At 37.4% G+C, this 56,990-nt stretch overlaps 3 protein-coding genes across 5 annotated transcripts; 1 reads left to right on the top strand and 2 right to left on the bottom strand.

The window, feature by feature from the left end:
* Positions 1 to 13,546: 13,546 nt before the first annotated feature.
* On the bottom strand, positions 13,547 to 20,582 carry LOC126594085 (uncharacterized). 2 transcript variants are annotated; one of them, XM_050260327.1, is made up of 2 exons: positions 19,911 to 20,465; positions 13,547 to 13,672 (listed from the first exon to the last, which is right to left on the bottom strand). In XM_050260327.1, the coding sequence occupies exons 1-2, from the start codon at positions 20,190 to 20,192 to the stop codon at positions 13,562 to 13,564; spliced, it is 393 nt and encodes a 130-aa protein (XP_050116284.1). In that variant the 5' UTR covers positions 20,193 to 20,465; the 3' UTR covers positions 13,547 to 13,561. The 2 variants fall into 2 exon arrangements, 1 of the variants encoding a protein (XP_050116284.1); XR_007613159.1 differs by lacking the exon at positions 13,547 to 13,672 and adding an exon at positions 19,469 to 19,584 and having other exon boundaries at positions 19,911 to 20,582.
* An 8,233-nt stretch (positions 20,583 to 28,815) lies between these two features.
* LOC126628585 (protein IQ-DOMAIN 17-like) lies at positions 28,816 to 31,801 on the top strand. Of its 2 annotated transcripts, none has more exons than XM_050298327.1 (5): positions 28,816 to 29,143; positions 29,270 to 29,536; positions 29,653 to 29,901; positions 30,281 to 30,421; positions 30,524 to 31,801. In XM_050298327.1, the coding sequence occupies exons 1-5, from the start codon at positions 29,060 to 29,062 to the stop codon at positions 31,391 to 31,393; spliced, it is 1,611 nt and encodes a 536-aa protein (XP_050154284.1). In that variant the 5' UTR covers positions 28,816 to 29,059; the 3' UTR covers positions 31,394 to 31,801. The 2 variants fall into 2 exon arrangements, with proteins under 2 accessions (XP_050154284.1, XP_050154289.1); XM_050298332.1 differs by having other exon boundaries at positions 28,817 to 29,143; positions 30,284 to 30,421.
* A 15,020-nt stretch (positions 31,802 to 46,821) lies between these two features.
* LOC126627168 (uncharacterized) lies at positions 46,822 to 56,675 on the bottom strand. Its single transcript, XM_050296601.1, has 2 exons — positions 56,513 to 56,675; positions 46,822 to 47,279 (listed from the first exon to the last, which is right to left on the bottom strand). The coding sequence occupies exons 1-2, from the start codon at positions 56,640 to 56,642 to the stop codon at positions 46,837 to 46,839; spliced, it is 573 nt and encodes a 190-aa protein (XP_050152558.1). The 5' UTR covers positions 56,643 to 56,675; the 3' UTR covers positions 46,822 to 46,836.
* Between the last annotated feature and the right edge of the window lie 315 nt (positions 56,676 to 56,990).

Genomic DNA, 56,990 nt, shown 5'->3' with positions numbered 1-56,990 from the left:
CTTGAAGTTTAGGGCCTTAGGGGCAAAGGGTCGGCACTGCTGGGTCACATTCCCTCCCTTGGGTGGGCATTAACTATATGGACCTTGGGCCCGTGGTAGGGCTTGCCGCCCATTGCCATGGTCACGACGATTCTTGCATTGTTTGTGGCTGCTAGAATGTGTCACATGCGCTTCAGGAGCGGCGTTTAAGCCAATCGGTCGAGCTTGATGACTCTTCATCAAAAGCTAGTTCTGCTTTCAGCGAGAAGTAGGACAGAGATCAAATCCAAAAATTTGGTGAAGTTATATGCCCTATGTTGTTGCTGCAGAACAATATTGATGGTATGGAAGGTCAAATAGGTATTCTCCAGAAGATCTGATTTGGTTATTTCCATTTTACAGAACTTCAGAAGTGATCGAATTCGACAAACTTCAGAGTTGTATTCATTCAGGGAATTAAAGTCCTGGAAGTGAAGATACTGCCAATCATGTCTTGCTTTAGGCAAGTAGATGTCTTTCTGGTGATCGAAACGATCGGTTAGAGCAAGCCAGAATGTGCGTGGGTCCTCCTTAGTGAGATACACGGTCTGCAGTGCATCATGGATGTGTCTTCAAATAAAGATCATTGCATTAGCTTTCTAATCTTCGTCAACGGGTTTGTCGTCGGTAGGTGCCTCGATGGTGAATTTAATGCCTTTTGCAGTAAGATGGAGCTTCACGTCTTAAACCCACTTCAGGTAGTTTCTTCCAGATACTTCCAGAGCGGTGAAATCAAGCTTAAGTTCAACACGTCCTTAAAACAGTGGGTACAACAAAAACGTGATTAGTCATTTAGTAATCCATAGACATATATCATAAAATATTCGGGTTCTATAGACATGTATTAGTTTAATTTATGCATGAAACCTACAGGTTTCATGTGGTAAGTTTTGAATGAAAACTTCAGGTTTCAAAGGCACTAAATATGAAACTACAGGTTCAATTTAGTTTTATGAACGATTAGTTCATAAAGAAGAGGTTCCTGCAAGAAACACATAATGCAATATGCTAATTTAAGTATAGTGGATTTGATTTTCTTCAACAACTCATGCGTGAGAGTACCGGGACTACGAAAGTATATCAACGGTTCAAAGTATAAAAATAAATTATTGAATCATTAATGTCCAAAAGTGATCTTCAGGTTAATAATTTTGGATTCAATATCAAATTAATGGACTGCAGGTCACTTTTAATTAATTCAATAGATCGAGACCAAATGGGGTTGATTGTGAAAGCAAAATAATTTGGGATAAGGGCCCTGCAAATTCGGCTGCAAACTTATTGGGTCTCGAGAAGGGCTGCAGGCCTTGGGCCAAGAGGGTTTGAGGAGCCCATCCACCAAGGTTGCTGGCATTGGGCCAGGGCAGGTGCACGGGGCAAGCTCAAAGGCTTGCAGGTGTGCAAGGAAACCCCAGCTGAAGCTGGGTTTCAATTTTGGGCCGCAAAAACAATCCCAACCATTTAGGTTGGCTTCTGGTGTCGCGAGTCGTGGCAAGATCAAGCCCAGCAAGTTGTGGGCTGTGCTGAAGTAGGCTTAAGTAGATCGAGGCTTCAAGCATGTGTCAGGGATAAGCCCAGCATGCTTCTGGCATGTGGGTTTATGCTCGGGTTGGACTAAGGTTGTGGGCCAGTGTAGCAGACAGTCTAGGCTAAAACCTGGTTGGGTCCGAGAGAAGCAGCAAGCCCAGAGGGCTGTGCACATGGTCCATGGTGTCAAACAACACAGTTCCCTATGAGGGTGGTCTTCAAGCCATCGCGGTGGTCCGTTGATGATACCACGGTGGTGCTGCAGTGGCAATGCCGCATAGTTCCAATTTGTTCGACTTCTTTAAGGTTTGAAAAAGAACTAACATGCTTCTAATTTATTTATATGCTTTGACTCACAATTCCACATAGCAATTTAATTGTGTAATGCATGAAACATATATATATATATATATATATATATATATATATATATATATATATATATATGAAGGAAAATATAAACATATAGGGGTTCATGCATCATGGGGAATGTTTTCATGATTCAATGTCGTTTCAAATACCTTCCTTTATTTTAAATGTATCTGATTGGCAGAAAACATATAAGAGCCTTTGAATTTTGTGGAAGATAGCATCCTCCTACGATTCGTCAGTTCCTCAGCTTCTGGTAAGAGCGTGTTGATAACGTGTTGTAGGCCTATTTAACTGAGCTATTCTAAGGGAATATAGAGAGGGGATCGGCGGCAGTGGGAGAGAGAAGAAAGAGATTTAATTGTGAGGTGTATGTTGTATCACCCCATTGTGCATTTATTTATATTAGTAGGATAGGTAAAATTCTTACCCTTTTAGGATTACAACTCTTAATAGGTAATCAACTCCTAATAGGAATATAAGAGATATTCCTAGATTCACTAGAATTTACACAATCACATTCTTATTCTAAATGACTGCAACAACATCTACTTTTTTTTTTTTTCTTGTTTGTTAGTAAACGAAGAGTATATCAAGAATAGAATGATATCTATACCTTGTATTATCATCTATGATAAGGAAGCATTCCATCAAAACGACATGTGATCAACAATGTGGAGTAATTAATTCAATTCTCATTTTTTACTTACCTATTCTCAAGGTCTCTGATTCCCTACTTTCTTATTGTTTAGTATCCGATATTTACATTAGATATAATTTAATTATAGTGTATTGTTCTCAACCAAACTTAAAATTTAAATGTAGGAAATTGAAAGAAGTTATGGTTTCATCATAAAACTAATTAATTAGAAAATATCGGTTCAAGACTTTATAAGGACATGCAAGGTTCTTGATTTACCGATGTGAAATACAGAGTCTCTACATGGCCCCTCCTCACGTGTGGGTCATTTAAGCCTAGCTAACATGTACGCAACACATATTGAGTAACGCGAAGCACGTTTGGCAGCCGTTAGGCTTCCACGCTTAAGTCAATCTGCTATGATACCATAAAGAAAATTAACGTTTCACTATAATATCAATTGACAATACAAAAAATAACCTAGCACCACAAAACCAATTTAAAATAGAGAATTCACACTCCCAACAAAAATCCTAACACAATCAATACCCCTAATTATGTTGCTAATGACTGGCTAATGATCCTAGCTGCTAGTCTGCTAGGACAGTTTTGCACCAAGTTCACCATGTTCGAACTCATGCGTCCTAATCCTGAATAATGAATATTTCCTTTTTGTCCGATGGTCCTGCAAGGACTATTAATTAGTCCCAGCTGGGAGGGTGGGACGATGGGACAAATAAATCCTCCAAATAATATGATAAGGGCACAATTAATTACTAGATCTTACAAGTCCAAATTCTACGCTGGTTAAAACTATATTCGTATCTCAAGTTCTCAACTGCTACTTAAATTAATCCTTAGTCTCGCTTGTCTCTTCCATTGTCCATTTAGCTTTTTATGCTTGCACTAATTTTAAAACCTAAAAGGTAACCAATCAACCATGACAAGGACTCAAAAAACATGAAGCAGAAGTGAATGGAGACTCACCAGTAGCCTGGCACAGAGGGACAAGGATTGTCTGCCTTCCCATTTTCGATGTCCTTCCATGTCCTCTTGTTTTGTATGATCACGGTTAAATCACGTCAATATTTTATATTGTTTTTTATAGAGATAATAAGATAAAAATGAATAGTAATATAAAATGTTGACGTGCTTTAACCGTAACCATACAAACAGGAAAGCACGGAAAGACACCTGAAGTAGGAGGGCAGACAATCCTTATCCGGCACATAGAAGGTACACAAAAAAGAAAGATTAATTGGGGGACAAAGAACATGGCATTAAAGTTTCCGAAAACAAAGAAGAACAGGGCATTAATCGTCAAGTGGTCACACTCAGCCTCCAGCGTAAATATACATTATTAGCCGATTGACATCATTTTATATATAATACAACATTCATTATCGTACTCATAATAATGCCTGGAGAACGGGTTATTCCAACAGAAATAAAGGTGTACACTGAAATTAAGGAATTTCATTAGATGGAACTTGATAGAAGGAGTGATTGATTTGAATATTAGAAACAGTGACATGAATCAAATGGGACTGTAGAAGCTTTAATTTTTTGCCAATTAGCATGAATAATCACTTTTTAATATTTAGTTTCAAGATGACATTGGTCGTTATGTCACCGTTATCTCGTCGTTATTAAAAATGATCATTTATACAACTAAATATTAAAAAATGATCATTTCAGCTAATTGCCCCTTAATTTATTGATCATGCATGCATACATGATTTTGTCAAATAATTTAGAGGCAATTGAGAGGCGGAGACACTATAAGGCCAACATAGACCTTGCCTACCCTCACTCTTCTACCTTTTCTAAGTAATTTAGTATTATCCTTCTTTTTTGTATGGTAACTTAAAATTATACTTCTTTTAGTTTACACAAATTCTTAAATTTATTCACCAATTAATAGTTAAAAACAAGAGTTCATATTTTTCTTTTCGATTCCAATCGGACTCATTTTAAAACTAAAATTTAACATATCTAATTTATAAACAAATCAATAAATCCTAAAATTAAAATCTAAAGTCTGGTTTAGTTTTATTAAAAAAATATTCTATCACATTATCCAACCAAACAATAATTTAACTTTGAGCTCCCCCCCCCCCCCCCCACCCCCCAAAATTTCATATATTTTGTCCTCCAAATTCTCAACCCACGGCTTATTAAGGTTTGTAAATCTCTCTGTCTCTTTAACTTTTTTCTAAATTTTTAAAATTTCATATATCCTGTTCTCCAAATTTCGAATCCATTCTTCTCACTTTTATGTTCTATAAATCAATTCTATATTGAAATGGGGTGGTACTAGAGAGACTGTCTACTTGAACCATATTTTGAGACCACATATGATGTGGTAGTTAATGGGTGGACTATTTCTATAAATCACTAAAGAAGAAATCCAATCATCAATCCCCACGTCATAGGTCTCCAATATATAGTCTAAAAATATGGTCTCCTTGACATTTTCATTGACTTAATATTAGAAGGTTAATTTCTCTTAATCCTCTTTACTTTTTATTAATTATTTTCAATATTGACTTGATATTCGAAAGTTAATTTCAACATGAAAAAAAGTATTTAGCACCTCAACAAATTTAATTAACTTACAACTCCAAGCATGTATTCTACTCATTTGTATATACTATCTATTTATTTAATTTTTTTAGGGTAAATTACATTTTACCCCCTCAAGTTTGGGGTCGATTTCAATTCCTTACAACATCTTTATAACATTTCAATTTCATACATTTACTTATCATTTTATTTCAGTTTCATACATTCGTTAGAAAATATATTAAATAAATTGTTAAGTGATGACATGGCAAATATGCGATCCACATTTGTGCTGACTTGACTGCCACATTTGTGCCACGTGGCTAAACACTTAATAAAAAATTTAAAATAATTAAATAATTAATTTATAAAAACAAAAATCCCATCGTCTTCCCCACCCCCTTCTACCCACCCCCAAATCAGATACACTCCCTCTCTCTCTCTAATCCCTAGCTCCAAAAACCCAATCTCCCCCTCAACCTCCCCACCCCACCCCGCCCAAAACCCCAAAAAACCTAAATCAGTGTTGATCCTCTCCAGAGTCATGTAAGTGATGGTCCCGACGAAAGAATTGCAGGGGCCCATGGTCTGAGCCAGAATCCGAGGTACTAGATTGCAATGCACTTGTCGTCTTGGGTGCCGCGGGCGAAGATGAGGCCCTTCGGGGTGCATGGGCAGAGAAATGAGGGTGGGTCAACTTGTCGGGCTCGGTGGGGATAGAGTCAAGGTGGGAGTTGAAGAGAAGGGATGGGAGGGAGGGGTGGGACCTAGGCCAAGTGAGGAGGAGGAGGGGTTTCAGGGTTGTTTGGGTGTTTTTTTTTTTTGTTTTTGTTTAATATTTAAATAGGATAAATATTATTATATTTAAATGCTTAAAAAAAAAATTTGCCACATTGCACAAATGTGGCAACCACATCAGCACAAATGTGGATCTCATATTTGCCAAGTCATCACTTGACAGCTTACTTAACGAATTTTCTAACGGATGCATGAAATTGAAATAAAATGATAAGTAAATGTATGAAATTGAAATGTTTTAAAAATGTTGTAAGGAACTGAAATCGACCCCAAACCTGAGGGAGTAAAATATAATTTACTCATTTTTTTAACATTTATGTGAGTCCCCTCCTAACCTAAAATCATAACTCTGCCACTGACAATTCATATGCATCTCTAATACTCTGCCACTGACAATTCATATGCATCTCTAATACTTTCATTTCTGAATCATTCACATCCGTTTTAACGATTAAGAATTAAACCTTTTATTTTATTTTTTATTTTTATGTTTTTAAAGCAAATACGTACAGTAAAATCTCCATATAGCCATAATACCCAATTTATAACTATAGAGGTTTTACAAGATCAATTTTAAAAAATTTAGCACTTTTACAAGATCAGTTAATCATCAAAATCTCAAAAATCAAATGCTTTAAAAAAGTACTAAAAACAAAAATCCCAATCGTTCTCATAAAAGAAAGAAAATACTATAAATCTAAGGAACAATACAAAGAAGAAGGACAACGAGAGGAGGAAAGAGAGAAGTACGAAATAAGAAATAGGAGATAAAAGGACAAAAAAAGAAAGAGTAGATGGGAGAGACAGAGATAGTGGTAGGAAGAAGAATGAGAGAGAAAGAAGTACCGAAGAAAAAAGAAGAGAGAGAAAGAGAAAAATAAGAAGATAGAGACTCATATGTCAAACATAGATAGGTAAAATTATAAATTCAAGCAACTTTGTACTACGGTCTAGCGATATTTATGTTCATTTATAAGTGAGAAGTCTTATGTTCGATTCTCACCAAATGTAAATTTGAACCACATTATTGCTAGCTTATTTTGAGGCTCAGCTCACCCCTCCCATTTAGTGTAGATAATATCTTTTGTTAAAAAAAATTATAAATTCAAAAACAATTAAAAATAACCATAACATCATCTGCCAGATGGATAAATTTTGTCTCTCGACGAAATAAATTAAAAATATTCTCTCTTTGTAAAATATAGTCTTCTAATTTGGTTAAAGTAAATTGTAACAATAGTTCCTCAGTTTTAATCAAATTGGAGCAATGGTCCCTCAAACTAAAAATCCATTACCATTGGTCCCTCAACTTATCAAAATGTGTAATTATAATCATTTTCATCAATTTCGTCAAAATTTTGTCAAAATAAGTTATGTTGGAATAACCATTTATATAATTAGGGTCCATCAACTCATCAAAGTGTGTAATTATGGTCATTTTCGTCAACTACGTCAAAAATTTTGTCAAAACGAGTTATGTTGGAAAGACCATTGCTACAATTGGGTTAAAGTTAAGGGACCATTTATCTAGTTGAATTAAAGTTGAGGGACCAATGGTAATGGATTTTTAGTTGAGGGACCATAGCTGCACATTTTGATGAGTTGAGGGACCAATGGTAATGAATTTTTTGTTGAGGGACCATTGCTTCAATTGAGTTAAAGTTAAGGGACCATAGCTACAATTTACTCATTTTGTTATATGTGAAATTTTTCTCAAGTCGTGATTGGATTTTTTTTAATGATTACAGGAAATTATTGCTTTATAGAGAATGTTTTACTGTAGTAATAACAAAAATATTTTGACAAAATGAAAATTCTCAACACCTGTATTTTTTATCTCCTTTTTCCTTTCTTTCTTAAATTGTCAATAATTTTGGAAAAATAAATGCTCAAATGCATATCCTTATAACAGAAAAAGATTATGTATATATACAACTCATTTTCTTACCTGGATAAAGCAACATTTATGTAAATTTAGCTTGTGCATGCATCTAGGCATATTGAGTTAAGTTAGTTTGTGCAGGTTTAATCAGAAATCTTGTTACCATTGACAGTGCCTTTTCCACAGCTCTTGTTTACTTGTAGTTGTCAAGCAAAATTATATTAGAAAATAAGTTGGAAAGTCCAATTCAGAAACTCCTTTTAGGAGATTCTTCTTGTATCTGAAATATTCACTTCGCTGCATCTAAATCAGTAAATAAATTCCTTCAAACAAAAACGACATTAAAAATTCTGGAAATGAATTCTTTCTCTCCATGTTTATCATGATCTAATGATAGTTGAGATTGCAGGTGGTAGTTTTCCATCAACTTTTTCAAGAAGACAGACATGCCAACAAAAGGCCTATATACCTTTTTATCTACATCTCATCCATAGGCCAATCCATAGACGTCCTATTAATAATTTCATTGACTAATTTTCTCTCCGAGTCATGTACATAGAGAAATTTTTAGTTGTAACAAGAACACAATTGATATACCACGTGTTTTTATGTAAGTGGTGGAAAATTTTATTTTTTAAGTTATTAACTTTTTAACACATATATCTCATTATTTATATAACGACATGTGATGTATCACATCGTGTGACGGTCACACTGAAAAATATCTCATATGCATGCATGGTGTGAATATCGCCTCTCTTTTTCTTTTCAATAAAGGCTAACCAAACACGCTGCATTGGAGACTTATCGCCAAAAATGGCTACATTCCCCCTTAACTCATTATAATTCTAACTGGAAATGTGATCATGCAAGATCAAATATGAGTCTCAATATGTGTATATCACCAAAACTATAGTATTACAAATTTTTCGAGACAAATATAAGTATCCAACTCACAACTTTGAACTACTACATATGAAACCTACTCCAGTCCTGTGGAGATTAAAAACTATTTTATGGTAAATTGAGATGGTACTAACATTTTATATTTTTATTAAATAATTCACAAACTACATCTGTTCATGGCATAAAAATTAGTTCACCAGTCAATTACCACATTGCCCCGCGATAACTAATTAATAAGGTGCAGAGTCTAACTGCGTTGAGGGATTCCCCGACTACCCCACATAACCAACGAGTTGATATATATGCCATCATGCTCTTCAGGTATAATATGGTTGTTGGCCATGACTGCATCAGTGAGCCTCCATTGCTGTCGATCTCAGCCATGATTTTTCCAAATTCATCATCACGATGAAATGGGACAACTAATTTGTAATGTCAAACACCAACAAAATTCACTAGTTGGTGAAGTGGGGCAGTCCATTGGAGGCAAGATGTTACGTCTGGATCGAAATAGCAGCACATAAAATAAATATAATTTGTTGATGAAATCATGGATTTAGAAATTGAGAGTTCATGCTCTAGAAAGCCAATCACCTTTTTGAAAAACAAGGGCACATGAGAATCAAATCGCAGACGTATCAATTTGATGTGATTTTAAGGTGGGAAATTGAAGCCAAAGCCTTTTTGCCAATCAATTTCTTTAATTTCTTGAATTAATCATATTATAAATCCAAATTTTCTATGAAACAAGTGTATTAATTTCTTAATTCTTAGTAACTTAATTTAGAAACAGATATTCTCCTCTAACTAACTACAAGACCACAAGAAAACATGAGTTTTAGTTGAAAAGATTGTTGAAGTTCAGATATATCCTACACTCGACACGTGATTTGCAAGAGATTCCCTTCGAACTTTATGATGAACTGATCAATAAGTTGTTGAAGTTCAGACATATAATTATCGGCCAGTAATCAAAAGTGAGACGAAGACGTCATTTCTTCGCAATATATAATTATTAGTTCGTGTTGAGGATGAGTCTCAATTGATGGGAGAAACGATTTTGCATGAGCCAATAAGTAAGTTGGATCACTCCTCATATGCCAAATTGATTTTATAGTGGAACCTCAACATTTTGCATGGTATAAGAGCAGATTATCCCACGTGTGAAGCACAACGGCCACACACGCTCCGCATCACCCCATTGTGTTGTAAATGTGTTAAGCTTTAAAATTCGTCACAAGTGAGGAGGTGTGTTGAGAATGAGTCTTGCATTGATGAGAGAAGGGATCTTATAGGAGCTTATAAGTAAGTTGTGCTACTTCTTATATACCAATTGATTTTATGGTGGAATCTCAACTTTTTTCAGTTCATAGTATTTAGAAGTCCCTGCTTAAAGAGCTTTTGTATATTTTATTTTTCTTTTGCACCTTTTATTTTTTATTTATTTTTTAATTTTAAATAGTAATATATTCTAGGCTATACTAAGATAAAGGAAAATAATTTGAACTTATGACGCTGTAAGTTGAGATGAAAACTCTATTCCATGAGATGATCAACCACTTGCGCTTCTCTATAACTATTTAATATGCAATTTTATTAAAGTGCATCATTTTATTCATACTTTCTACTCATGAATACTTTTAAGGTTCTATCTGCATGCATGCATGGATGGGTTTTTTTAACAAATTTCTAATAATTGGTGTTATTTGCTAAGCAAAAGGATACGGATGTCACAATACAACGAAAACTACAAACAGATAAACACAAAAGAATGTTTGGTGTGTGTTTTATTATGTGATCACAGCTAGCTTCCAGATTCTAATTGTTGTTTTATTAGGTGTTATATCAAATCGATATAGCATGGAACAATGCACATGGGAATTTGGCTTGGATTTTAGTAGGGTCACAGGGGCACACAAATTCTTAAATTCAAAGAGGGATCCAAGCACAGGAGACTATTTGATGGCTGTGACCCTGTGGGGAAAATATATTTATTTGGGCTTCATATTTCTTGGGTTTCAAATAGTTTGGGCTAAGTCTACTTTGTTTGGTTCGTTCACTTAGAATTTGTGTATGCTTCAATATTATTCTTTTCAATTAGAAAAAATATATATAGTTGTACAACTCTCTCTTTTTTTTTTTGTGGTTAAATAGTTGTACAGCTCTAATCACAGTAAATGTAGCATACCTATTAAGGAAAGGAATCCTCAATACAATCAATTACAATATTTACATTTCTATTTTTAACTTCCCCTCAAGTTATAAAAAGGGATAATTTTTGAAATGTTATATGAATTGTTAGCATTTTTCAATTTGTCATATAAACTAAAATTTTAAGCAATTGTCATACCAAATTTTTGAAATCATTAATTTGTCATCTCTCCCTAACTCCGTTAAGTTTTTCATCCAATATAAATCATGTGCATTACACATGACTTGTGTTTAGGGTTATTTCGATCATTCTAATTGTAACATCCTATATCGACTAACGGAGATGGGCTGATGTGCTTTATATGTACATGCTCCCCTCCCTATAGCTCGATGCATTTTGGGAACTCACTGGCTTCGAATTCTATTAGAACTCCGAAGTTAAGCGAGTTCGGGCTAGAGCAATCCTATGATGGGTGATCTATTGGGAAGTTCTCGCGTGAGTTCCCAGAAACAAAACCATGAGGGGGTGGCTAGGGCCCAAAGCAGACAATATTGTACTACGGCGGAGCCGAGACTGGGATGTGACAGAACGGTATCAAAGCCACTATGTCGTGTGGTGCGAGTGTGCCGACGAGGACGTCGAGCCCCTAAGGGGGTGGATTGTAACATCCCACATCAACCAACGGAGATGGGCTGATGTGCCTTATATGTACATGCTCCCCTCCTTATAGCACGAGGCCTTTTGGGAACTCACTAGCTTCGAATTCCATCAAAACTCCGAAGTTAAGCGAGTTCGAGCGAGAGCAATCCTAGGATGAGTTCCTAGAAACAAAACCATAAGGGCGTGGCCAGGGCCCAAAACGGACAATATCATGCTACGGCGGAGTTGAAGCTGGAATGTGACACTAATACCTTACTTCCTTTTTATTAAGTTGTATTCAACAAAAACTGTATGGTTTCTCAAGCAATGGAACAATATTTTCTATATGACAACAATGAAATGATCATGCAATGCACTATTTTCTAGTTATTCCAAATATGTAATGATACACAAGTGGGAGTTTGCATTTTAGCATGTCATGAAGACATAATTTCATACAGGCTCTATAAATGCAAAACAGGTTGACGTTTTGTGTCATAAATGGAGTTGTAGATGCATATGCACTAAAGAAAAGTAAAAAAAAAAAAAAAAAAAAAAAAAAAAAAGGTTTGTACTAAATAAAAGTAAAAAACTTGTGAAAATATGTTAAAATGACCTAAATAACTTTGAACAGAAGTCATGTGTGAGGCACATGACTTATATTGGATGGAAAATTTAATAGAGTTGGGGTGAGATGATAAATTAATGATTTTGTAAAGTTGGTATGACAAATTGCTTAAAATTTTAGTTTATATGACAAATTAAAAAATATGAACAAATTCATATGACATTTCAAAGAATTTCCCTTATAAATATTGAACATGCCCAACTTGACCACAAGTTTTGCAAATATCTTATTCGACATTGCTCTTTAAGACATCCACAACTTGATCTTCCAACTTGACTCTTGGTATCTCAATAATCTTTCATCCTAACTTATCCTGGATGAAGAACCGATCTCCTTTTACATGCTTCGTTCGATCATGATGAACTAGATTAGTTGCGATCTCACATGCAGATTTATTGTCACAATACAACTCCATGGTCTTTTTGGACTATATCTCTAATCAGTCAAGATATTTTGTAACCAAAGTATTTCAACAGTTCCAAAAAAAACTCATATGTGCTCTAATTCAGCGCTCTAGCGAGCAACAACATTATGTTTCTTACTCCTCCAAGTAACCGAATTACCTCCCACAAATGTGAAGTAGCATAATGTAATCGCCTGTCATCAATCAACCTGCCCAATCAGGATCTATATACGCTTCAACCTCCAAATGAACATTCTTTTAGAACAACGTCCCTTTACCTGGAATTGACATTTCATATCATAAAATTCGCATCAATGCATCCATATATTGCCTCTTAGATCATGCATAAACTGGCTTACCACACTTGAAGCATAAGGCGTACGAGACATATACTTCAATCTTCCTACCGACCTTTTATATCTCTTATTATCACATGGTAGTTGATATGGATCATACCACAACTTTAAACCTTCTTCCAATAGCATATCAACTAGTTGACAGGTTGACATTCCAGTCTCATGTAATAAATCAAGAGAAATTTTCCCTTGTAACAAAAAGATATCATTCTTCAAACAGGCCACTTTAATACCCAAGAAATACTTTAGTAGACCAAGATCTTTCTTCCCAAATTCTCGTGCCAAATAGCTCTGCAATGCTTGTCGCTCCTCAGGACATCACTAGTTACTACCCTATCATCCACGTATATAATGAGTATACAATGATTTATTTAACTAACACACTTTATTCCGATGTTCAGACGATCTAGTCATATTAGGTGGAAGTTCCATCTATAATTATTTAGTTAACTCACCATGTAGAAACGCATTCTTCACATCGAATTGGTGGAAAGCCAGTTGAAATTTGCTGCCATTGATAGGAGAACTCTAACGGTGTTGAGTTTCGCTTTTGGATCAAATGTCTCATCATAATCAATTCCATATGTATGTGAGTGTATCCTTTTGCCATAAGTCTTGCTTTTTATCTTTCGATTGATCCATCAAAATTATATTTCGTAGTGTAAACTCATCGGCACCCTACATGTTTTTTACATGGTGGTAATTCAACATCTCCCATGTCTCATTCTTCTTTAAGGACTTCATCTCTTCATCCATTGTTGCTTTCCACCTTGGATCGGCAAAGGCTCCCTGCACATTCTTAGGAATAGATACAGAAGAGAATTAATTCATAAGCGTTAAATATGACTCTAATAACCTATGGGGTTACAGATAATTATTCATGGGATATTTGACTTTGCTAGTAAGGTTCGGCTCATATGTCACTTTCGGAATACTTCTCATGATACGAGGAAGAAGTTTTCTTTGAGGTATACATTATTCTAAAAATCCCCGCCTAGGCGCTAGGCAGTTGGTCACCGTCCCGATTAATGCCTAGGCATTTGAAAATTAAGGAATGACACCTAGACATGTTGAGGCACCCGTCTAGACCACCTGGGCACCTGCCTAGCCCACCCGACCCACCTAGGCACCCTCCTAGGTTGCGACTCACTTAGACAGAAAATGAATAACTTTCATTTTGTATTTTATTTTTTTCAATAAATTATAAGGGACTTGTTGAATACTTAAATGAATACACATTACATGCATGTTCCTCATGTTTTCATTATGTTCCAATACTTCTTAATATATATGTCATTGTATTTTGTAGTTTATAATGAAATTATATATATTTTAAGTATATACAGACACATATTTACAAAAAATATAATAGATTTACTTAAATCCGTCTAGCCACCTAGGCGCTACGCGCTAGGCCCTAACTCGCCGCCCGACTAGCGCATAGCGTTTTTTAGAATCTTAGGTATATCAGACAACAATTGGTTCAAGGGTTCCGCATACCACTACGCACTAGGAAAATGATCGGTATAATCTGGCAAAGACACTTAAGGATCAGGTGAATGGTTATGGATCGTCAAGGGACCGATCGTGGAAGAGGTCAACTTCTGGTTTACTGTCTTATCATAGATGATCAGTCGATGCATAAATTTGCTCCCTGGGTTGCTCCTTGATCTCGAGCAGCTAGTCAGTTAGCTCTTTTTGGTCACTCAGTTCTGTCTTGATAACTAGTTTATCCACTTCACTCAGTTGATATACAGCACTTAAGTCTAAATTTTCACCACTTGTTTCCAAGTTAATAAGCAAGTTTAGTGAAACTTCATTTGTAGGAGAATATTTATAATATCGTTTGTACTTCACTTCTTTTCTTACCCTGAAGTGCAGACTCATCAGCAAAATACATAATGGTTTCATGGAAGACAACATCCATGGTCACATACATGTTTTGTGTAAAGGATGGTAACATTGGTAACCTTTTTTATCAACAGCATATTCCAAGAATACACTTAGAAGAGCTCAAGATTCAAATTTGTTTCGTTGATGTGGATAAAGATGAACAAATGCAGTACAACTAAACACATGTGGAAGAAGGTTGGTTGAGGCTGACACTTGAACAAGATCGGTGAAGACTAAATGAGAGGTGTGGAAATCCAATGCACTAAAGGAAAGCTGGAACAACCTCAAGGAGATGTCGGTTCTTCCGTTCGGCCACCATATTCTGCTTGGGTGGGTAAGGACATATAGTCTGGTGAATAATACTACAATCATCTAAGTACTTTTTCAAATTCGTGCTCGAATATTTACCTTCATTATCACTATGAAGCACTTGTTATTCACTTCACCTTTGGATTTCATAAGACGAATTCACGTCATTCGGGTACAATCATCGATAAATATAAAAGGAACTAAATTTTTATTCGAACTTGGAGAATAAGAAATACGGTGACTTTTAGGCAGTTCACAAGTACCACACTAAAACCTAGAAACATCAAACTACGAAAAAAATTCGAAAATAACTTCTTCAAATAACAAAAGGAAGCATGCCCTAGACTGTAACACCCTACCCCTCCATTTTATTTAAAAAAAAAAGTTTTGGTTCTTATTTGGTGAACCCAAGGGGCCCACCCCCTGATTTTATTCCCCCGAGCCCTCATCTCTCTCAATTCACTCTTTTCTCTCTCCCTCTCCTTCTTCCATTCCCCGTATACTTCTCTCCCTCTCTTCACCGTGACCACACACTCACACCCACAACTACATCTACTCGAGGACAACGTCATCATCATCAAACCTCATCTTTTTCTCTCTCTTGTTGGTGCACAACTCGAGGAAACCCCGGAGCTCTCTGGCGAGATTTCTTCAATTTTTTCCAGTTAGGTAAACCTCGAGTCTCTCTCTACCTGTTCTAGATTGAAACTTGGATGTGATTTTAAGTGTTATCTCGTTATTTTTCTAAGGTTTTTAGAACGAAATCGACCCGGAGAAGAGCTCTCACATCTCTGGCGAACCTGTGTGAATGGATAGAGCTTTCCACTACCTCTCACCAGGATCCATCGGTTCGCGAGTATGTGGACGTGAGGTTTGAGCGGTGTTTTAGTAAGAGTTGGATAAAGGTTTTAGTACAAAAGGTTAGCAGAGTTGTATCACCATTTTACTATAATTCATAGGCATCACATTGGTTCTTTTCCGATGTTATGTGTTCGTCTCAATGCATATTTTCACTGCTTCACTCCAGGACTCTTTGTTTGTGAGTATGTGGATGTCGAAACATTTCTAGCAGTTCTGCTCAGTGCTGGATAGAGTTTTACGACAACAGTTTCTGTTTTGTTCAGTTTGGAGTGTGGCACTTTTTGCGACATGGTACGAGAGTTTTCCACTAGTAACATTTGCTGACAGAGGAGTTTTACAAACTGATATTTAAAGGATCGAATTTACAACGTGTGAGATTGTGCATGTTCAGGAAATCACTATTTACTTAACGAGACAACAAATGGGTGGTCAATATCGTGGGCGGCCGACTGTGATATCGATGGCTTATTCGTTGGGTTTGTAAAGCAAATGAGTAGGAAGACCCGTCTTCAGCAGTTGTTACGAATTTGCGATTGTTGGGGCTCGACCTAAAGACACATATGTTCTCGAAGTGCGTGACGTTTCGTATGCTTAGGCGAAACCCACTCTCATTTTCCAATTTTGGTTTTCAGCATAAGTATTTTAACTTCCTTTACTTTAGTTAATTGTTTTTGTCATTACAAATGTTTTGAGGGAAGTATTTCCGTTTTCAGTTTTAAGTTCAACACGAGTTTTCGATCTATACGTTAGTACTTATCTATTTTGACGTTATCTTATTTTACGTTCTTACTTTTGGTTTTAAGCTATTTTGTGTTTTCGACTTTATATCTTATTGAAGTGTATCTCTATTTTTACACTGATGAGGAAGAAAGTAAGAGCTTGGAGGTATGATAGAGGATTTTGCAACCCGCTTGCGATGGTGTGGCATATTCTCTTTGATGCACCCACTCTAACTTGATTTCTCTTTATACATATATTATTCTTCCTATTTTCGAGTAATTCAGTTTAGTAGGTGATTTTAAATTTTGTGAACGAAATTCTTTTAAAGGGGGTAGATTGTAACACCCCACCCCTCCATTTTATTTATAACAAAAAATAGTTTTGGTTCTTATTTGGTGAACCCAAGGGGCCCATCCCCCTGATTTTATTCCCCCGAGCCCTCATCTCTCTCTATTCACTCTTCTCTCTCTCCCTGTCATTCTTCCCTTCCCCGTATACTTCTCTCCCTTTCTTCACCATGACCACACACTCATACCCACAACTACATCTACTCGAGGACACCGTCGTCATCATCAAACCTCCTCTTTTTCTCTCTCTCTTGTCGCTGCACAACTCGAGGAAACCCCATAGCTCTGCGGCAACATTTCTTCAATTTTTGCCAATTAGGTAAACCTCAAGTCTCCCTCTACCTGTTCTAGATTGAAACTTGGATGTGATTTTGAGTGTTATCTGGTTATTTTTCTAAGGTTTTTAGAACGAAATCGACCCGGAGGATAGCTCACCCATCTCTGGTGAACCTGTGTGAATGGAAGGATTTTCCGGTCGTCTCCAGCCGTTCTACGATAAAAGGAAGGTATAAATACACTCCTCTTCTCTTGTGCTTCATTTTAATACCTAAATCGGGGTCTAAGGTCGTGGTTTACAGTCAGTCGGAGCTGGGAAGGCTCCGACATTCTTCTCTATTATTTCCGACGACACCAGGCCATTTCAAGCCACCCACAGGCTTTAGCTCACTCTTGGACCAGCCCAATTCCCTTTTGGTTATTTGGCATGCGGGTCGTGTCATGCATGGACTGAGTGTGTGTGCGTGCATGTATGTGGTGTGTGTGTGTGCGTGTGTGTCCGTGTCAGTGTGTGTGTGTGTATTATGCCCGTGTGCGTGTGCGTGTGTTGTGCACGTGTGTGGTATGTTGCGTGTATGTGTGTGCAGGTGTGTGCATGTGTGTTGTGCATGCATGTGTATGTGTGTGTGCTGGCGTGTGTGTGTGTGTGTGTGTTGTGTAGGTTTGGGCTCAAACCTAAACCACCACCCTTTTTGTCCCTAAACTTATCCCAACCCAAAACCCATTTTCTTTTATTTAATTTGTTTTAAATCAAATAGGGCCCTTTGGGCCATTTTCTAATAAGGGCTTTAAGCCCAATCTCTAAACCCTTGGGCTTTTGGACCTAAGCCCTAATCCGGATCTAAGCTTAAAACCCGTTGACTTTGACTTTCGGGTTAACTTTCAGTTTTCGTCCGAGACCCCTAGGCTAATTTCAACGTCTTGAATCCTTTTCCGATGTCCATTTTTCCAAATTAAATCATTTGAGTAGAGTTTGACTAAATGTACTATTTATGTGCTTAGGGGCAATTATTGTGACGTTTCCGTCTTCGCTAGTGGCGCAGTTTCTGGTGGCTAAGTACTGTGAGTGGACCCCTTCTAAAATTATATGATTTTATAGTTCAATTGCATAAATGAATAGCATGCCTTACGAGTTTATAATTTGATTTTATGTTAAGCATGTTTATTGAAATTATTGATTTTCGTCTCGTGTTTTTTGTGAGGAATTAATTGTTGACCTATATTGAGCTATATTTTAATATATATCGTATTTTCTATAAAAACCATGAACTAGTAGATTATCTGATAGATGATGATAGAATGCTAGAACATGTTTTCGAAACCCGTCTTTATAGTATAAACGATGGATGGCTTTATACTATGAAGTAGTTATTTTTTAGAGGCGTAACTATTTGTGCGTACCTAGTGGACATTATGCCGCCTGGGGCGAGGATCTGGTGTTGGCAGTTAGGCCGGGAGAAATAATCCCTAGCGAAAGGCTGAGGGACACGAAGACAGGCATTGGGTTGGGAGGGAGTTATCTTTGGCTACGGGCACAGAGACTTAGGTGAAGGCATTGGGCCAGGAGTATTACTATTCAGTGATCTTACTAGTAGCACACCGTGCTTACGAGACGATACACGTGATGATTTATATGATGTTTTTTCGCATTATACCTGTTGAGATGTTTTATGGCATGCTAGAGTTTTAGAAAACCTATCACTTATTATACTAGTAGTTTTCATTATTTATAAACCTGAGAGTTAGTATGTTCATAACTGTTTTCGTATTATGTATATATATAAACCTGGTCCACTCACCCTTGTTTTGTGCCCCTTTTCAGGATTTAGAATCGAAGTATACGATCCCAACGTCAACGCTTTTGCATTGGCATATTCGAGTCCTCTTGGTGTAGGACCCACCCACATCCTTTTATTTATTAAATTTTACATTAATTCTTTTAGAACTCTAGTTAGTTATATGCTCTGAACACGTTCCTAAATTATTAATTTTTTGTATTTTAAATTCATACCCTTATTTATTTCTTATTCTTAGCTTTTGTATTAATTAATGGCTTTCGCCACCCTCGGGTGTCGGTCAGCATGTGTCTATCCTGGTATTCAGAGAATATCAGGGTCGGGGCGTGTCATAGACGATGATGCAATAGCCAAATCTCAATTTCTTTTTCTTTTTCTCCCTCGGATGCATCTACGGACAGAACTTGAGTCAATTGTCTTGTGCTATCAGATACCAAATCCAGGTGGTAAACCTTCCATCGTCTAACCCCATAACCAATCATCTTTCTTGTCCGAATATCTTGAAGCACACAATAATGATGCCGGAATATCAAAATATAATGTAGAGCAAGAGTTATACAAGTAACATATAACAAATTATAATTTAGAGATGAGACAACTAGAACATAATCAAAATTAAGGTTATCTTTTAGTTCAATTGAATCCTCGCCAGTAACCGGGGTAGGGGTTCCATCAGCGGTGGAGACATTAGTTTTGATGGAGGGTTCTAATTGGTAGACCTATCTAGAATCAAAAGTCATAAGATTCATAGCACCAAAATCAACTATCCATGTACTATTTGAAATAAGTGTAGAATTCGGAGATGTATTAGTGTACCAATATTACCTGTCTGGCCACCAAAAACAGAGGTTTGATCGACATTCTTCGAATGATCCTCAACAACAGCAACTGTAGTTGGCTGACGACCTGGATTTCATTTCCTGGGATTCCTGCTAAGATCCCACCATTCCGGATAACCCATAATCTCATAGCAGCAAGATTTGGAATGACCACAGTGGTCACATGTTCAATCTGAAGGAGGACGAGTGGATCCGTTAGTTGACCGAGCAGCCAGAGTTCTGAATTAGTCTGGTGGTGGTTGGTTTCGAGTTGCCAGTGCAGCAACATTGGGTTTCGATTCAGCGGATTTCTTCTCGTTGGCCATGGTGACAAACTTGCGGAGGAGTTCGATTAGGCTTCGTGGATTTGGGACTAGCGACGACACGAAAGGCAGGCCAAAAATTCGATTCGGCGTTTGGCGTTGAGCAGCAATCGCTCAATATGTACGGTACCAATAATCCGATTCTAGGTTTTAGTCGGCGGAAGCTAGCTGAACTCCAACTTTTTTTTTTGGGAGACCGCGACAGAGAGCAACGACGTGGGCTGTTGGATGAAGGGCTGGTTTGGTATTGTTGTGTTTTGATAAAAAAGTTATTTTTGTTGTGCTATGAAAATAAGTAGTTGTAAAATAAAACAGCAAAGTGTTTGGTAACCTTTTTTGTAAAAGTGTTTTTGAAAAAAAAATACAGTATTATAGCGTTTGGTAAACTTTTATGTAAAATAGATGTGAAAAAAAAAACTGTTTTTCAAAGCTGGGTTTTGCAACTTCTTGTTTTTGGTTTTTTTTTCCCCCAAAAATATGAAAAAAAAGCTGAACTTGAATGTTTACCAAACACAAAAACAGCTCCTAGCTTTTTTTGATAATAACATTTTTAATAATCACCTCAGTACCAAATCAGACCGAAATCGGCTGAACAACGACTTCTTCTTCTAAGGTGGGCCACGGCTGGGAGCAACAAGAAGTTTTTATTTTATTTTTTTATTTTCTAACCTAGGCTTGTGATGCCAACTTAAAATTCGTGAATAAGCCAATATCATTTTTCTCACTCGGAGGAAATACAACTCTAATCATAATTAATCTAGAAAATCTATTCAAGAAAGGATCCTCAATACAATCAATTACAATATTTACATTCCTACTTTTAACACGATTATTTTGAATTATTGTGGTTATAGTACGGAACTGTGGCCCAAAAGCTGAAGAAATTTGTATTAGCCAAATTGATTTTTTTTTTAAGGGAAATGAATGAAGATGATTATTTTATGAATGAAGATGATTATTTTGTAAATTTCAATTGTTGAAATAATCAGTTTTTCAGTTGGTAGTTGATATCTAATTATTCTGTTGCTAATCATTGATCGCTAAGCGTCAACATTTAACTAATATGTTGTCAAATTAATTTTGATTATTTCAACAATTTAAATTTAATTTATGATTATTTTAATCAATTTCTCTTCTTTGTAAGAGGTTTGGTTATTAGATGCAACTGACGCAGAGAGAAGGGATGCTGTAATCTTATAGGAGGTCTTTAATTAATAATATTCCCAAAAAAGTAATCAGGTTACTGAAGGAGGGCTTGGAGGGAAAGCGTTTAACATATTTGGCATTCCAATCAGTTATAGCTCATCTGATGCAATAATGAAGTATATATAAAGAAGTAACCAAGACCTTGTGTTTTAAGAAAGACTTTTTAAACACAACAAGATGAAATAGTTGCAGTTCCACCGAATTTTATAAAGAATATATGCTATCAAATTTCTGTAGATTGCCAGCCAGATGCCTTTGCTTGCTAGAAATCTAGTTGAGTTCCCTATTATCCAGATTTCATGATCCTATAATTATCATGTCAGCTGGTCCATGCTGTGAGAAAGCCACAATGCATGTGTCTCTTTGCAGGTAACTCTCACATTTTTGTTGGTGGAGATCTTCAAGTAGAAACTCATTCCATATCTGATACAGTACTGGAACTGTATATTTCCTAATTTCTTTTCTTATATGTCGTTTTACTGCATTTTCTGAGTTAAGAATCTTACTTACAGTCTTACTGTTTTACTTTAAGCTTTAACTCTTGTACATGGTTAATTAACTCACCTTCTCCTCTTACCCTTCACGGTTCCACCAGTGGGGTTCTGAGGCGTAGAGTTGATGATTTCATTGTTACTAGCTCGGTGTATTGAAGGCCACAGAAAAATCAAATTTCGTTTTGTTTACAGCAATATATAGGGTCCATATAACCAATCCGACGCACCAAATAATTCATTGTCATATTGGCTTTGCAATACTACCTTTAACAGCAAGGAGCTCCTCAAAATTTATCTGCATATATATAGTCCCTGTGGTCTGTTTTTAGCTTTTACGCTAGGGAAAATTAAGATCCGATGCCCTTCATCAACGCTTTCATGTTGTTCACTAACTTCTTCACTACACTTGTATTGGTGAAGTCCTGAACTGGGAATCTAGTGAAGATAAATGAATGGACATGACATCAATATACCCCTTGCTAATCTAATTCATGATTTAATTTTCAGATGTTGAATTATATAATGCAGTGGCAAAACTAAAACTTTGTAATAATAAGGTCATACCATAAACTCACTAAAATTGATCATAGTTTTATTCTTATTGTCAATGATGTGTTCTCATATATTTAGAAATGTGACATCATACCAAGAGATAAATGGAGAAAAACAACTAACATAGAGCCAACTAGAAGATAATAAGTTAAACACACAATAAAGAACAGATGAAATCTATTGTCAAAGGTGGAGAGTGAATTAAATAATAAAAGTGCAGCAAGTTGTATGTTCTTTCTTAGTTCTTACAAAGTTTAAAAGGAGATTGAGTTCAAGCTAAGATAAAGCATAAGAATTTAGCTCGCATATTGTGTTTAATTGAAAATTAATTTAAGTTTGAGAAGAAGAGAGATAAAGGAGAGAAAAAAAATATAGGAGTAAAGAGTTGTACAACAAATGGAAGAAGGGCTAAGGTAAGATAAGCTTCGAGTGGAGTACGCTGGCCCAAAAAGTTTTTAATGCTCATGTGTTGGTAAAGGCAAATAAAGTCGAGAATAAAAACCCATCTATGGTAAGCGAGCTTCTCCTTATTTGACAGGTTTGGTATCATCAGAGAACTTGTAAGCTAAATTAATGGCTAGACCTTTACTTCTTGGCCACACTCATTATTCATAGATCCTCATCAGTAAAATCAAAATTACTTAATCTTATTTATTAAACAAGAAAATTGTGCGTGATCAGATTCATAGACAGATTCACAACAATTTTATAAAGTTAATTATTCATTAAAATATAGGGAAATACCTTAAAATGGAACAATTTCTTAATCTTGGGACATAAATATGACATTTCGAATATGCACACGGCATGCACAACAATCGAACAAAAATAGAATTTTTCCTGCACCTTGAAATGACCAAATTGTCCTTCCATATAAATGGGTTATCCAGAAATTCTAGAAACATAGAGGAGAGAGAGAAATCTCTCTCCCCCAATTCTAGTTCAAACCACCCTAAGCCACCCATCTTCTTCATCCAAGAGCTCTCTCTAACCCACCCATCTTCTTCATCCAAGCTCTCTCTCTCTCTCTCTCTCTCTCTCTCTCTCTACATTTCGAATTTCGAATATGCTCAAGAGCTTTCTCTCTAACCCACTCATCTTCTTCGATTTTTACCTTTTCATTTGTAAGCTTTGTGAACTGGGTTTGCTTAATTTTGCTTTTTGATTGATGGATTTATGGAGTTGAAGTGATTGGTTTGGTGTTTCTTGGAGGAGACCCAAAACCTTCAATATTGATTTTTTATTTTTTATCATTTCTCTGATTTATATGTGGGTTTTCATTTCTTCTGTCTTCTCTTTCCCTCTGCTCCTTCTCTCAATCCCAAATTTACAAGCACTAAAATAGGGTTTGGCTTTTGCTACAATTAAATGAAAAAACGTAGTAAAGGTCAGTTGCCTTTTGGAGAAGAGATAAATTTGAGGGAAAAGAAAGAAATCAGAGTGGAAAGAAGAAAGAGAGAAGGATATGGACAAAATTGTTTCATGTGCTCGTTCGCTCTCTTCGTATTAAGCTCGCTTATACACTGTATGTATACGACATGCACATGACATGCACATGTTATGCTCACAGATCTGGGCTCAACCCAAAAACCCATAGTTCACAGCTCTCTCTTCAAAATAAGAAAAATGACCATAAACTTTATATGAAGAATCGAAGATTAATTCATTTGAATTTGGTATCAAATTTGATTGGGTTCAAATATTTTAAGGATTTGAAAAAATTGCAGTTTGAATGGGCATGAAAGAACCCAACTGAATCAAAGGAAATTGTTTCACGAACTTGTTCACTTTTTTCGTATTTCTAGGACATGCCTCTGAATCAAAGGAAAAAAAGTAGTAAACTATGTTAATGCGAAGATATCAAAGATGTAAATATGCACCATCTACACATAATACACTGTATGCACACCACATGCACATAATATGTACAGTACATGCACATGATATGCACAGAACGAGAGAAACTTTAAAGACAACATATTGGTATAATGTATACAATTAAAACATAATTGTTATGTATATATGGTTACAGTGACAGTTTGAAAAGTCTTGTTACATATATCAATCACCGCTTAATCGTGCACGTGGAAAACATGATACTCATTAACGTTATTTCACAGATACGCATGACCCTTAACGTCCTCTAAGTTTTTTCTTATTTTTTTTTCGCAAAGGACAACTAGGTTGTGGTCATACTCGATGAATTTTGGGGCACAACATACGTGCATCATAACTAGTGAACATTCCTACTTCTCATATTAAGATGCAGCCATGCACAACATATGCACATTACGAAAAAATTTACACAAATTTCTGCAATTAGACACTTGAACCAGAAATTGTTCCATCCCAGTCTTATAGCATGTCAAAACTTGAAATTTATTCCACAACCCAGAAGCCCTAACATGAAACACAAACCCTAATTTAACTTCTAAGTATTAATTCATCTTACAACAACCCATTTATTCCATAAATCATTGATAAAGGAACTTGGAACTAAACACCCTAACTTACTATGTATGCCGAAGCTTCAATCGTCGGAAAAAATGAAACTTTCCGGCCAAAACAGAAAATATGGTACAAAACCTAGCTCACTCTCCTCACCTCTCTCTCGCATCCCTTTGTTCAAAATCAGAGATATGAGGTGAACCCAAAGCCCAGTTCACTCTTCTCGCCTCTCTTTGGACTTCCATTGCTTCGAAATCAGAGCTTAGAGATATGAGGAAGGGAGAGAGAGTAGAGAGAAAAAGTGAGAGAAGAGAGAGGAAGGGAGAGAGAGCAGAGATAGAGAAATCAGAAAATGGGAGGAATAACCCATTTAAATGTGGATATTTTAGTAATTTCGGTTTTATGCATGGCTTGTACATGGTCGGTTTATCCTATTTATGTCCCAAGATTAAGAAATTGTCTCATTTTAGGGTATTTCTCTAAAATATATGGTGCAATGGTTACAAAAGCTAACCATTATGTGCCTAATCCTATATTTATAAAAGAAAACTAATGAAAATGACTTGAAAACTTTGAGTTTTAACGATAAGGACAAAATAAAAGGTAAAGTGAATAGTACCAGGATTGACTTTTTAGTGTAAAAATGTGGTTTTTCGTTAAAGTGAATAGAGCTTTTCGTTAAAGTTTCCTATTTATAATAGCAATAATTTGTAGAGAATTGTTATTAGCACTCAAAAAATCTCATTCTACACTCCAAACTTTATATATTAAGAAAGAAAAATACAATTGTGAGGAGTGTAGAATGAGATTTTTGGAGTACCAATAATACTTCTCTAATTTGTATCACTTCTGTAAAATATAATATGAAGTACAGTGCAGGACACTGTATCATTATATTTAATATTTATGCCATAAAAATTGGTTTTTGTTCTGGAATAAAAACAAGAACGGGGAATCAAGCAGTTTGACTGAGCTTCCAAAAGCTGAAGAATCTGTGAAGACCATGAATCACTAAACTCTATGGCCAACTATAGCCAAAATCCAGTACACTCACAACCACAACCACGAGTCTTACCAAGAGACCCTGAAAATGTTGAATTTTTATGGACCGCCAGATTTTGCTTGTTGAATCAGAAGATGCCGTGATTCCTTTACTCAAAAGGTACTCAAGTATTTGTAGAATGCAAGGGTATAGTGGGAACTACAAGAGAAACTTACGCGTAAGCCTATTTCTAGAGTCATATATGACCTTTTAACTTTTTAAGTGCATTGAAAAGTAATTGAATCAAATTTTTAGTTAAATACATTTTTTTTTACTTCGAGTTTTTCGGTGTATTAGAGATAGCCTAATGCGTTGCATAGATGCTTTTTTTTATACCTCTCATTAATGATGTTAAAGTATGTAAAATGTCGTATCATAAGTCTGATTAAGTAATACATAATATTACTAATTACATCAAGACCTTTTGTGTAATTCTACACTTTAAATTCTACAAGTATTTAAATTAAGAACAATATCGATATTGATTAACAATGAACCGCTGAGTTATCTTTGAAACTTTGATAAACAAACTTTCTTTAAATATACTTTGAGAAACAAGTTTTGCAAGCATTTTGCGAACTTGGCAGTAAGTTATTATCGAACAACTCTCTATATCTCTTTCATCACATATTACTTATGTGTTTAAATAAATGCAAAAGATAGTTTTGACAGAAAATTATAAGTTATTATCAAACCTAATTACATGACGATAGAAGTATAAATGTATGAAGATGGTCGTAGGCTCGTAGCCTTGTATATAAGTTGTGGAGGAGGACCACCGTGGTGCATCAACCACATGATAACCACCGCGGTGCATCAACCACATGATAACTAACCCAACCTGCTGGCTGTTGATACATCCACGTGACAGCATGCGAGCTTTATGCCCTAGTTTATTTTTTTTTAAAGAGAAAAGGCTGCAACAGACCACCTTCCCCACATACACCCTTTTCTACCCAGAAAAAAAGAAGATAAGAGGAAAAAAAAAGTATAAAATTATTGATAATATGGAGAGTAATTTAATTTTTTATAAGTATATGTAACCTTTTTTTCAATATGAGATTAAAGTCTCAACACACCCTTATAAGTGGCAAATTCTCTGTTTTTAGAATGGCTCTACTGACTACATTTTGTAAGAATAGTTTACATACATCATTATCAACTAACACATAGAATCATAATTAATCCAAGTCAATATTAACATAAAAAATAATACACACGTACCTGATGGCGAAGAAGACATAATGCTTGGAAATCAAGAAAGTCTTCTACTCTCACAAAATTGTATGATTATGCTTTAAATAGGACTTAACACATTTTTTTTAACAAACGATATTATCTACATTAAAGGGGGAGGGAGTGAGCTTAGCCTTACAATGAGCTAACAATAATGTGGTTCAAATTCACTTTTGACGAAAATCGAACCTAAGACATCTCACTCACAATGGACTTAACACATTTTAAAGCCAGTATTTTGAGAGCAAGGACCAACTTTTTTATAGTCACATAAGCCTATTGATATCCACCTTGTATGCTTATGCTTTTAATAGGACTTAACAATTTTTTAAGCTAGTATTTGGAGAGCAGGGATCAACCTTTTTATAGTCACATAAGCCTATTGTTATCCACCTATTAGGAATACAATAGGTCTCTCAATAACTCATATGAACTACAAAAAGTCCTTTACATTATTGTTTTGAATGTTTCATATAACCTACCCTTACAAAACTCTATTAACTTAATCAATACAATTCTATTAAATAATGATTATGTCTTCTCGAATTCTTACACATTTATGTTAAGTCTGGTTACTCGGGCCGTTGTACCTTTTATAGTTTAACACGTGAATAACACAAATTAAGTGACGTATATCACGTATTGCCGTTGAGCTTCATATACAAGACAACACGTTCTGATAGTATAAAAGAAATTAAAATTTAATCATAAAATCAATTGAAAATATAGAGAACAACTCGATTACTTATACACAAATACAATGTATCACTTTTCTCATATTGATAGTGATACTCTTTACAAAGAAAAATATATACTGGCTTAAGACAGAGCACTACCGTTGGTTCCCGCGCACCCTCAACGTGCTCTCTCATTCTTTTTTTCCTTCTCTCTCGGTCTTCAACATCCTCGATAATCGGTATCACTCACGAAACACCAATTTTTCTCAATACTTTGTCACGTTTTCTATTACATTTTTAGTTTTATAAAGTTTTGTTGAGGTCTTCTCTGACAACACCCATTACTGTCCTTCAATGCCCCCAAAAAAGGAAAGGAATCATTTCCGAATCCCTTTTCATCTGGATCGTTGGAATTTGATTTAACGGCTACAGTTATTATCATTTTTAAAGAGCCCATATTTGTAGTTGTTAGATCAAATTTCAACGGTTCGGATTACGGACTAGGTGGATTTGGTGGAAAAGGATCCGGAGAGAATCCCTTTTCTGCAAAAAAATCCTAAGTTTTAAGGAAGTTTTAAAGAAACATTCATGGTACTGTTCACTTTTAACGAAAATGATATTTTTACTTTAAAAATTATCTCCAGGTACTATTTACTTATAACACATTTTTATTATTTTGATTAAAACTAAAAGTTTTGAAATTTTTTCATTAAGTTTCCTAAGTTTTAACCTTTCAAACAAAAAAAAAAAGCTATCGATTCATTATTATTTGTATAGAAGTTTTTGTAATAAATTTCAGTAATTTGTAAGTTGAGATAGAACATCAACAATTAACCGCTCTTATTCGGAGGATTTAAATGCACTGCGTACACTGTTGTAGTGACTGCACAAACAATAGTTTGTGTTATTGTCTAAAAATAGTAGATCAAGACGTCATGTAACAGTGCAGCGAATTGATTGAATGAATCTTAAGCTTTAGCTGAACAAGTCACGTTCTTGGGTTTCTCGCTCGAGCTTTCTATATCAATCTTTAGAGTTAAAAGAGGTCGCACTTTCGTACAAGCCACGGTCATCCCCACCATCATTATCTGTCACTTTGTGTTCTCTCTCTCTCTCTCTCTCGGCCTCCTACTTGCTGCTGTAAATGCAGCTGGGTTTTAATTTTACTGTATTATCTGATGGGGAGGAAGGGCGGCACTTCCTGGTTGACTGCTGTCAAAAGGGCTTTCAGATCTCCCACTAAAGACGACGAAGATCAAAAGGTCCATTCTTCTTCTTTAAAACCCAAAATCTTTTCACTTTCTTTGTTTTTTGTTTCTCTGTTTTTGTTACTAGGCAGCAAATCCAGAAAATGTAAATTTACCTTTGGTTTTCTGGGGTTTCTGTAGAAAAGAGAGAAACGAAGGTGGATTTTCAGAAAACCCACAAGTTTAAACCAACAAGAAACAGTGACCCAAGAAGCAGCCGCGGAGCAAAAGCATGTTTCAGCAGCTGCAGATCAAAAGCACGTGCTTTCTGTGGCGGTGGCCACGGCGGAGGCGGCAATGGCCACCGCCCACGCAGCCGCTGAAGTGGTTCGGCTGACTAGGCCATCCAATCACGCCAGAGAAAATTACTACGCCATTGTTATCCAGACAGCTTTCAGAGGATACTTGGTAGGTTTACAGCATTTAATATGACCAGATCTAAACTTCTGTTTGGTTGCTGTGAAAGTTAAACAAGAAAAGGGGAAATTGGGTTTGAATGTTGTGTGATTTTGTTTGTGGTTTAGGCAAGGAGGGCGCTTCGTGCGCTTAAAGGGCTTGTGAAGTTGCAGGCATTGGTGAGAGGCCATAATGTCAGGAAACAAGCAAAGATGACGCTCAAGTGCATGCAGGCTCTGGTTCGAGTACAGTCTCGGGTGCTCGATCAGCGAACCAGGCTTTCTCATGAAGGCAGCAGAAAGTCTGCGTTTAGTGACACCACCAGTAGGGTTTGGGAATCGCAGTATCTTCAAGACATTTCGGATAGGAAGTCGCTGGTGAGTTAGATACATTCCCAAATAGCAACAAAGTTTACTTTTGAAATGTTAATCTTCGATGCTCAAGTGTTTTTCTTGCTTTTGACATTGAAAATTGCAAACAGGAAAGAAAGGAATTGGCCGTCTGATAACTATTTGGTTTTAGTTTTAAGTTTCGTGTAATTGTGTTAGATATGCTTTTAGAAACTGCAGAAGAATTGTGCCCAATGTTACTCAAAGATACCTTCTTTGTTATGATTAGTGTTAGTGGAAGTAATTTTATTTACAATGTCAGTGGAAGTAGTTTTCCTGCTCTCTCTTGCTTTCACTAAGAAAGAAAGAAAGAAAGAAAGAACACAGTAGTTCCAAGATAATTGAATTTGTGTATTGTTGTGTCTAGCAGTCTAGAGAGGGAAGTAGCATGGCAGATGATTGGGACGAACGTCCTCACACCATCGAGGAAGTAAAAGCCATGTTGCAGCACAGGAAAGAAGCAGCCATGAAGCGTGAGAAATCGTTGTCCCAAGCCTTTTCTCAACAGGTCTGTTATCCGCTTGAATTCTTATAACTCTGTCTTTTCCTTTTCTCAATGGTTTCATTTCATTCATGAGCTAATCGGTCTCAATTTTCTGCGTGATCGAAGATATGGAGGAACGGCAAGACCCCATCTATGGGAAATGAGGATGAGCTTGAAGAGAGACCGAAATGGCTAGATAGATGGATGGCCCCAAAGCCATGGGAGAGCAGAGGAAGAGCTTCAACTGACCTGAGAGACCATGTTAAAACAGTCGAAATGGACACTTCTCAGCCTTATTCAAGTTTAGCACCAAACTTCAGAAGATCAAGCGCAAGCCAATACCACCAAAACCAACAACAAAGACCCAGTTCACCAAAGCAAAGACCCGGCTCACCTAAACAAAGACCCAGCTCGCCACTCCATAGAGATAGAGCCTACCAAAGCCAACCCTTTCATCATCACTCCCCTATCACACCCTCCCCAACAAAAACCCGGCCTGTCCAAGTCCGGTCTGCCAGCCCTCTTTGCATTAGAGAAGACAGAAGCTCCAATGCATCTCAAACTCCAAGCCTTAGGTCCAACTATTTCTACACTGGTGCTCTGCACCAACAACATAGCAGCAGGGCTGGTAGTACAAGCAATAGTAGCATTGCCAATTCTGGTGTTGCATTGCCTAATTACATGGCTGCAACTGAGTCTGCCAAGGCTCGGATACGCTCTCAGAGTGCACCCCGGCAAAGGCCATCTACACCAGACCGGGAACGAGCAGCCGGATCAGCAAAGAAAAGGCTCTCGTTTCCAGCTCCTGATCCTCATGGCTTGGCAATTGGATATGGAGGTTATGGACACAGCTTGAGGAGTCCAAGCTTTAAGAGTGTGAGTGCATCGCATTTCGGCGTGGAGCAACAGTCTAACTATTCTTCTTGTTGCACTGAGAGTCATGGTGGTGAGGTTTCCCCTTGTTCAACCAGTGACCTTAGGAGGTGGCTAAGGTGATTGAAATTGATGGGGGGATTGTGAGCTATAACTTGTCACAATCCTTTAGTTTGATTTGAATTGTGATTAAGATGTAGTTTTGACCATTAAATAATTTTCTAGAGGCAATTGGGATGTAATTTTAGAGAGCCGTGAGTATTTGGGTAGGGGAAAGGGATCCTCTCCGGATCCTTTCCACCAAGATCACAAATCTAGGTTTTTGAAATTTAATCTAATGGGTAAAGTAGTTATAGTGAGTAAAGTACTTATAACTTTTAAAGTGGACGTTTGTTTGTAATCGTTGGATCAAATTTTAAAGGTTTGAATTTGTGGTCTTGATGGATTTGGTGGAAGAAATCCGGAGAGCGTCCTTTCCTTTTGGATGGGTAGCAGAATGAATCTGATTGAAGGTTTTCCCACCTTTTTTTATGATTGGCTTGAAGTTAAAGGTGCAAGTGTGCTTTTTTTTTTATATATATTTTATGATGAACACTTTATTTTATTACTTTCTTATTGATAATCCATGAAAGAGACACAAGATATAACCAGTGCATCTATGTGTGAATGTGCCATTATTGACAAGCTTTGTGACTTAGTTAATTACAATCTTCTTTCTCTTATTTTCCCACAATTTCTCACTCTCTTAGCTCTTAATTTAAACCAGAATTCCGCAAGTTCTTTCTTTGAGAAGTTATTGTTCTTTCCACCTATGTATTAACACGCGTTTAATTATTCATTCTGTACTCTAGATGATTCAGATTCAAAATGTAAATTAAACGCCCATCTATATTATAATACGTGAATTGGGATACGAATGTTCTAATCTCACATCACAATTCTTCCAGCTCTTCACTATAATTATTTCATGTTTCCTGCCTTTTACTTACGTTAATTAATTGCACATTTCCAAATTAATTAAGCCGCGTTTAAAATTTAAAGACAATGTGGGGCTTGTAGTTCAAGTAGTTAAGAACGATCATTCTCGCATACGAGGCCCTTCCACTGTTTCTTGTATATAAAGTTTGGATTTGAATCCCATCTGAATTCAAATTGTGGGGATCTTAAGGGATTATCACATCTTAATCATTCGTCGTACATCGTGCGATCATAAATCATTTGAATTTTATTATTTAAAATTAAACAGAAAATAGTAACTAACGAAAACTGAATGCACAATATATGATGAAATGTTAGAATGTAAAAATCCTTAAAAATTCCCATTAAAAAAAATTAGAAAAGAATCCTCATCCATAAAGTTTAAGGACAATGAATCATTAACTATTTGCACTTTCATATCTTTTACGCATTCTTTTTTGGACAAGGATTGTCTGCCCTCCCACTTCCGATGCTCTCCTATGCTCTTCTGTTTGTGTGATCACGGTTAAATCACGTCAACATTTTATGTTACTATTCATTTTTGTCTTATTATCTCTATAAAAAATAATATAAAATTTTGACGTGGTTTAACCATGATCACACAAAAGAGTATGGTACGGGAGGGCACCGGAAGTAGGATGGTAGACAATCCTTGTCCTTTTTTATCCATTAAAGGGCACCCTTTTGGAAAAGGATCCAGCGAGGATAGGAACCGGAGGATCTGATAATCGTATCAGTTCATCATACATCGTTCAATTAGAAATTATTTAAAATTTAAAATTAAATATAAATAATACCTAATGAAAACTAACTGAATGATGTATGATAAATGAACACGATCACAAAATCTGCCGAATTCTTTTCCCAACCTTTTTATGATTATATATCTGTCTGATCGAGTATTTTCTTCAAACTTCAGAAAAAATCATGGACCAAATTCATAGGGAAAAAGTGGCACTGAAATCTCCATGTGCATCTTAGTACAGCGACCATGTCCTGCCTCTGAAAAGTGGCCCTCTTGCTTTTTCCTATTTTATGATTATGTCTGCAAATGTAGGCAGCATCTTCGAAGTGATGAGTAGAATGGCTACTTACTGAAACGCGCTTTGGAAATTGATGAAACTGTCTTTCCCACTTCAATATTTTTTTTAAATTTTAACGAAAAACTCTTAATACTTTTTATTTTAATAAAAAATTATATTTTTACATTAAAAAATCAATCATGCTACTATTCATTTTATGTTTTATTTTGTTATTATCGTTAAAACTCAAAGTTTTTAAACCATTTTCATTAATTTTTTTTTTTTTTTTTTTAAGGAAAGAAGATAATATGTGCAATGGTGGAGATGCCAAATTTATCTCAAACTGTTTTGTTTATGCAATAAGGGATACGAGCGTTTTTGTGTGGAATATTTCTCTTAGTGCCGCAAATGGTGGGAAAAATTTCATTGGTGCCTATTGTGGTCACCTAGTCATCCTATAGATTGCTTGGAAACCCAACTGAAATTTGGAATATTTACTTAACGGCCAAATCGTGAAAATAGTCCCTGAGATTTGTATAACACATCACTTTCGTTCTTGAGATTTCAAATCAATAAAAGTGGTCATTGAGATTGTCTATCATCCATCATTTTCGTCATTCCGTTAAAAATTCCATTAAATGTCTCGGACCTCTTGGTCGGAAGTTTGGGCAATTTTCAAAGCTTCATAACTCAATCGTTTTTTAACCAAATTTGACCCGTAATATATCAAAATGAAGATAGGAAAGTGTAGAATAATATTATACCTATTTGGAAGCCCAATGGTTGCCAGATATGGTCAGAAAATAGCCTCAAAGTTTCCTGGTCCGAGGAAAAACTAAAAAACTCGCCTGAAACTGGGTAAATTTTAACCATTCATTACTTCTTCAATACTTATTGAAATCAAGTGATTCAAAAACGAAAATCATACTTCTCGACAAGACGAAGAGAGTGGTACCTTTTTCGAAGGCTAATCGTTGTGGTTTGGCCAGACAACAGTTCAAAAGTGGCTATCTTGGTATCGAGTTAGCCACTTTCAAGCTGTTTTCTGGCCAAACCATGATGCGTTAGTAGTAAAAAAGGTACCATTCTCTTTGCCTCATCGAGAAGTATGATTTTTGTTTTGTAATCACTTGATTTCATTGAGTATTGAAGAAGTTATGAATGTTAAAAGTTTACCCAGTTTCCAGCGAGTTTTCCAGTTTTCCCTCGGACTAGTCAACTTTGAGGCTATTTTCCGGCCTTGTCCAGCAACCATTGGGCTTCCAAATATGTATAATCTTACTCTACACTTTCCTATCTTCATTTTGATATATTATGGGTCAAATTGGGTTAAGAAACGATTGAGTTACAAAGCTTTGAAAATTGTCCAAACTTCCAGCCAAAAGCTTTGGAACACTTAATGGAATTTTTAACGGAATGACAAAAATGATGGATGGTGGACAATCTTAGGGACCAAAGTGATGTATAATACAAATCTCAGGGACCATTTTCGCTATTTAGCCTTTGTAGGATGTAAGATTGAGACACTTGTCATAATCCTATTGAAGGAGTTAGTTAGTTTAGTTAGATATTTCTCTAACTAGTATATAAACCAAAACTGATGTAATTACTTAAGTGTGAAGAAATATAAAAAGATCATTTCTCTTTCTCTCTCTCTCTCTCTCTATATCTTTCTCTCTCTAAAAATCCTTCTTGTTATTCCTTTCAATATACAAGATTATAATGTATGAATGATAATCTGATATAGCTTAACATGGTATCAATCGCCATTATAGCTTGCACTTAAGCTTCGATCCTTGCTGCTTCCACATCATTTCTCTTTGCCTTATCAGATTTCGTCTTCTCCGACTTCGTCTTCTTCGATCTCTGTTTTCTGCAATTTCTAGGGTTTCTGTATCGATCTTCAGTTCTTGATTGATTCTTTTATCAAATCCTGCATCCAAGGTGTTTGTGCCATTTCCTCACCTAAAATTTGCTTTGGACTTCATAATGGTGACTGCGTCGCAACTTCAGCTACTTTAATCTCCGATTACAGCTTTGATTTTGTTCATCTCTACGTCGGTCAATGTAAAAGTTGACGACTCGAACTATCTCAATTGGCACTTTCAAATGCAAATTCTACTCGAAAGCAATGGAATTATGGGGTATGTGGATGGCTTGACTCATTGTCCTTTTTCTCAGATCTCGAGTTCTGGTGAATCTGGTATCAATTCTCCTGTTACTTCTTCTTCTACTCTTCCAGATGAATTTGTTGTATGGAAAATGCACGATAGGGCCATTATGCAACTAATTACTGCCACATTATCTCCTATTGCTATGTCTTGTGCCATTGGTAGTATGAGTTCCAAAGATTTATGGACTAGGCTAAAAGAGCAATTTTCCACAGTTTCTAGGACTAGTATTTTTCAGCTGAAGTCTAATTTGCAGACAATTAAGAAAGGATCTGATTCTGTTTCCCAATACTTGCATCGCATTAAAGAAGCTAGGGATTATCTTGCTGCTGCTGGGGTACACTTTGCCGATGAAGATATTGTTATTCTTGCATTAAATGGCCTTCCAGTAGAGTATAATTCATTTGGGTGTGTAATCAGGGGACGTGAAAGTGTGATATCTCTTAAAGACTTCTGATCGCAGTTGCTTGCTGAGGAAGCAATTGTTAAGAATTTCATAAATGCACATTTCATGACAGCTATGGTTGCTAATGCAAGTCCTCCTACCTCGAAAGACTCTAGTCTACAAACTCGTGGTTTTTCACACCCTCACAATCAAGTTCAATTTGCTACTGGAGGATTTAAGCCATTTCATGGAAACAAAAACAAGGGTAAATGCAGGTTTAATCAAGGATCCAGATTCTATAATTCTTGACCGGTATTTTCCACTCAACCGTAGCTTTTACCAAATACTAATCCTGGTATCCTTGGTCAGTCTCCTAGTCCACAATTTGGCAGCACTTCTGTTCCAATGATTCAGATCTTTCAACTTTGTAACTCGGAGGGTCACACTGCTCCATTATGTGGGTCGACTTTTGTTGAGAAAACTAAATGTCATATTTGTGGTTGTAGTAATCACACCACCTGGTTTTGCTTCTACAATGACAAGGGTCCAAATTACATTGGCATGCATATAAATCCTTATTCACAGCAGCCTTCTTATTTCATGTCTCCACAGAATGTGAACTATTCACTTTCCACACCATCACAGTTTCAATCTCAGCAGCACTCCATACAAGCCATGCATACAGTGCTTAATCCCAATGCACCATTCACCTCAAGATCTCAAACTTCTCCCCCCAAGTGTGGCTTACTGACTCGGGGACCACTAATCACATGACTGCTGACTTGAGCAACTTGTCCCTAGCATCACCTTATCCAACCAATGAGACCATCCAAACTGCCAATGGTGAAGGTTTAATCGTATCTCATGTTGGTTCTTCCACTATTCATTCACCAATTTCTCCAATCAAGCTCAATTTTGTGCTATATGTCCCTCAATTAACTCAGAATCTTGTATCAGTACATAAAATTTGCCTTGACAACAATTGTTAGCTTATATTTGATGCTTTTTGTTTTTGGATTCAGGACAAAGTCACATAGAGGATCCTCTACAAAGGCTTATGCAGTAATGGGCTCTATCATATCCATTCTTTGTCCAATTCAACCCTACAGAAACACTTTCAAGCTCAGGCACTTCTTGGATAGCTTGTTCAATCTAATCTTTGGCATCATCGGTTAGGTCACCCTTCTAGTTCTTTCTTTGATGTTACACAAAGCCAATGTACCATTCACAAAGTCCTCCATACCTAGATTGTGTCATACTTGTCTTGAAGGAAAATTTAGCAAACTCCTGTTTCAACAACATGTTAATAAGTCTATCATTTCTTTTAAGATCATCCATACTAACGTCTGGGGTTCTGCACCACGTATATTATAGATATTATATTATAGATATTACACCATCTTGTTGATGAATGTCCTCGACATTGTTGGATATTCCCATTAATAAATAAATCAGATTTGTTTCCTACTTTTGTTGTTTTCCATTCCTTTGTTCTCAATCAATTTTCTGCAACTATCAAGGTTTTACAATCTGATTTTGGGGGGGGGGGTGAGTACACAAGTCGCAAATTCACACAAATTCTCATGTCAAATGGCATTTCTCAACATATATCTTGTCCATATACTCCTAAGCAAAATGGATTAGCCGGGAGAAAGCATACACATATTATAGAAACCACTGTCACCTTATTACAAGCTGCTAGGTTACCACCTTAGTTTTGGTCCTATGCATTTCAAACAGCAACATACCTTATGAATCAAATGCCTACTACTGTCCTTCATAACAAGTCTCATTTTGAATTATTGTTTGGGTCATGTCTTAGTCTTAGTCACCTTCGGATTTTTGGATGTGCTTGCTTTCCTCTCCTAAAACCTTATAATAGCACCAAGTTGCAAGCCAAAACAACTAAGTTTGTGTTTCTTGGCTATGCCACCTAATACAAGGGGTATCTGTGTTTTCATGTATCTACAAAAAGGGTGTTTATTTTCAGGCATGTCAACTTTGATGAACAATCTTTTCCTTACACAGAATTGTTAACTACTTTACCAACCAATACCACAATCTCACACATTCATACCTTTTTGACACCAGAAAATGTTGTTATCTCACCTACCTAGGTTCCAACTTACACATCTCTAAATCCTAATCCTACTCATATACTGCACCAGTCTCATTATCTACTTCAGAATCATTCTCTCACATTGATGTGAAAAATAAGTTAACACACAAAATTAAACCCTCTTTTTATCAAATGTAGTAAAGTATGTAAGTAGGGATCGTTCTAGGCCGGGGATTAGGAGGGATTGCTAAACACTTGAAAACTGACTTAAAAACATAAAAACAAAATTTAAAACACTAAACTAGACTCAAAGAATGCAAAACTATACTTTAAAATACTTAAACAAACATAAAACTCAAAACAGCAACCTAATGACTCAAAACTGCCTAAAAACCACTTTCTGGGCAGTTTTGAGAACCTAACAAGAACTTGGACGAAGTTGGATGAAAACTTGAATCAAAACACTTAGAAACACAAATAAAAACACTTTCTAACTAATCTAAGACTTCAAAATAAAGGGGGATTTGTTTTGGACGAAATTTGAAAACAAAACAGAAACTTTAAAACAAAACAGATTGTAAAACGTTTTTGGATGAAAAGGATGGATAAAAGGCTAGTTAGGAGGTTCTTCTCCACACATGACACACTTGCAAACAAAATGATTTTCAATTGTTCTTTCAATAAATTATGAATACTCAACGCCCCAAATTAACCGTGAATTGCACTAATTAACCCTCAGTTTTTTCCACAAGTTATTAGGTTGGATGATTGCATACGACAACCCAAAACATTCCCTACAAGTTCCCTACATGAATTGCATAATAGAGATACAAGCAAGAATCATTAAGTTCTATGAAAAACATAAGCATTGACGAGGCACTCGTTACTATGATTTGCATGAAACTTATGCCAAGATTTTACTTAACGTGATTGTGACTAGCAACCTTCACTACTTGTGAATATAAGTTTATAACGATTAGGTGAAACTCCCTTATATTTTAGCGTCAAATTCATGCATGAAAATTAAGCGTGCACTCTTAACCAACATACACAAATTAGTTTTTATATGAACGGATAAGTAAATTGAATTCACAACTTATGAATCACAACTGGATGTAATCAAATCATATTGCAAGTATGAACATAGTTTCGAATCACCCCCTAACTAAGAGGGGTTTAGTTCCTCATACTCACAAAGCAAAGATACATAAAATTAGACATTAAAATCAAAGGAAAGAAAACACCTAAAATGCTCCAACTTGGTAGCAAGTGCATCCAAGATTCCTCCTTTCCCTATGCTTGCGGCAGATTGGGTTATGGACAGATTTTGGGTAGTTTTATGATGTAGAATGGATGGGGAATGGTATGGAAGGGTTTAGGGTGAGTGTGGAGGAGTGTTTGATGGTTGGAGGGTGGTGGAGAACTAGGCAAAGAGGGTGGAAGAAGGTGGAGTGGCTGTTATGTTTTCTAGGCACTAAAATGGTGTTTTTGGGGTGTTTTGCTTCCTAGGGTGTGTATGGACGAATTTTTGTGATAAAATGATGAATATGGGGGATTTTTCTTTGGCCAAGGGGTGTAAACATGTATTTATAGGCCCCAAAAACCCTAGAAAATCAGGTTAGGTTAAGGATGAAATGCATGGCAATTTGTGTGTGTGGTGTGCAATGGTCCAAGGGTGAAAATGAAGTAATGATGCAAAGTGTGAAGGGTAAAATGGAGTGGTGTTGTAGCTAGGGAGCATGAATGATTGTGTAGATTGCATAGAGATGGAAAGGGAGGTGAAATGTGTCAACAAATGGGTCAAAGGTGCAACAACATGTGTTGCACATGGCATTGGATTCCAAATGTGAATGATGGAGCATCAATTGGTGCATGTAATGGATGTAAATGTTGTCTAAAATCTAATGAGTGAAGGGAACAAGAGGTATCAAGCAATTGAGTGTAATAATTAAATGAATTGAAGCATGAAATCAGAAATTATGTAGGGGACAAGAGTGATCAAGCATGGCATGGGAATCCAAAGGGAATTCTATGTGGTTTGCATGGCAAGGAATGCAAGTTGGGGTGACAGATTTTTGGGCTGTTTTCTTCATCTTTTGGACCATAATTCTTCATATTCTTGGCCTCTTTAGTTCTCAAATTCGTCCATCCACTTTGGCCCATGCATTTGCTATCCATTCCAAGCCCCATTTTGCTCCAAAATGCTCCAAAATGCATCTTCTTGCCTACTTTGTCCATAAAATCTGAAAACACACGAAAATGACTTTAAACATTAAAATAACTAAGGAAACACGACATAAATGCACAAGAACAAGCCAACTAAGTCGCATAAATGTGCTCCTATCACACATTAACTATCTTTGTTCTCTGTCCATTACTGCAACACAACAAGCTTCATCTCCACTCCATGTGGCACCTACGTCCATTACTGATCTGGGCCCTAATTCTGCCACAGAAGCACATGAGTTTCATTTGGATACTTTACAAGTAGTTCTCTCTATTCAACCACTAAACCTGCATCTCATGCAAACTAGAAGCAAGAGTGGAATCATCAAGAAGAAGGCTCTTTTAGCAAGTATAGTCTGTGGCACTAATATGTCATTCATTGAACCTGCAACTTATAAGTCTGCCCTTAAAGTTATTGTGTGGTTACAAGCCATGCAAGAAGAAATTAAGGCTTTGCATGATCAAGGTACTTGGAGCTTAGTCAGTTTACCTGCAAACAAGAACTTGGTGGGATGCAAATGGATTTTCAAACTCAAGAAACACTCTGATGGATCTATTGCTTGGCACAAAGCACGATTAGTTGCAAAAGGGTTTAGTCAAGAACCCGACTTGGATTATGGGGAGACATTTGGTCCTGTAGTTAAACCTACCACAGTAAGGTTGGTTCTTGCTTTTGCTGCACATTTTAATTGGCCTATTCGGCAGTTAGACATGAATAATGCATTTTTGGATGGTACGTTGCATGAAGAAGTGTACATGTCACATCTACTTAGTTTCGAAGAAACAACTCGCCCTCATCTTATGTACAAATTACATAAGTCCTTATATGGTTTGAAACAAGCTCCTCGAGCCTAGAATGAACGATTTACTCAGTTTCTTCCTTCTTTGGGGTTTTTCAGTACATATTTTGATTCATCCCTATTTGTTAAACATGTTGGTAATGACATTGTGATACTATTACTTTATGTGGATGATATAATCATCACGGGCAGTGCTACTGCTTCTATTTTAGAGGTTATTTAGGCTCTCACTATTGAGTTTGATATCAAGGATCTAAGACCATTGCATTATTTCTTGGGTATTCAGATCACTACAACTGCAACTAGCTTGTTTTTGTCTCAAACCAAATATGTTCAGGATTTGTTGGTAAAGGCTGAAATGATTGATGCCAAGCCTTGTGATACCCCATGTCTCCCTTATAACCGGTTGCTCAGAGATGATGGTGATCCTTATTCTAACCTTGGTTTGTATCGGAATCTTGTTGGGGCACTGCAATACCTCACATTAACAAGGCCTGATATTGCCTTTTCTGTACATCAAGTCAACCAATTTATGTAGCATCCCATGGTTTCTCATTTCATAGCAGTTAAACAAATTTTGCGATCTTAAGGGGACAATGCAGTTTGGTATATCATATACTCGAGGAGATTTACAGTTAAAAGCTTTTAGTGATGCTGATTGGGTTGGTGATCCCAATGACAGGCGCTCAACTACTGGGTTGGTAGTGTTTTTGGGTAACAATCCCATTTCATGGTCGTCCAAGAAGCAACAAACAGTTTCGAGATCCTCAACAGAAGCAGAATACCGTGCACTATCATTCACTTCTGCTAAGTTAGATTGGATCAAACAATTATTAGCCTTTCTACATCTTCAACTTCCTACTGTCCTTGTCCTCTTTTGTGACAATCTCTGTGCTATTGCACTCTCTTTTAATCTAGTACAACATCAAAAGACTAAGCACATAGAGATTGATGTGCATTTTGTCTGAGAACGAGTGAGCAAGAAACAACTGTCAGTGCAGTTTGTATCTTCATCGGAGTAATTTGTTGATATACTCACAAAAGGGTTGAGTGGACCATTATTTCGCACTCATTGTCGCAACCTTATGCTCGGTTCATCCATGCATAAGCTTGAGGGGGATGTTAGAGTATAGGATGTAAGATTGAGACACTTGTCATAATCCTATTGAAGGAGTTAGTTTAGTTAGATATTTCTCTAGCTAGTATATAAAGCAAAACTGATGTAATTACTTAATTGTGAAGAAATAAAAAAAGATCATTTCTCTCTCTCTTTCTCTCTTTCTCTCTCTCTCTCTCTCTCTATATATATATATATATCTTTCTCTCTCTAAAAATCCTTCTTGTTCTTCCTTCCAATATACAAGATTATAGTGTATGAATGATGATCTGATATAGCTTAACAGCCTTTACTTAGCATATCATGTGCCCACTAGTCATCGTATGGGCGAAAAGGGTTTCCTATTCTATCTGGACTTAATTTAGGGAAGTATAGATACATAAGGATTCCTAATGGGCTTATGATGGGCGTATCTTATTAGGGTTATGTACTTTATATCAGTAAGGGTTTCTGTTGGTGTTACACATAATACTGCACAATCGGTATTGTAACTTCTTGTAGAAACCAATAGAAGAACTCTTGCTAGCATGCATGCAGAAACATCAAAAGGAAAATGTCTTTGAAACTTTGCGATTGAGATCAGTACTCTAACGTGTTTTAAATATATGAACACCTTAATTAACATTTTTGAATTAAGCTACGTAATGGACTTGCCGTAATAATTTGCATCAAACTTGCTATTTACCATAGTCGAATTTTTGACCTTCCAATCCTAACCTTCCACTTAACAGATGAAAAAACAAAAAAATCTCTAAACCATAATACTAAGTGATAACTATTCATTTATAAAAAATAATTATCTTGTTATTAGTTGTTTTTTAGATTGCAGTGGGAATTAATTTGCAGAGGACAGTTTAAAGCTAACTGAACAACCTTTTAAGCTTTTATCCGGAATCCCTGTATTTTTTATTGCGGAACTCTTTATTTTCATATGCGAAACTGTTGCATTTTCTTGACATTTTCTCTGTTGCGAGAACTGGTTTCTTTCCTGGTCCATCTCTCAAGCTCTTATCAGGAAGAAAATCCTCTCTCGCACCTCTCTCTTCAACATCGTGGATCGAAGCCAATCGAAAGATGGCGACGTTGCCATTCCGCAGAACACCCCAATGCCCTCTTCCCCCGAGTTTCACCACCCAAACCACCACTTAGAACGGCCAACCCCAAACAACCCATACCCAGCACCAATCATTTGGATAATTAGAAAGGAAGTGGAGTCCAGATTGTTTGTTGTTGTGGACTGTTATTCTTTGCAAATCTTTATTTTCAACGTTGGTGTTTACTACAAGAGTATTTCTTAGCAAGACATTCATTCGAATTCCATAGCTTTTACATTGCCGGTCCCAAGCCCGGATAAAGGAGGAGGGGGAGGACGTCAGGTAGTCGACAGCCGGCACTCCACAGTTACGTCGAATCCTTATGACAATGAATCCAGAACGAAATCGCGCTAAAGCTAGGACATCACCCGTAAGTGGCGCGCTGTGTGGCCCGAGCACAGTGATAAGTGAGCAAGGGTCGCTATATCTCCATCATCACTCGGATGCAGTGTTAAATGAGCAAGGGGGTCATAGAAACTTCTTTTCGAACGGCTCCACTCAAAGTTGTTTGGGAGCATATGCTCCTATCAACTTTACACAAGACACACAAAAGAAGTACTTTGATCCTATTAGACGGGGGATGGTGAAGAAGCTAGGACATAAGGGTAGAGTTCAAGAGAGTAGAATGCGTTTAGGAATGTGGAATATAGGAACCTTAACGGGAAAGTCTATGGAAGTAGTGGAAGTTATGGTGAGGAGAAGGATAAATATTATGTGCCTACAAGAAACTAAGTGGGTTGGTCTTAAGGCAAAGGATCTAGAAAACTCAGGGTTTAAGCTTTGGTATTCGGGCACAAATAGAACGAGAAACGGTGTTGGCATCATTGTGGACAAGACCTTGATACAAGATGTTGTAGATGTCAAGAGGGTAGGAGATAGAATCATGGCAATCAAGATTGTAATAGAACAAGAACTCATCAATGTGATTAGTGCGTACGCACCTCAAGTAGGGTTGGATACGAGTTCGAAGGAGAAATTTTGGGAAGACCTTGGAGACTTGGTGCAAGGAATTGCCCAGATGGAGAAGTTATTTATAGGAGGAGATTTAAATGGACACGTGGGCAGGGAGACAGGCAACTATGGAGGTTTTCATGGTGGCCATGGTTTTGGGGAGAGAAATGAGGATGGGGAAGCTATCTTGGATTTTGCAATGGCATATGATCTCTTCTTAGCCAACACCTTCTTTAAGAAGAGAGAAGAACATGTGATCACCTACAAGAGTGGGTCGTCAAAAACACAAATAGATTTTCTTTTAATGAGGAAAGGGGATTGTATAACTTGTAAGGATTGCAAAGTTATACCGGGGGAGAGCTTGGCTAATCAACATCGCTTGTTGGTGATGGATGTACATATCAAAAGAGTGAGAAAAAAGAACAAGACTTGGAAGTGCCCAAAGACTAGATGGTGGAATCTAAAAGGAGAAAAACAAGTCATTTTCAAAGAGCAAGTAATCACCCAGTGTGTGTGGGATAGAGAGGGGGAATCTAGCCAAATATGGGATTCCATGGCTAGCTGTATCCGAAAAGTAGCAAAAGAGGTATTAGGAGAGTCCAAAGGCTTTGCTCCACACCAAAAGGAATCTTGGTGGTGGAATGAGGAGGTACAAACAAAGGTGAAGGCTAAGAAGGAATGTTGTAAAGCCTTATACAAGGATAGGACTGATGAAAATGGTGAAAGGTATAGAAGAGCGAAGCAAGAGGCGAAGAAAGATGTGAGAGAAGCTAAGTTAGCGGCTTATGACGATATGTATAAGCGACTAGATACCAAAGAAGGAGAGTTGGATATCTATAAACTAGCTAGAGCAAGGGAAAAGAAGACAAGGGACCTAAACCAAGTGAGGTGCATCAAGGATGAGGATGGAAAGGTTCTTGCTACAGAGAACGCGGTCAAAGACAGATGGAGAGGTTATTTTCATAATCTTTTCAATGAAGGACATGAAAGGAGTACTCCTTTAGGGGAGTTGAGTAACTCAGAAAAGTGTAGAAACTACTCATTTTATCGTCGAATCAGGAAGGAAGAAGTGGTTGTAGCTTTGAAGAAGATGAAGCATAGAAAAGCAGTGGGCCCAGACGATATACCGATTGAAGTGTGGAAAGCCTTGGGAGAGACAGGTATAGCATGGCTCACTGACATTTTCAATAGGATTTTGAAAACGAAGAAGATGCCAAACGAGTGGCGAAAGAGCACCTCGGTGGCTATTTACAAGAATAAGGGCGACGTACAAAATTGCATGAACTATATGGGTATTAAGCTAATGAGTCATACAATGAAGCTCTGGGAGAGAGTCATTAAGCATAGATTAAGGCAAGAGACACGGGTTTCGGACAACCAATTCGGGTTCATGCCAGGGCGCTCAGCCATGGAGGCAATCTATCTCTTACGAAGATTGATGGAAAGATATAGAGATGGGAAAAAGGATTTAAACATGGTCTTTATAGATTTGGAAAAAGCGTATGATAGGGTCCCAAGAGACATTCTTTGGAGGATTTTAGAGAAGAAAGGAGTACGAGTAGCATATATCTAAGCTATAAAGGATATGTATGAAGGAGCAAAGACTGCCATAAGAACTCATGAAGGACAAACCGAAAGCTTCCCCATAACTGTAGGATTACATCAAGGCTCATCCTTAAGTCCTTACCTTTTTGCGTTGGTAATGGATGAGTTAATAGGACATATTCAAGATGATATTCCTTGGTGTATGCTTTTTGCAGACGATATAGTGTTGATAGGTGAAACTCAGGAAGGTGTAAATACGAAGCTTAACCTTTGGAGAGAAGTGTTGGAATCTAAAGGTCTTCGCCTAAGCCGATCAAAGACAGAATATATGGAGTGCAAGTTCAATGCAAATGGAGGCCAAAATGAGTTAGGGGTGAGGATTGGAGATCAGGAAATACCAAAGAGCGACCGTTTTCGCTACCTAGGATCTATCTTACAAAAGAACGGAGAATTAGATGGAGATCTCAACCATAGAATACAAGCTGGATTGATGAAGTGGAAGAGTGCATCCGGCGTGTGTGTGATCGTCGTATGCCACTGAAGCTTAAGGGAAAATTTTATAGGACGGCAATAAGGCCGGCGATGCTGTATGACACAGAATGTTGGGCGGTGAAGCACCAACACGTACACAAAATGGGTGTAGCGGAGATGAAGATGCTTCGTTGGATGTGTGGGCACACGAGAAAGGATAAGATTAGGAATGAGGATATCCGAGGTAAAGTAGGAGTAGCAGAAATTGAAGGAAAACTGAGAGAAAATCGGTTACGGTGGTTTGGACATGTGCAAAGAAGGCCTACTGACGCTCCGGTTAGAAGATGCGACTACGGGACAGAGGTTCAGGGCCGAAGGGGTAGAAGAAGACCTAGGAAAACTTTGGAAGAGACTCTAAGAAAAGACTTAGAGTACTTGGATCTAACGGAGGACATGACACAGGATCGAGCACAATGGCGTTCTAAGATTCATATAGCCGACCTGACTCAGTGACTTGGATTTTTCAAGTCTCCAATCGAGAAGTTTTCCCCACCTGGGAAATTAAGGGAACACTACCTCAACCTACATGCTCCACTCACAAAGCTTCAACATACAAGCTTCAACAAAAGAAAAATTCAAAGAATTTAGTGAAGAAGGCTTTGGTGTATTTAACACAATACGTTGAAATGAAACAAAGCTTATTTATTGATATCTCTAAGAAGTTACAAATATATACATATACACGAGTCAAAATGAACAAACAAGAGGGAGCCTACACAAAGGTTGCTTAGGAGAAGTCTCAGCAGTCGGCAGAGCCCCAGAAAGAGAAGGCACCGGAGGGGGATCATTCGGAGCCTCAGTACTGGACAGCACCCTAGAAGGAGGAGGCATCGGAGGTTGATCATTTGGAGCTTCATTACGCGGTACAGCCCCAGAAGACGAAGGCAATAAATGCCTTTGGAACAAACCCACAAACCTCTGATGATCATGTAAAATCTGACCATCAGATTCCTTCATCTGGTCAAGCTTCCTCTTCATGTTTGTAGCATAGTCATGAGCGAGCCGGTGCAACTGTTTATTCTCATGCTTGAGCCCTCTAATCTCCTGTTTGAGACTCATCACTTCAGCCGCCAATGATTCAACTTGGCGGGTTCGAGCAAATAGGCGTTGGGCCATATTAGACACAGAACCTGCACACTGAACACTAAGAGCCAGAGAATCCTTAACAGCTAACTCATCAGACCGTTTGGAAAGTAGTCTGTTATCTTTGGGAGTGAGAAGGTTCCTGGCCACCACTGCAGCGGTCATATCATTCTTCATCACGAAATCCCCAACAGTAAGAGGACCAGTAGGGGATACGAAGGATGGGCGCCATATGTTGTCTGGAGAAGGCGTGGCTGCCTCTTCAACAAGGTTCAAGTCAAAACGACGGTCGGAGGGGCCAGACATTTTCAAAGGTGTTGAAGAGAAAAGAAGTCGGACAAATCAAGATCTTAGAAATGCAAGAAGGGAGCTTCTACTGGTGGAGATTCAAGTGTGCTTTGGAACTTAATACCAGCCTCTATTAAAATCCGCACTCGATGGAGCTTCAGAAATCGAAAAGGCGCCTGCTCAGAAATCGAAAAGGCGTTTGCTTTCTCAAAAGCTGGGCTGCTCAGAGACCACGAGGGCCGATCTCAGGAATCGAAGAGGCGTTTGCTTTCTCAAAAGCTGGGCTGCTCAAAGACCATGAAGGTCGATCGCAGAAATCGAAAAGGCACTTTCTTTCTCAAAAGCTGGGCTGCTCAGAGACCACGAGGGCCGATCTCAGAAATCGAAGAGGCACCTGCTTTTTCAGCCTTGTCAGCATCTGTCACATGCACACTCAACTTTGCGGAAATTACGGGCATTCTGTCGAAGATTTCTAGTGAAGTAGAAAGCACGTGAATGTTACTGTTCAATCATTCACTTTACACACGCAACATCAGCTCACGGGTACCACAGATAACTTTGCCAAAAATCTCTGACAAAGTTTAGACACGTGAAGCTTGCAGCTCCCATTACATCGCTATGGCCAAGAAGGGTAAAAGAATAGCAAAGAAACAGCACTAACAAAGTTTAGACACATAAATTTTGAAGGCCACTCTACCATATTATTACCCACAAAGGTAAAGGAACAGGATCATTGCTGGATAATTGGAAAGTCCTGTGGGTCAACCTCTGTGCTCCGTGGCAAGGTAGACTAGCAAACAGGCCTAACCTTTACTCACATTCGAGAAAACACTCCCAACAAGATTGCTTGCTTTAAGATCGAAGAGGCACCGTCCTCCGAATCTCGAGAGCCAGACTCTCAACACGATTACTTTCTCAAAAAGCGACGAGACACCGCTCTCCGAATCTCGAGAGCCAGACACCTAGCAGGATTGCTTTCTCAAAAATCGAAGAGGCACTGTTATCCGAATCTCGAGAGACAGATCCCCGACAGTATTGCTTGTTCGAAAACCAAAGAGGCACCGCTTTCTCAACTTCGAGAGCCCCTTAGATAAAGCTTGTCTGTAATCCTCACACCGCTTTCTCAACTTCGAGAGCCAGATCTCCTTGGATAAAGCTTGTCTGTAATCTTCACACGTAACATCAGCTTTCCAGATACCACAGACCATTTTTTCAAAGTGCTCTGACAGAGTTAAAACACGTGAAGCTGGCAGCTCCCACTACCGTGCTATGACCAAGCAGGGTAAAAGAATAGTATTACTCCTTGTTAAGGAGACTCCTATATATGTCGACCTCCATCCTCAACGGACAGGCAGACCTGCAAAAATGCTCAACCCTTCCTCATATCTGAGAGGGCACTCCCAACGAAGCCTCTCGAAATACTCAGCTTTCTTTCCCCCCGAGAATACCTCTGCAAACAAGCTACACTAGAGCAAGAATATCTCATATCATCAGGGTTAAAAGCAAGAGTATCCCATATCATGCTTTTTTCCTGTCTTTTCCTTTGGCCTTGTTCTTACCTGCAAGACAAGGAGAAAGAGAGCAATCAGTCAGCACTTGGAATTAAGCTTCCAGTCCGGAACTGACTGCCTGGAACCCCATTGCTCTCGAGTACTCATCTTCAACATCTTATGCTTCCCGAGAAGATACCACATCTGCCTGAGGAACAAATAGGGCAAGTGAGAAGGATACAAGGAAGCATGTGGAGACAAGCGCAACAGAACACGTGCCGATACATCCACTACTTTGTCAACAGCAAAAGTATCCCATATCAGCAAGGTGGAACGTACTCTAGATTTGATGGACTTGTTTTGACCCTCAAATTCTTCAGTCGGCCTTATACTCTGGTGGAAACAAGAAAACCCTTCAGCCCAGTTCAAGAATAAGCCTGTGGAAAGTTACTTCTTCAAAAGCAAAAGTATCTCATATCACATTTTCTCCTTTTCTTCTCTTTATCCTTCATGCTACCTGCAAGATAAGGAGAAGGATAACAATTAGCCGGAACTCGAAATCAAAACTTCTGATCTGGGACTGATTGCTTGGAGCTCTGATTGCTTACCTTGTCTGTCACCTCTTTCAGCAAATCCCCTAGCTCGGCGACTTGGGGGACTCCTACTACATGGTTTGTATCGCGCTTGACCAAGCCTGAAACTACAAGTAAGCGTCAAGTGAAATTGATACATTACCTTGTGCATCTCCACCAGTTAAAGATACCACCCCTGGAGAGAGGAAGAGTACTTCCAAAGAAGATGCCACATCTACTTATGAGACAGATAAGGCAAGTGAAGACGATACCACACTTCGGTACTTAAAAGTTTCGTGATTATGAGATCATTCTTCCACAATATTTCCTAATGTCATTTGTACTAAATCATTCACTTGTACTCACTAAAGGAGAGCTTGAACCTATATACTGTGTAAACCCTTCACAATTAATGAGAACTCCTTTACTCCGTGGACGTAGCCAATCTGGGTGAACCACGTACATCTTGTGTTTGCTTCCTGTCTCTATCCATTTACATACTTATCCACACTAATGACCGGAGCAATCTAGCGAAGATCACAAACTTAATATTTAAGATGATATTCTTTGGTGTATGCTTTTCGCAAACGATATAGTGTTGATAGATGAAACGCAGGAAGGGGTAAACGCGAAGCTTAACCTTTGGAGAGAAGTGTTGGAATCTAAAGGTCCTCGCCTAAGCCGATCAAAGACAGAATATATGGAGTGCAAGTTCAGTGCAAACGGAGGCCAAAATGAGTTAGGGGTGAGGATCGGAGATCAGGAAATACCAAAGAGCGACCGTTTTCGCTACCTAGGATCTATCTTGCAAAAGAACGGAGAATTTGATGGAGATCTCACCCATAGAATACAAGCTGGATGGATGAAGTGGAAGAATGCATCCGGCGTGTTGTGTGACCGTCGTAGGCCACTGAAGCTCAAGGGAAAATTTTATAGGACGGCAATAAGGCCGGCAATGCTATATGGCATAGAATGTTGGGCGGTGAAGCATCAACACGTAGGTGTAGTGGAGATGAGGATGCTTCGTTGGATGTGTGGGCACACGAGAAATGATAAGATTAGGAATGAGGATATCCGAGATAAAGTAGGAGTAGCCGAAATTGAAGGAAAGAGGAGAGAAAATCAGTTACGGTGGTTTGGACATGTGCAAAGAAGGCCTACTGACGCTCCGGTTCGAAGATGTGACCACGGGACAGAGGTTCAGGGCCGAAGGGGTAGAGGAAGACCTAGGAAAACTTTGGAAGAGACCCTAAGAAAAGACTTAGAGTACTTGGATCTAACGGATGACATGACACAAAACCGAGCGCAATGGCGTTCTAGGATTCATATAGCCGACCCCACTTAGTGGGAAAAGGCTTTGTTGTTGTTGTTGTTGATGGTTTATGTAGCTGCGCAGGATTTTGCGCAATGTAGTACTTCCATAGAAGCTTTTTGGATCTCTCTATCTTTTTTTAGGAAAACTAACGAAAAATTAAAAAAAAAACTTCTCTTTCAACGAAAAGCTTTTTTTAAAGGTATAGTGAATAGTGTCAATTAAAGGTAAAAATGTGGTTTTTATTTAAAAGTGAATAATACCGAGAGTGTTTTGTTAAAACTCTTTTTTTTTCTACTTTTAATCTTGCAGGTTACGTTAGAATGACTCGTGAAAGTTCACCTAAGTTAGGACCAAGGTTTTAAAACACGCTAGGTGCTAGTTTGGCGGCAGGTTAGGGCCTAGCACATAGGCGGTGAGGCGGAGTCTAGGCGGATTTAATTAAATTTATTATATTTCGTGTAAATAAGTGTTTGTTTATATTTAAAATATATAAGATTTCATCATAAACTACAAAATAGAATGACATATATATTATGAGCTATTGGAACATAATGAAAAAGTGGAATATTAATTTTATAAATAAAGAAAAGAATATTGAATTTTAACATGATAAAGTGGAATATTAATTTTATAAATAAATTATCTTGAAACTGGGAGTACCTTGACCATCAACATTTTGAATTTTATTACATTTTTATTTATGGAAAACTAACCACAAGCCTCTGAAAAGATTCATTTTAATCATCAGGACAAAATTTTTTGGTAATACCTAAATTGGGCATAAGAAAGGTGACAAATGAGGGCTCCAGAGAGACAAAGCATGCAACAACCCTTGAAAACTTCTAGACAACAATTGAATGCAAAATGATAAAGTAAGGGCACGAGCTCCAGAATATAAACCATGCAGGAGGATTCACATGGGTTCACATGGCCTTTATCAAAGCAAAACGAAGAAAAGCCAAGATCCCGTCAGAATCAGAAACAATGTCTATAGATTCAGAAACAGTGCCAAAAGGGAAAATAAGGCACACCATTCAATTATAAAAGAATTTTGTATGTTAGCATCCTCATTCAGTGTATATAAGGAGAAATTCCTTTCAGTGTAAAGTACACGGAAACAACACAGCAGAGAAACACCATACTCACACCAACCTTCAATCCTTATACACTCAAGCATCTGTAGTCTTCATAGCATCCTTGTAAACACTTTCTTGTAAACATCTATCTTTGTTAACATTCTATATATCAATAAAAGTTCAAGTGTACATATTCAAGCAATCTCCAACAAGGTCTAAAATATCGATGATATCAGAAATATCGGTAGTCCAAAAACACGGAAATTTCGATGGAAATATCGGGATATTATCGATATCGATAAAAATTGAATAAAAACCACGGAAATTGTAAGAAAAACTTGGAAATTTTTATTGAAACTTTGTAGGATGTTTATTTAGTCAATTATCTATTAGTTTATCACAAAAAATTGGAAGGAAATGCATTGCATGATGGATTTAACTTATTTAAGTTGATTATATAGCCAGCTGGCAAACATTGTGAGTGTAGAAAATATGTAGTAATTAATGAAAGAAGTTTGAACACACCATAATCATTTATATATAATGAATTAGTACAATATTTTACACTTTATACATTGCATGGTAAGATACATGAATGATTTAGCACCACATAGAGTTCCTATGAGATTCAAAATTTTCACTATCTTCATCATCTCTATGTGTAGAGTAAGTGTAAAATGGGAGGGGTTCGAATCCCCTTGGTGTAGAGTAAGTGTAAAATGTTAGGTTGAAATACAAAAGTACCCCTAACCTAAACAGATGAGGATACTTTTACCTTGCATCTCTCTCGATTCCCAATCAGTTCCTGCGTTTTCACTTGGGCGCCGGCAGCAGCTCCTTAAAGAAACCCTAACCTTAACCCTCAAATCTCTCTATCCACGACGCCTGCACCCCTCCTCTAATGGCGAAAAAATGAAAGCTTAGCTCCTCTGAGCCCTTCGAACCCACCAAAAAGCAACAACAGGTTGTAGTTGAGGCAAGGTTCTAAAAAACGCTAAGTGCTAGTCGGGCGGTGGGCTAGCGCCTAGCGCCTAAGCGGCTAGGCGGGGTCTAGGTAGGCGAATGGGCAGCCTAGGCGGATTTTGGTAAATTTTTTATATATTTTATGAATTAATTAAATTTACTATATCAAATGTAAATAATTATTGACTAATATGTTATTTCTTTTAGAAAAACATACATATGTGAATGTTTTATGTACATATATGATATGCTTGCGTAAGAAAAAAAAAGATTATCTAAATAATTTATAATTTATATAAGATTTATACACACACACACACACACACACACACACACACACATAATATATATATAACAAACTTTTAAAACAATAAAAAGCCCACTGTGTGGTGGCTTTTATTATTAAAACCATCAACCCGTCCACCACACCTTTGCTCTTTCACATCACCTGTCCACCTTGGGTGGTTTTCATTATTAAAACCATAGAGTCCATGGTTTTCATAATTAAAAACCATCAACTTTTGACCTTGGATTTGATATCCCAGTCCGCAGCACTTTCTTCACAGCTTCTCTCTCTCTCATCCACTACATTTGAAATGTTTATCTTTCTCTCTCTATACTTCAATATCAATTGCATGATGAAAGGATTATCATTGTTCTCCATCATCTTCTCCACCTAATTCCCCATCTTCTTGCCCTGCAAAATTTCCCAAAACCTAGTCTAGCGCAGAAAAGATCCTTGAAAACGTTGCCAACTCCGGTGAAGAAATCCGAAGAGTCCAGGTCAAAATTTTCCTTTTTTTTTCCAGTAACTGCACTATTATTCCTTCTACTGGTCTCTCTCTCACTCTCTCTTTCTTTTTCATATTTTATGTTATCGCCCTCCTTTTCTACGCTGTCGATAACCATGACGACGTGGTGGATCGGATTCGGAAGGTTGCGGATGAGGACCCAATCCACCGTAAGATCTTCTTCCATGGTCTCGGATGGGACACCAACGCCAAAACCTTAACCAATGTGTTTAAGGAATTGCTCATTTTGATGGGTCTGAGGGTGGGTTGCAAAGAGAGGCGCAGATCTTGGCAGCTGCGACGACGGAGCCTCGGCTGCATTTGCGACGATTGAGCATCGGCGATATTATCAATAATATCACGATATATTGACGATAATTAAGTGGATAAGTGTGAAAATATTACCCTCTAAAAAAACTATATTTCGCTGATAATATCGATATTTTAGACCTTGATCTCCAAGTCTTAAATAAGTTTTCTTTTCCTTCTTTAGTGTGTTTGTTTAATTAGACTTCTAGTCCAAAACAGAGAAATACTATTGTAGTTATATTATTAACATGCTAAACTAACGATCATACTTTATTCGAGCACTCTGTTATAGTTGAATGTTTGCCATACAAATAACTGGACATTAACTAGGGTACCTCTGAGTTATTCGTACCTCTGAGTTCAGCCGTTAAGGCCTTATACTTGTACTGTGAGTGGCTGTCATGCTTAAACATGTCGAGTTCCATGTGCAAGGTTCTATGTCTAGTTATAATGGCCATCCGACTATTTAACCGGGCCTTGCTGTGCGAATTTGGTATCAGAGCCAAGTTTAGCATTTTAATAGTATAATTATAATAGTAAAGTACCTTGAAGACGAAAGTCATTAACACAACTGATATCACACTTGTTTATTTTGTATGAACAATAGATATTATTGTCCTTGTAGACCTTGTCAGCCACAACCACCAGGTATTTATTATCCCAGACATCCAACTATAAATAGCATAAAGAGAAGATTAGCATATATATCCAAAAGAATTACCAGTACTTTGAAGAAGCAGAAGTTTGATCTTGGTTATCTTGAACATCCTTCATTTATTAGTAAATATAATAATACAGAAGTTCAACATAAAGTTTTAGAAGCATAAAGAGTAGCAAAAAAAGTTTTAGAGACCCTGAAAGAAGAAAGAGAGTTTCTAAGAAACCAATTAGTTGTAACTTTAGAGAAAGGTAGATTATAGTTTATGATAGATTATCTTAATTTAGAAATTAGTGAACCTTAAAAAAGAAAAATAACCTTTGACCAAAATAGATTATTTTGTTATTTTCCATTGAGAAAGCATAATAATATTTTGCATAATGAAGAAAATCCACAAGCCAATAGTATTGTAGATTTTATTATTAGTCAAGCAGAAAATATAAAATTAGAAAATAATAAGCATAAACATTTGTTAAACCAGTTGTTAGAGCATTTTCAAAAAAAATTTATAAAAATAATTAAACAAAATTTAGATTATATTACATCTCAGTTAGAAGATAATAATAAAAATATTCAAAAGTTTCCTAGCAAAGAGAGATAAGAGAGCTTGTTGGTCTCATAGATAGTAAGCCGAAGCAAGTAGAACTTAGATCATTAGAAATAGGGCGTGTTGTGTGACCGCCATATGCCACTGAAGCTCAAGGGAAAATTTTATAGGACAGCAATAAGGCTGGCGATGCTGTATGGCACAAAATGTTGGGCGGCGGTGAAACATCAACACGTACACAAAATGGGTGTAGCGGAGATGAGGATGCTTCGTTGGATGTGTGGGCACACGAGAAAGGATAAGATTAGGAATGAGGATATCCGAGGTAAATTAGGAGTAGCCGAAATTGTAGGAAAGCTGAGAGAAAATCGGTTACGGTGGTTTGGACATGTGCAAAGAAGGCCTACTGACGCTCCAGTTAAAAGATGCGACTACGGGACAGAGGTTTAGGGCCGAAAAGGTAGAGGAAGACCTAGGAAAACTTTGGAAGAGACTCTAAGAAAAGACTTAGAGTACTTGGATCTAACGGAGGACATGACACAGGACCGAGCACAATAGCGTTCTAAGATTCATATAGCCGACCCCACTCAGTGACTTGGATTTTTCAAGTCTCCAACCAAGAAGTTTTCCTCACTCGAGAAATTAAGGGAAACTACCTCAACCTACATGCTCCACTCACAAAGCTTAAACATACAAGCTTCAACAAAAGAAAAAAATCAAAGAACTTAGTAAAGAAGGCTTTGGTGTATTTAACACAATACGTTGAAATGAAGCAAAGCTTATTTATTGATATCTCCGATAAGTTACAAATATGTACATATACATGAGTCAAAATAAACAAACAAGAGGGAACCTTCACAAAGGTTGCTTAGGAGAAGTCTCAGCAGTCGGTAGAGCCTCAGAAAGAGAAGGCACCGGAGGGGGATCATTCGGAGCCTCAGTACTAGACAGAACCCTAGAAGGATGAGGCATCGGAGGTTGATCATTTGGAGCTTCATTACGCAGTACAGCCTTAAAAGACGATGGCAATAAATGCCTTTGGAACAAACCCACAAACCTCTGATGATCAAGTAAAATCTGACCATCAGATTCCTTCATCTGGTCAAGCTTCCTCTTCATGTTTATAGCATAGTCATGTGCGAGCCGGTGCAACTGTTTATTCTCATGCTTGAGCCCTCTAATCTCCTGTTTGAGACTCATCACTTCAGCCGCCAATGATTCAACTTAGCGGGTTCGAGCAAATAGGCGTTGGGCCATATTAGACACAGAACCTGCACACTGAACACTCAGAGCCAGAGAATCCTTAACAGCCAACTCATCAGACCATTTGGAAAGTAGTCTGTTATCTTTGAGAGTGAGAAGGTTCCTAGCCACCACCGCAACGGTCATATCATTCTTCATCACGGAATCCCCAACGGTAAGAGAACTAGTAGGGGATAAGAAGGATGGGCGCCATATGTTGTCTGGAGAAGGCGTGGCTGCCTCTTCAACAAGGTTTAAGTCAAAACGATAGTCGGAGGGGCCAGACATTTTCAAAGGTGTTGAAGAGAGAAGAGGTCGGACAAATCAAGATCTTAGAAGTGTAAAAAGAGAGCTTCTATTGGTGGAGATTCAAGTGTGTTTTGGAACTTAATGACAGCCTCTATAAAAATCTGCACTCGACGGAGCTCCAGAAATCGAAGAGGCGCCTGCTCAGAAATCGAAGAGGCGTTTGCTTTCTCAAAAGCTGGGCTGCTCAGAGACCACGAG

Source organism: Malus sylvestris, chromosome 1 (assembly GCF_916048215.2).
Source record: "Malus sylvestris chromosome 1, drMalSylv7.2, whole genome shotgun sequence".
NCBI lineage: Eukaryota > Viridiplantae > Streptophyta > Magnoliopsida > Rosales > Rosaceae > Malus > Malus sylvestris.
The sequence above is the reverse complement of the archived record's forward strand: the minus strand, read 5'-3'. Positions and strand labels throughout refer to the sequence as shown.

Coding starts and splice junctions, on each gene's coding strand:
- LOC126594085 (XM_050260327.1), bottom strand. CDS start 20,192: ATGTTGCTGCACTGGCAACTCGAAACCAACCACCACCAGACTAATTCA. Junction 13,673..19,910: donor TGTTTTTGGTGGCCAGACAG/GTAATATTGGTA, acceptor AAGAATGTGCAG/GGAGCCTTTGCCGATCCAAG.
- LOC126628585 (XM_050298327.1), top strand. CDS start 29,060: ATGGGGAGGAAGGGCGGCACTTCCTGGTTGACTGCTGTCAAAAGGGCT. Junction 29,902..30,280: donor TTTCGGATAGGAAGTCGCTG/GTGAGTTAGATA, acceptor TGTTGTGTCTAG/CAGTCTAGAGAGGGAAGTAG. Junction 30,422..30,523: donor CCCAAGCCTTTTCTCAACAG/GTCTGTTATCCG, acceptor GCGTGATCGAAG/ATATGGAGGAACGGCAAGAC.
- LOC126627168 (XM_050296601.1), bottom strand. CDS start 56,642: ATGAAGAATGATATGACCGTTGCGGTGGTGGCTAGGAACCTTCTCACT. Junction 47,280..56,512: donor TCTGAGTGTTCAGTGTGCAG/GTTCTGTGTCTA, acceptor TTCAGTGTGCAG/GTTCTGTGTCTAATATGGCC.